The sequence below is a fragment of the Ascidiella aspersa genome, chromosome 8 (assembly GCF_963924565.1).
Source record: "Ascidiella aspersa chromosome 8, kaAscAspe10.2, whole genome shotgun sequence".
Classification (NCBI taxonomy): Eukaryota; Metazoa; Chordata; class Ascidiacea; order Phlebobranchia; family Ascidiidae; genus Ascidiella; species Ascidiella aspersa.
In genome coordinates this window covers 10,421,749-10,489,221 of record NC_139454.1, presented here as the reverse complement: position 1 = coordinate 10,489,221, position 67,473 = coordinate 10,421,749, and the positions used below count along the sequence as shown (strand labels likewise).

Genomic DNA, 67,473 nt, shown 5'->3' with positions numbered 1-67,473 from the left:
ATCTATACATATAGGCTATAAACACATTACTCTCAATTATTTTTTTTTCTTAATACCAAGCTAGGGCTTTTTATAAGTAGCTAATTTGTAAGAGATTTCGGACTAGGAAACGCTCCTAACGATACAAGCCAAATCCAAATATTTTTACCTTATTCTCCCCCTTTTCATACTTCTTCTCAAACACGTTGCCATTGTGCCTCTGATAGAAATCCATCCTCTCTTCAGCGCGTTCAACAAACCTCTCGATCCTCATAACCACGGCATCTCCAGGATCAAGTCCCGCTCTTCTCTTCTCTACTTCCTCCATTCCTCCTATAAGGCATAAGATGCTCTCCTGGTGGATGCTCCGGACTTTCCTCTTAAGCTTTAGTAGTTTGTCTTTGAGATCAACTGTGATAGAAAAACAAAAGCAGGGTTCGACTTAAGCACTCGCCCACTCGCCAATGCGAGTACAAATTGCTCTTGGCGAGTGCTGATTGACACCCTTCGGCGAAAAATGTAATTAGTTGGTGCAGGACAACTTGTGTTAAGCGCCACTACTAAAATTATTTTCTTAAACACTACACAAATAATAAGGTTAATCGAAGTCACGTTCAAAGCTCGTAATAAAAACTCTTTGTCCCGTTTAAAAAAATCGTTTACCGGCGAACAATCAATAACGTAATCGCTGCAGTGGTAAACAGTTATGTGGTTTATTGTTTAACTTCAACTTCTTTGACGCCTTTGGGAAAGGACGTGCAGTTTTGGGTAACAATAAGTCAAAGCAAATGTCTTATAATAATATTTGTAAGCAATGTTTTTTTAAATGTTTTGAGGGACTAAAACGGACCACTGAACTCTACGACATTTGAAATATCGCCTACTTGTGTAACTACAGTTGAGCATTAGTAATTAGTCTGAGACGTAAGTATGTTGAATAACTGTCTGTGAATATTTTATACCGTATTTAAGATATATACGAATCGAAACCATTGCGGAGGCCCTTGGAAAATAGAAACGACCTACTATAAGGCATCGCGCAGCACAGAACCCCTGGTGCATATATGGTTGTTAACTCAGCGAATAAATGTTTTTTTTTTTTGCGAATAAATGGTTTAGTTGTAAATTTACAATTATTTTGTCATTATTTTATCTGTTTAAACAGTAAATATAGTGTTAGGCGAAATGTGGCGTTTTGTTTGTGGCGCGAAGCAATTTGGATGAAACGTCCTTGAAGCACAGAAAAACAGAATACGAAAAAAAGAGAGCGCAAGGAATTGACAGTGTTATTTTTTCACTAAAGAATACTTCGGCTGAAAAACATTGTTTTAAGCGTAAACTGCTTTATATGTCATTCATTTGTTTATCCATGCATAAAAATAAACGACCAAACTTTTATAAAAACAAATGTTTACGATAGGTTGGAAAGTACCCGCTCTGCCGCGGTCATAGCCGCGCATTTCATGTAAAGTCAACGTAAAATTCAGTCAGCCGCGAAAAATCGCTCAAACGCGCAAAAATTTGTCGCGTTAACAGTTTTCAGTCTAGTATTGCATTTTCAGCCGTGCAAATTTTACAGATAACTTTATTACAGCCGCGCAATTTAAAGCTGCAAAATTGTCTCTCCAGCGCAAAAACTAAAGTTTACAATCTGGTGTTTACGTATAGAAAAATACAGGTTAACGATAACCCAAGAAATGACCGCGCTAGGACGGAAATTTACAGACAGCGTGCCAAAAATTTGGCGAGTGTTATTTCGTCCTGGCGAGTGCTGATTGATTTGCCAAACTGGCGAGTGTAATTTTTTGCTTAGGAACAACCCTGAAAAGGTTCATCTAACATATATGAGGTGCCAGTCATGGATCAGAGGGACCTTGTGTGGTGAGGTTAGAACTCACGACCTCGGTCTTACCGGGACCGTCGCTTTTCCTACTGAGCTACACAGGATCAGAGGGTAACGAGTCTAGAAACTACCAAAGAATCATTGTCGGATGCACTCTGTTTCTATCATTATCCTGTGGTGAGGTTCGAACGCACGACCTCGGCCAAACCGGAAACGTCGCTCTACGAACTGAGCTAGACAGGCTCAGTGGGAAGCGAGTTGAAAAGCAACCATAACATCATGACCGCAGTTGCATCGAGTTTGTATATCTATCCTGTGGTGAGCTCCGAACGCACGACCTCGGTCATACCGGAACCGTCGCTCTACGAAGTAAGCTACACAGACTTATTGAGGGCTGGTCGAGAAACCCTTACCATTCGTAAAATAATTTAGTGCTATGCTTTCGGATACTAAATTGAGATGTGTAAAGTTTGCGAATTCCAATTGCAAAAGGTACACACTTGTTTTTGCCAGCTCACAGAAGTTGAAGCAACTGTTGGGATATTTTTTTACTTCTTCCCTCTCTTCGTAAATGGCGCACCAGATGAGATAAAGTAACTGAAATAGAAACATAGTGTTGTTAGAAGAACACAAATTAGTAAATCCAATTTCAAGAATGAAATAAATTGTATGTAATTTGTTACAAATTTTAACCCTGAAAACGATTAAAAAGGATAGGGATATTAATTTTTGTAGGCTTATAAAGATGGATATGCACATGTTAACGTAACATCTCTCAGAAAGAACACTTTTCGCAGAAAGTCGCGACATACTGTAAAAACTGGAAAGTCCCTGGCTAGTTAAATGTTGTACGTATCAAGTAATGATAACACACCGGCTGGCTTCCGAAAGGCCTACCCAAGTAACTTGTATTCAGGTCTTTTTGTTCCATGCGGCAAGCTCCGTCAGAAATTAGTGCAGTTTTAAGCAAAAAGGCCGATGACAATTAGTGCATCCAAAGGATCAAAAAGTCCGACTTTTAGACCTTGAGGTCTTGGATAATGGACTTATTTGACTTAACATCTGTGCATAAGAAGATTAACTTTAATAGTACCTGACCCAACCAAACCCAAACGTTAACCAGCACCCTAACCAAATAATGTGCGCTGATTTAATTATTACATAAACGCTTAAGGTTCCAATACCTCAATTTATGACGTAACAATCCTCTACAACATGGACGAGAAACTATGTTCACTCGAGTTTGGGCTTTTTCCCCAGCGTTCAAATAATTATTAAATTGATGCACATTATTTGGGTTAGGATTGGGGTTAGCGTTTGGTTTCAGGTGGGTCAAGTATTATTAATTCTTTCACATTTTTTTGTTATCTTTTGTAAATTTTTCGCGAATATTATCCATTTATCTACACCGGGAGTATACCTAAAGGTCCAAATTAGTGCATTTCCACGACCTCAAGGTCTGAAAGTCAGACTTTTCTGTCCTTGGATGCCCTAATTGTCGTATACCTTTTTGCTTAGAAAAGCACTAATTTCTAACGGATTGGGTGCCGTAGCTATCCTTTTTATACAAAACAACACATTTGAAGGTGTGTAAGTTAAAATAAGATTACCTTTTGTCCAAGTTTGTCTGACCACTTCAAATAACCTTTTTCGTCGATGAGTAGCGACAATGTTTGTCCAAGAAAATCCACAAAAGAACGTGACTTGAGAAATTCTGGAACTTTCTGGAACATTGTGGTAAACGGTGGAGGGTTTGGACATGTATAATCTAAACATTAATTGTTGCAAGTTAACAGAACATTTGAATCTTCTACAGACAACGTTTCTTTCTATAGACAACGTTTGCTAACACAGATGTTCAGGAAAATAATTGAAAATAATGGGCTTTTTTCGCAAAATATATCAAGAAGTAGGTTAATGCATTGTTTTTTTTTGTTATTTGTTTTTGCTAAAATTACTTCTGGAAAAGTTTGATATAGGGACGCAGGACATTGCTGAATGCCTAAATTAATTTGCTATCGGCTCGGCACCGATACCAGACTAGTATCGAACAAGTACCGATATTACCATTTGGAATTAGTAATCGGTTCCGATAATATCGGACATTCTTAGAGAGTGATACCTGTACGATTTGTTTAAGTTATTACAATTCAATTTGTCATTGGGATGTCATTAAACTCTTAAACAGCGATGGACAAAGGTTTAACAAACTAGTATGATAAAAACTGTAACCGGTAAAAATAAAATCGACTTACAGCAAAGTTTATTTTTGTGCTTCAGCATCTGAATTACTCTGTTCAATGTTTGGGTTTGTTCGGCTACTGAGCTGTAATGGTAGTAAAATGGGGAAACTTGGTCAAGAAGATCTTCTTTAATTTCGTATCCATAGCTAAATATTTAGAAGATGATTAAACTTAATTACATGTCATAATAAGTTAGTTGAACTCAAAATAGTTATTTTCAAAAAACAATTTCCAAAGTAGCCCAGTACTTTTGCATACAACAAATCTTGAGCAGACAATAAAGTGTAAAACCAGATTATTCCTGTGGAATATGTTGATCATTCCGCTTTTTGGTGTAAGCAGCTATAAAAGCATAAAATGCCAAAAAAACTAACAGAAATATATTCGATGAATTAGTAAACCGAAAACGCTTGTTTTTTGGGGGGGAGAAATTAATGTTTCTGTTAATTTCAAGATATAATAATATACTTTGTACGTGTTCTTATTAATTAGTCTACTCTAAACATTCCCAAAGCCTCGGTGTTTCAGATCCTGATGTAAACATGTTTTTACCGTTCATTGGCGACTTCCTTAATAGCATCCTGCCAACTCGAAGACGAAAATACCTAACAGAACAAATATATTCCGACCTTAATTGTGTAACACACAAATATGTTTGGTGAATTGTGCAGAATACACAGTTTTTACAACCATGATACCAAATGTTGCATTGTTCTAGTAAAAACAAATTAATATTGAAGGGGATCTACCGTTCCAAGACAGGTCAATGAAAGATGCATACACATATGTGAGATTACTTCAAAAGGGCTAGATCACAGTTGTTGTACAAGCATATGTGTTAGCATCTTTTATAAAGAGTTATGATTTGAGAACATACAAATATGTGTAGAATACACCACCGATCAAAGCATTTACCAATAAGTTTACTCGATATTTAAAACAGGTTCCTCTGGCAATATATATTACTTTCTACCAACGTTTCGGCTTACTATCCGGCAAGCCTTCGTCAGGGACTGACACACAAAGCCAACTAGACACAAAGTAAAATCACAATAAGAAAAAAGGAGATAAAAATGTGCGAGACGCGTTCAAAATAGTTGGCTTTGTGTGTCAGTCCCTGACGAAGGCTTGCCGGATAGTAAGCCGAAACGTTGGTAGAAAGTAATATATATTGCCAGAGGAACCTGTTTTAAATATACTATGCCTGGTAGCAACAGCATATTTATAAGTTTACTCGATTTTGAAGGATTTTATTTTCCACAATGAGTTTAGGTGAATTTATGACAACCCATTGATCAGACCAGGGGTCGGCAACCTTTCGTATACAGTGTACAAGTTTATGAATAATGTTAAAATAATAGTAACTCGCGTGCCAAACATTTTTCTAAGATTGTTTCCGCACTGGCAACAAAGGTTGTGAAGTCGGTTAAAAACAAACATAGTCTGGCCAAATTGTGATTTCGTTGAGTCCCTAATATAAGTCCAACTCTACATCCTCTATTTCACCTATTAACGTAACTAAAATAAGAAGGATATTCAGCAATTCACTCATTGGACTTATGGAAAATATGCCACCATATGCTATTCCACCTAAACAATATAAAGTTTGCTGCCTATAATTATGTTTCGAAATTGCATGCGGCGGACTCAGGTAGTTTTACTTATTCTTACTCGAGTCCCGAGTCCGACTCCGCAGTCCTGATGTGATTTGCTAATTTACGAATGATCTGGCATCTAATTTACGTATCTTGGTAGACGCCACTAAACCTAATTTCATAAGTTAAATTCTGTGAATATACTTAACCGTGCTGAAAAAAATGAACTGTCACGAACACCATACTGTGCCCGCTATTTTGTAATATACTTCGACGCTTTTCAGCCGATACCTAGAAGTGGTAATCATTAGTTTCGCTTTTAGCTTGGTTTCTCAGTCGCACAAAAACACACGTGCTTACTTTTAAGGTTGATTGGCCTGGTTTAACGCAGTAAACATCACTCAACTTTTGGGGCACGGTTAGTCGTGAACAACAAGTTTAACGCCCACTAAAAATAATGTTATATACAACAGTTAAGACACTAATTGGAACACGAACACTGCAGATCGAACTGGAAATGTGTGCAACCATATAGTTAGCGCTAGTGATGTAATATTAATGGCAATGATGTGGAAGTGATGTAATGGTTGCACTTTAATAAGAGCACGCGTGCCAGGGGTTGCCAACTCCTGGTTCAAACAAATCATGAAAACAATTAAAAAAAATCACATAAAGATGATTTTATAAAAATTTAAAATATTGTTAATTTTTTATCGATACCAAAACGTTTCGACACAACGCCTTTTTATCAGCAAAAATAGGACTTGTAGTTACATTATGTTGTGGTTACTCTTACAGAGTTTGTAAAACGATCCACCATCTTGTCGGAATATTTGTTGATGTCGGCGAGGAAATGAATCAACTCTCTTTTGGCGATGTCTTTCGACGAAATCTTTGCAATCCCCTCGACGTATCGCTCAACGCAGATAAAGATTAACAGGGAGAAAAACTCCTCGTACAAACGCGTCATTTGCTGGAAAAACAAAAAAAACATTGATCTGAAAGGTACTAGTTGATTTAAGAAATTTTGGCTCTTCGTCCAGTTATGAATCTTCTATTCGAAATGAAGAGGTTTGAGTTTTCGGCCTATGCAAATATTTTAACAAAGTTGTGCGGTTATACGGACTGCACTTTCCTCCGTCTTTCGATCTACAAGTGTCAAAACCTATTCAACAAAAATCCATAAAAGCAAAGCAGTCGATTAAGAATGATTGATTATCACTGTCAAAGGATAACCGAAAGTTTTAAGAAATTAGAAGAAGTCGCATAAATGTTAAAAAGTATGAGAAACCCTGTTTAAGGTCAATATTTCACAAACTTCAATTATCACTTTTGTAACAAATTGTACTCGGAATGGCCGATAATATCGGATCGGAGCCGATACCCATTACCAAGTGGTAGTATTGATCCTGGTCTGATACTAGGAGCAGGTATTTTATTTATTTTTGCTGTTTACTAAATGATTGTGATCCAACGCAGCGGTTTATATCTTGCAATATATACTTCTTACAAAATAGTTAAATTCCTCGACGCTGCACAAATCTTGGTTCAATCGTTGTTTAAAAGTGTTTTTGCGGCTTTTATTTTATAAGTTGTTCCTTTATTCGAAATGACGGCATCCGGTGGCCATACTTTAGCCTACAAAATCGAGAATTGTTATAGAAATAAAACGACTACCGGTACCTAAGAACAGTTATCCAAACTAAGGTTTTAAACAGCATATTTCTGAAATGAATTGCAAATAGTCACGTAAAAAAAAGCATACACCTCCTTCTCAATGCCGGACATATTGAGATCCATTTGTTTGCGTAACAAAGAGAAGAATTGTTCCGGAGGAGCCAGAGCGGCGCATAGCTGGAGCATCTGAAGATCCCGGTCGAACATCTCGGATCTGTATCGATGATGTCTGTAGTGTCTGACTCCATTGCAGAGCGCCAAGTCCTTCTTCTGCCATAAACCAGCACTCACCTGATGTAAGGAGGTTTTAATGAACTTGATTAAATTTATGTAACCAATTACTTGTTCGTGTCTGACAAAATAGCCAATCATCTCAAACCTGTAATAAATAATCAAATCAAGTTTCTTTTGTCAGCCATTTCTTTAGCCATAAACCGGCGCTCTCCTTGTACAAAGGAATATCTTGGACTTCGTTGAATAAATAAATAGAATGTTATGTCTGTACCCAAAATTAGAGTAACCTGTCATTTAAATTAACGTAGGAGTTGGGGTTTATTAGTAATAATTGATGTATGGTTGGGGATTTAATTGCAAATGTTCAAGATTCGCTTAGAACAGCGGTTCTCAGCCAGTGGGTCGTGGCTCACTTGTGGGCCAAGGAAACGTTTTAGCTGGGCCACAGACCAATTTAAAAAAACTAGATTTTTTAAACAAGTTAGTTTCATTTGTGTCTCTAAACCTAATTTTACAGGAATAATTAATGGCTTGGGGGGGAATTAAAAAAGTAAATAAAATTAACGTAAATTTATTGATTTAAAAAAAAGGAAAGTAAATTAACGTAAATTTATTTTTCAGAAGCAAGTACCTCACCAATGCACGATTGAATAAATAATAATGTATGTTCCGCTATTTATTGTTCTACACCTTTTTTATAGTTTATTCTTTCATAAAAATTTATTGGGCCACAGGATTTTGTGCAACAAAAATGGGCCACGAAAGAAAAAAAGGTTGTGGACCACTGGCTTAGAATAATAATTCGTCTGGGTGCAATTGATAAGTTCGTCAAAAATTAAAACCATTAACACCTCACTGACCTGTGTACTTAGGCATATCGTCTGTATCGCGTTTCCGGCAAGATAAAGAAAGTCGATTCCAAACTCCGCTTGGTTCCACGGATCGCCCAGTTTTCCGTATTCTACCAGTAGCCCAGAAAGTAGCCGGGTCAAGGGAATGTGTAATGACACAGGAGTCCTTGTGTGGTCCCTAGCTACATGAGTGGTCGTAGTCGTCATCGAGTTTTTTCGTTGCTTTAAATGACTAATTGTGATTTGGATGCAATTGACCAGGACTTCTTTCTAATAAAAGAACTTACTACGTTGGTAAAAATTTACATCACAATTGTATATATTAAGTTTCCAAAAATCTTTTCTCAAGCTTTAAAATATTTCAAATATAATTGTCGTTTAAAATTGACCGGAACGCACAATACACACACCTTAATACAAAGAAATGCAATAATATACAATAAAAAGATATTATAAATTGAAAAGTTGGTATAGGCATATTAAGATTGTTTCAACCAAAACTTTGGAAAGCATCTTTAAGTAAAAATAGTTCAAAGAAAGCAACGTACGTTAAACGAGCACCACGGATAGAGGTTTCGTAAAAGTCGTGTCAGTCCAACTTCTAAACTGAATCCTGATCTCCATTCAGGTTCTTGCTCAAAATGACCTAAAGTCCTAAGTTCAACGCTGTACATTCCCTGCAAAGAATAAACCATGTTAAGGTAACACTTCAAGGAAAAACGGGCAAACCGTCCCGATAACTGAAGGTATGACATTTGACAGCTTCAATGGCAAAAGCGTAAATAAATTTGGTCTGCTTTGTTTCTTATGGAGCCATTTAAACATTGCCTGTAGTAAAACATTACAACTAACGTTCACAATTTTATATTTGTATATGGCCGTATTTGTCCTAATTCTAAATAGAGAAATCAGGTGGCACTGTATAAAGACAAATTGTATTTGATTCTCGACAAGCTTTCGCCCAACCGTGCTTCATCAGGTCAAAGTATAAATGAAAACAATTAAAATGCACGTAAAAGCACAGGCGCAAGTAAAAGGCGATAAGAATGGTGACGTCTAACATATCCACAGGCACATGCTCGCAAAAGCGTGTTACTGACGCAAAAACAATTATGCTACGATGCCTGCGCTTCAAGGCACGATGGGTATAGTACAGCCTGCTATGAGGTGTAGTGTGACATAAAGCCCAAATCCCGATTGAGCCCCACATTAATGGCATCGAACTTTTTAATTATGTTTTGTTCGACTGTGAGCCTCGCTTGGGTGCCGTTACTTACTTTTTTGATCACCGAAACTCTAAGGTCTTTTACACTGTGTGATCCTTGGTTAAAATGTTCGCCGACCGGTTTCTCCATATGTCCATGCCTTATGTCACTTTTATGTCCATTCATCTGCTTTCTGATTGTTTGTCCAGTTTCTCCAATGTATATTGTTCGGGGACATTTTACGCATGTGATTGCGTAAACCGCATTGGTGGTATCGCAGTTGTAATTGCCGCCGACTTCAACGCTGCTGCCGTTCGGTCCTTCAATGATGTGACTTCTATTGATATGTGAGCACAGTTCACAACGACTTTTCCCGCAGGGCAGGGTACCAAAGTTTTGCTTTTCGTCTTTAAATTTGCTGGAGACGACTATGTTGCGCATGTTGCGCGGTTGCCGATAACTTATAAGTGGCTTTAAAGGAAATATCGAAGCGGTTTTAGGATTGTTATCCAGTATTGGCTGCAGGTCGGCGATTATGCGGTTCAGGTGTTGGAGCCGCGGATTGTACGTTAGAACTATGGGGGTCCGGTTGTTGTCCTTTTTGGTTGTGGGCGTCAGGAGGTCTTCTCTGTGGCTCATTCTGGCTTTGGTGATCTGGCTTTGCACTAAGTTTTTTCTATAATTCAAATTCTCAAACGTCAATGCAAGCTTTTTTAGTTGTGCTGCTCTGTCTTCGGTTTCGGAACAGATCCGGATGTATCGTAGTGCTTGACTGTAGACTATTGATCTGAAGATGTGTTTCGGATGGAAACTATCTGGATTTAGAAAGTTTCCACTGTCCGTGGGCTTGTGGTAGACCGTGGACGCCGTTGTGTCTAGAAAGTTGACTTTGGTTGTTGAGTGTTCCAACGTAAATTTGATTAAAAAGTTCGATGCCATTAATGTGGGGCTCAATCGGGATTTGGGCTTTATGTCACACTACACCTCATAGCAGGCTGTACTACACCCATCGTGCCTTGAAGCGCAGGCATCGTAGCATAATTGTTTTTGCGTCAGTAACACGCTTTTGCGAGCATGTGCCTGTGGATATGTTAGACGTCACCATTCTTATCGCCTTTTACTTGCGCCTGTGCTTTTACGTGCATTTTAATTGTTTTCATTTATACTTTGACCTGATGAAGCACGGTTGTGCGAAAGCTTGTCGAGAATCAAATACAATTTGTCTTTATACAGTGCCACCTGATTTCTCAATTTTATATTTGTTAATGACAATAATACTATCAATTACAGAAGTCAAATTTCCTTAAACCGACAAGAGATTAAAATAAAGTGTGTCACCATTGCGTGGTATTTTGTATGTTGAGGTTGAACGGAATAAAGCTTTTTAATAGCGGGAATGTCTAAGACATAACACTGCTACGTTACCTGTTAAGTTTGTGATTTAAATTGAGAGAAAAATATTTCCAATACTACCTCCAGAGAAGCAAGAAAATTGCAGAACATGTGGAAAAAGTCTTTGAACTTTTTGTCAAGAGTCGAATCCCATTGACTAGGAATGGTATAAAGGACATGCCTGTGTGAAAAAAAATGTTTGAAAATTTAGGATGTAACATACCATCTTTCATTAAGGAAAATATGTTTTTGACATGTATACTTAATTTACCCAACATATTTGAAAACGTCTTGTATCCTTGTGTTGTATTTTGCCAGCTTGTTTGGGCTTATATTTACGGAAAAAGTTGAGTAGGGGCTTCCTCCGATTATTGACGTCTCATCCGAAACAAGTAAGCTGGATGAAAGCTGCTCAAGCAGGCGAAAAAATCTTTCATCATAACTCTGGACGTCTAGCAAAAAACAAATGTACAGTAACTCAACAAAAAAACGCGTTAAAATCCATTTTATCTCCGCCACAGGATCGAACACAGTTAGTCAGTTGGATCTCACCAACACAAAAGATTTCAACAAAAATAAACAATAAACTAAACTTTGGAATTCACATGGTTAGATACTGTAATCTATCCCTTCTATAAAGTCGTATTGACCAACGCTGAAGGCAAGCTAATAACCAACAATTTGACCAACGATTAACTAGCCGAACAATAATATTTAGGGTGCTTCCGAAAAGCTCATTACCGAAATGAGAGGCCTAATCAGATTTTTAGTGAAACCAAGTCCAAGCTAGAAAAATAACTAGAATGCGGTTCGAACTCACAACCTGGACTTTATCGCTGTTTAAACTCTTAAATTTCATTAGTTCGCTCGCGTTGCTGAAAAGTTTGCCCAACTCTGGTACTGTGACGTGATCTAACATAAGCCTCTCTTCATGAGCGTGTTAGCTGACCCGTGTTAGAAAGCGCGCGAATGCATACAAAAGCGCGGGAAAACGAATTGATCTACATCAGGGATGTCCAACAAGCGGAACGCGTGCCAAATGTGGCACGCGACCTAACAAAAAATGGCACGCAATCCCCAATACTTAGTTTGTTATTTAGCCAATTGTCAAAAAATATTTAATTTTTAAGTGGTAAATTGCCATTGTTTATTCACAATATAAAACAACCGCTGCAATCACGATAACTAACAATTACTTCTAATACTAATACTATGATATAATACTAAGACATTATATTGTAGTGGAGGCTAGCATTCACATAACTATAAAGTTTGGTGTGAACAAACAAAAAGCAAAAGTCAGCTCACCGACGGACATTCAGATGCAGTAATGCGCACTGCTAACTATACACGTTTTTAATATTTGTAAAAAAAACGCTTTTATTATTAGAAAATATTAGTTACTAAAGTTTGGCACAGGAAGAGGTTATAGGATAAAAGTTGGCACGCCAGTATGTTTGAGTTGGACACCCCTGATCTACATAAAGCACATTATGCGCGTCAACTGCAAAATGGCGGAAACCCAGCGAAGTTTAATCCATGTTAAACGTGAACCCCTAGGCACCAATTATCGGATTTTGTTGATATTCATCATTAATTCGTGGCGATATGTCTATTTTTGTAATCATATTTCTAAGGATACTCTATATGCAGCACTAAATCAACCTAATTTAAATGGTTAAATTGTGTGGAAACGATAACTGTTGATTCTTTTCGGCAAATAATATTAACAATACCCATTACCTAATGTGGCCAATGTCCATATACCTATTATAGCCAAATATGCATACATTTATTGAAATATTGGTGAAAATGTACTTAATAGATAACTGTATATAAGTAGGAGAGAATTATAATTGCAACAAAAAATCCAGGCGACGTCGCCGTGCGTCAGGAATATGGTGCTCAGGTAACTATGAACTCATGCAGTCTAGCGAAATAACGTTATTCAATAATATCATTTAGTTTGTAAAAAAACGTTAAAAAATATTTTTAGAACCGAATCACATTCAAGCAAAAATTTGAATTTAAATTTTGATTAATGTAAAAAAATACTATTTAATACCCAATGTTGTTCTGAATCTTGTTGCTGTGCTCTGCTTGTAATTGGCAACAATGGAATTAGAGGCTCCAAAATCATTTACCTGGTCTCATTTAACTCGGAAACATTAAGATATATTTTTAACACCGAATCTTTATATAGTCAAACTAAAAGTAAAATTTATCATTTGTTTAGTTTAAGCATTTACTAACCAACCTTGTTCTGAATGTTGCTGTCCTAAACTTCTTGTGATTGGCAACAATGGAATAAGAAGATTTCTCTCATGAAATCCATCGCAACTTTCCTAAACAACATTAAGTTGTAATTATCTATCAATGTCACGCATCTGACCGAAGTATTACGCTTGTGTCTTACTCTGTAATTAACGGTTATCTTGTAAAACGATAAATAATGTAAAATCACCAAAAGTAACCTACGTTTCACAAAAAACATCAAAAAAAAAACAGCATCGTCAATATGATGCAATCATGTTTATACAAACCTCTTCGGAATGAAGCCCTTCTTCCATTTCAAATATCTTATTCTTCCTGGAAGTGTAAGAAATAACAGATGAAGGTCCAGGACTTAACTGATGGGTTACACAAGTTTCTGAACAAAGAGGGGCCACACTGATGGGGTCAGGGGTCAGTTGAGGGGTTGGAGTAATTCTAGATGGAAGGGGAACCACCGGTGTGGGCTCAGGGGTCAGTTGAGGGCTTGAAGTGGTTATGGAATGAAGGGGAACCTCCGGTGTGGGGTCAGGGGTCAGTTGATGGGTTGAAGTTATTCTAGAATTAAGGGGAACCACCGGTGTAGGGTCAGGGGTCAGTTGAGGGGTTGAAGTGGTTCTACAATGAAGGGGAACCACCGGTGTTGGGTCAGGTGTCAGTTGAGGTGTTGAAGTGGTTATAGATGGAAGGGGAACTACCGGTGTGGGGTCAGGGGTCAATTGAGGGGTTGAAGTGGTTCTACAATGAAGGGAAAACACCGAAGTGGGGTCAGGGGTAAGTTGAGGGGTTGAAGTGGTTCTAGAATGAAGGGGAACCACCGGTGTTGGGTCAGGGGTGAGCTGAGGGGTTAAAGTGGTTCTACAATGAAGGGGAACCACCGGTGTTGGGTAAGGGGTCAGTTGAGGGGTTGAAGTGGTTCTAGATAGAAGGGAAACTACCGGTGTGGGTTCAGGGGTCAGTTGATGGGTTGAATTGGTTCTAGAATGAAGGGGAACCTCCGGTATGGGGTCAGGGGTCAGTTGATGGGTTGAAGTGGTTCTAGAATGAAGGGGAACCTCCGGTATGGGGTCAGGGGTCAGTTGAGGGGTTGAAGTGGTTCTAGAATGAAGGGGAACCACCGGTGTTGGGTCAGGGGTCAGTTGAGGGGTTGAAGTGGTTCTAGATAGAAGGGAAACCACCGGTGTGGGGTCAGGGGTCAGTTGAGGGGTCGAAGTGGTTTTACAATGAAGGGGAACCACCGGTGTAGGGTCAGGGATCAGTTGAGGGATTGAAGTGGTTTTATATGGAAGGGGAGCCACCGGTGTGGGATCAGGGGTCAGTTGAGTGGTTGAAGTGGTTCTAGAATGAAGGGGAACCACCGGTGTTGGGTCAGGGGTCAGTTGAGTGGTTGAAGTGGTTCTAGAATGAAGGGGAACCACCGGTGTAGGGTCAGGGATCAGTTGAGGGGTTGAAGTGGTTCTAGATGGAAGGGGACCCACCGGTGTGGGCTCAGGGGTCAGTTGAGGGGTTGAAGTGGTTCTAGATGGAAGGGGACCTACCGGTGTGGGGTCAGGGGTCAGTTGAGGGGTTGAAGTGGTTCTACAATTAAGGGGAACCACCGGTGTTGGGTAAGGGGTCAGTTGAGGGGTTGAAGTGGTTCTAGATAGAAGGGAAACTACCGGTGTGGGTTCAGGGGTCAGTTGATGGGTTGAATTGGTTCTAGAATGAAGGGGAACCTCCGGTATGGGGTCAGGGGTCAGTTGATGGGTTGAAGTGGTTCTAGAATGAAGGGGAACCTCCGGTATGGGGTCAGGGGTCAGTTGAGGGGTTGAAGTGGTTCTGGAATGAAAGGAAACCACCGGTGTTGGGTCAGGCGTCAGTTGAGGGGTCGAATTGGTTCTACAATGAAGGGTAACCACCGGTGTAGGGTCAGGGATCAGTTGAGGGGTCGAAGTGGTTCTACAATGAAGGGGAACCACCGGTGTAGGGTCAGGGATCAGTTGATGGGTCGAATTGGTTCTACAATGAAGGGGAACCACCGGTGTAGGGTCAGGGATCAGTTGATGGGTCGAATTGGTTCTAGATGAAAGGGGAACCACCGGTGTGGGATGAGGGGTCAGTTGAGTGGTTGAAGTAGGCCTAAATTTGAAAGGAACCATCGAAGAGTGGTCACGGGTCAGTTGAGTGGTTGAAGTGGGTCTAGATGGAAGGGGAACCACCGGTGTTGGGTCAGGGGTCAGTTTAGAGCTTGATTGGCCCCTTTTAGCTTCGGGAAGTTCTCGAATGAGGTAGTAAGCCAATTTATCCTCAGCCTTTCAATCGTTGGATAGATTCTCGAGCAATTTCATCTGTTTGCTGAAATTACATAGACAAGTTAAATTTAAGGAGCATAGGTAAACATACAAACATTCTTACCTCATGGCTCAGCACATACGGTACATCAGAAATGTACTTTGTCCTCTTTAATATTCTTGCTCAATTAGAAAAGTGCCTTTATATAGAAGTGTTTCACATTAGAACGAAACAACATTGAAAGCAAAACTAAATGTAGGCGTACCTAAAATTGACAAGCAAATTAAACTATTACCGTGTAGGCTACTGCGCACAGATAAAATTTAAAGAAATATGAAAAGTCGTTTAAAACATTGTTTTGCTACCATTTTTAAACCATTTTTATTTGAGAAGGACTATAGCCATACAACGATAGTGAGCTTATTTAGGTACCTAACAGTGTATTATGTTATAAGCAAGCAGTATATTTTAGCGCTCCGGTTACTAATTAATTAATAAAAACTTATAGTCAAGAAGAATGTTGGTAAGCCAAGCCCTAACAACGATTGGAATTTATTTACAAACTGACACAGTGTTTCCAAATACCGCCGCCCCTTACTCACTAACCATAACTATAGGTTGTCTAGCAGTTATCTGCCTTATCAGCAAATTGAGTGGAGTGTTTCTTGTCTGTTGACATGACTCTGCATTCTTTCCAAGATATGAAACAGGCGGAGCATGTCTTAGTATTAGGCTTTTTACATTTCTTAGACTGATATGAGTTTTTTTACTTTTTACGTTAGTTTTACTTGTAAAAAACATATAAGGCATAACTGTCAACCAAGGACTACTCTAAGCTAAATAGAACATATATGTTTTGAAAACTCTGTAAACAAAATGTCTAATTGTCATTAAAACGGTTACGGTACCTAGAAACACTGTTGTTAAAAAATGTATAGGAATAAGTTTAAAACAACGATGCGCTAATACATTTCAACACTAATTCATACTTATAAACAAGTTGTGATCAGTAGTTTAGAATTGCTGTAAGCTCCGAGACACATTTTACTGAATTGGAAAACATTGACTGCCTTGCGGGCTGAACGTTTACAACGTGGGACAATATTTGCACTAGTAAAAGGATAAAACAAAGCAACCACAATCTACCGCGACAAAACATCAAGCTCAAACAAGTGGATTTGGCAACCTGTAAACTGGCAAAGAATTACTAGTACAGGTGTTGTTAGCTCAAGAGAGTTAAGTATTTTATGCGCCGCTATGTGAAACATATGCCTTGCGCGGCTTGGTTTGGTCAGGACGTTACCACAAAAAAATGGCCGACAAACCGCCTTGTTCTAGTTTATAACATTGGTGTACTGCGTTGAATAAGCATCCAAAGCGTTAGGTTAGAAATCAACTAGCGGTTTATATTTCTAAAAGATAGAGAACAACCTGTCTGCAACTCTCACAGATTTACAGATTTTGATGAGCAAAAAAACAAAACAAAACCAGATTCCAAGAATTATCAAACCGTTGTATCGCAAACTGAAAGTTATTACATTCGTTAGTAACTAAAAACTGACATATGAAATACAGTGCATGTTTACTAGGCTTTACTATAAACTTGAGGCAATAAAAAAATAAAAAGGCAATCATGGTAAACTAGAAACCAGAAACTGCGTGGTAGAGGATTTCGCGGATATTGCTGCTCGAAAGAGGCAAAGGCCCCATTGAAGAGGCAAGGCCCTATTGAAACATAGAGGAGGCAAAACGGCCGAACCCTGTTGATAAGCGGTTGCGTCTCACATTCGCTGTTTCTCGACAGCAACGTGGTTCCTACCACCGAAATCAAACATATTCAGTATATTCACCTAACGCGTAACCCACGAATTGCACGGTGTTTCTCGATTAGCACAGGGACAAACTAATAGGACGCACTCGACTGTAGACTAGGGACGTATCCAAGAAGGTGGCCACTGTTTTTTGGCAATTTGAACTAAGTAGCCTAATGCGTAAAAATGTTGGTGCCTTCTGCGCTTTTTTTATAAATCGTTCCCCTTTCTTCTGGCTGCCTGGGATATTTACTGATGTTGTCTAATGTCGATCAGCATATATTTCATTGGTGTGCCGTCGTATTGTTTTAGCTCTGTTGGCGTGCTGCAAGTGGAAAACGGTTGCGGAGCACAGTGGTTCTTAACCTTTTTTATCTTACGGACCGGTAAAATTTCAAAACAAATTTTGCGGACCGGTGGACCTTCAAAAAAATAATGAGAAATTTGCTGCTGTCTCTTTGATATCATACGTCTTATACGTGGTTCTATCAAAGTTTTTCACATACAAGTGGTCCTAAAATTTAAAACTTAAACGATCTATAGCCTACTTTTAAACAGATGGGCACAACACTTACATTGAGTCGTGCGATAAAGTCCAAAGTAGACAATTAATTCTATGTTGCGTCACAATGCAGCAAATTTACGGATCTGGGGTAGTTCTAAATTTGATGGACAAGCCTTCAACATCTTGCATTTAGTAGTTGAGATTTAAGTTTGTAATATATTTGGCGGACCGGCAGGAAAGTTGACGCGGACCGGCGGTTGAGAACCACTGGACTATACTATAATATAGAATTTATCTGTTTACCCTTTGCTCATAATGAATCAAGTATCTTAACAAAATGCCTATGTATTAATATTGTATATGGCATTCATAGGGCGTTCACGCAATGTCCTTGGTCAAGTCTGTCCTTGGTCCAAATATTAAGTAGTGTACCGGTATCTACTTTTACCATAACAAGACATTCAGTAGGTAGTGTTTCTTCAGATTTTTTAGAAGTTTGTGCCAAATTGAATAGATGACCTCTTGACTTGTTTGTCACTTCTATGCCCAGTTAGCTAAACGAGTATGCCGGCCAAGCTAATCCTTGTCTCAAAAGAGGCCCTCTGCAACACTGTCACCCAGGTCCGTCGTGCAACGCGTGAGCAAATTCGCCAGATCTGTTGATCACGCTAAAATATATATTAGAGCAGTGGTTCTCAACCTTTTTTAGATTACGGACCGATAAAATTTCAGAACAAATTTTGCGGACCGGTGGACCCTCAAAAATTAAAATCAACCCAAAATGTAATTACGACAAAAGTAGGGAACGTAAAAGCAAATAACGGAAACTTTAATTTAATAAGAAATTTGCGGCTGTGTTTTTTATTCTAAGTTTTATACGTGCAACTGGTCTTAAATTTTAAAGTATTTTGAACAGTTAAGACCGCGGAATAAAAACTCTTTGGTTAAGACACTTGCAGTGCTGTGACGTACCATAAAGTCCAAAGTAAACCTAGCCCTATCCCAGCTAACACACAACGTATTTTCGACGTTCGGATTTTTTTTTTAAACTAAGTAAACGTTGTGGGAATGTGTCCAAACGAACGTTAAGAAAATACGTCGAGGCCGTGTTATCAAAACGTAATGTAAAACGTAGCATTAACGTCAAAATTAACGTTAAGAAAAACCGCAATGCGACCAAATTTCAACGTCATTTGTAACGTACAAACAACGTTGATTACAGACGTCGATCTTAACATGTTTTACATCATTTTGGACGTCACTTCGAACGTTTGTGGAACGTTATTTTTTAACGTTGCGACGAACCACAATGAAACAAATTTACAACGTCATAGGTGACATGCAAATAACGTTGATTACTGACGTAAAATCTAACATTTTTAGACCGGTTCAGACGTCTTTTACACGTTTAATTGACGCTGTATATTTAACGTTCCGTAAAACTATAACGCAACCAGCTTAGAACGTCATACGTGACGTAGAATTCACGTTCATTTCTGACGTCACAATTAACTTGTTATAGACAAATTTTAACGTAACTTCAAACGTTTGTTTAACGTTCTTTCGTAACGTTGAAACAAACCAAATGCAACTTATTTTAAAACGTCATAAATCACGTACAAAAAACGTTGTTTACTGACGTCAAAACTAACGTCTTTTCAGCCACTTTTGACGTCGTTTAAACGTTTTTTCAATTCAATGGTATTCTTTAAAAAAATTGTGGCGCACCACAAAGTAACCTGATTATAACGTCAAAGGTGACGTACGAACAAGGTTAATTAATTACTTCGAGGCTAATAACTTGTTTTAGGCTATTTTGTACGTCAGAGCGAACGTTTTGCTAACATTATTTTTAAACTTTGTGACCACCATTGATGTTACTAATTTACAACGTGATACGTGACGTACAATCAACATTAAATTTTGACATCAAAGCTAATTTCTTGGAGACCAGGACGCCATTTTAAGCGTTATAATAACGTCATTTTACCGTTTTGACTAACTACAATGTTATATAATTAAAACGTGAAACGTGACGTAACAACAACGTTACCTTTTGTAACAAGGATAATTTTTTTATGACTATTTTGTACATCATTTCTAACGTTTTAATAACGTAATTTCTCAACCTTATTACAAACCTTAATGTAACCAATTTAGAACGTCATAGGTGACGTACATGCAACGTTAATTACTCACGTCAAAGTAAACTTGATTTCATGTCATACGTTGTCGTGAGAAACCACAATGGACCCAATTTAGGAAATCATACGTGACGTACAATCAACGGTGATTTCTGACGTCAAAGCTAACTTATTTAAGACCGTTTTGGATGTAATTTTAAACGTTTTAATAACGTTATTTCTTGACGTTGCGTCAAACTAAGATCCAACTAACTGACAACGTCACGCGTGAGGTATAAATGATGTTGAATTCTAAGGTCAAAGTTAACTTCTTTGACAGCATTTTGGACGTCATTTTAAGCTTTTTAATAACGTTATTTTTTGGTTTGTAACTAACAACAAAGCAATCTAATTAGAACTTCACGTGACGTAAAAACTACGGTAAATACTGACATCGAAGCTTAGTTGTGTTTAGAATTAGACTATTTTATACGTCATTTATAACGTTAATATAACGTTATTTTTCAACGTTATTACAATCTTCAATATAACCAATTCAAAACATCATACGTGGCGTATATGCAAAAAGCAATGATAACTGTCGCTGAAGATAACTTATTTGAAACCATTTTAAATGCTATTTTCAAAAGTTCCAATAACTTTATTTCTTGACATTACGAAAAACTAAAACGCGACCAAATTTGCAACATCTTAAATGATCGTAGTCATTTCGAAGGTTACGGCAAACCACAATGCAACCGGATTAAAATGTTAAACGTGACGTATACAACAAGGTATATACCTGACATCGAGGTCAACTTGTTTTAGACTATTTTATACATGAATTAAAACATTTCATTAATATTGTTTAGCGTTGATACAAACGTCAAAGGAACCCTATTAAAACGTTAAACGTGAGGTAGAAACAACATCAATTAGCCTACTTACGTTGAAGGTAACTGATTTTAGACGAATTTGCGTGTCATACACAGTTTTTTCGACTGAGCTGAAGTACAATCGAATCAAAATGTCATACGTGTCGTATAAAAAACGTTGTTTACCGACGTCAAAACTAACTTTCCAAGTTTTAATTTTCGTTAAATAGAAATGCTTTCTTTTAAGGAATGCGTCGGGATTATGTAGCCTATTTACAAAATATTTGTTTTTTTCTGTAATGTGTTTTGATTAACTATTTTAGAAAATGTAAAGAAGTATACTTAGTTATGCTTACATAAAATAGAGATGTGACTTAATTTAAGATAGCATTTTAGTAAGGGTAACATTGTCTTTACATGAAACAAATCGCATAAAAAAGTACTTAGCGCAGCGACCGCTATAGACGCAGTTTCCTGGATAGACAAGAATGTCGCTCCCTGCTTCTTTTTTTTCGCGGTTTTCGAACGGCGCGTAAACTCGTGATTGGCCAATATGCGGATGACATCACAGTCCAGTTTGAACATTTGCTGTCAGGACATTGGAATTCAAAATAAGTTTTGGCAGCTCAGCGCTAGAGTGCTTGTTAGATATTTAGGTTGTTTTCCTTAAACCATGAAGATTAGGGTTACATAAAAAGATAAGGCTTTGTTATCAAATATATTTTCAGGTTAAATAGTCTAAGCTGTATTTGTAGTTTTATTTATAACTTTTATTTTAAGTAGGAAAAAAAATGATTTACTGAATAAATGACTTTAAAGCCTCCACTAATTTTCATCTAACATAGAAAAACAAGCTCTATTACCTCTGTGGGCAATTGCAGGCACTGGTCTAGAATCCTACCACAGTGCACAATATTTGGGTTAGGGTGCGGGTTAGCATTTTGGATTAGGGTGGGTGAAGTATTAAATAATAGATATAATAATACTTGGCCCACCCTCACCCAAACGCTAACTCGCACCCTAACCCAAATATTGTGCGTTGATTTAATCATTGTGGTAGGATTCTAAACCAGCGCCCAATTGCATTCTACGGTGAGTGAACACCCAAACTTTTTAGACAATTTTAATGCAAATCTTTATATTTGTATCATGCCAGCGTAAATACCTTGGGTGTGCATAAAACCCCAAATGAACACTTGAAAATTCATTACTGAAGATCTCGACTAAAGGCTTGATTAAAAGTTCAAGGTGGGATTTGAAGAAGGGTACACGTTAAAGATATTCCTCATGAACTTGGCTGCTCATCAATATTTACAGGTAAATTAGTGATTAATATTTTCAAGATTTTTGTTAATTATTATATTTATTTGACTCTTACTGTTTTGTTTTATGCTTGCAATTGCCCTAGATGCTAACAACAAAGACTTTAAAATGTATCCTGGCTGCGTTTAAATTTCTTTATTTGGGCAGCAATTTTTTTCAAAACCTACCAGTGATAGTTATACAATGTCACCAGAATTTTAATTTTATATATTTCTGACCAGTCTGCATTCTGTGGACCAGAAGCTACACAGCACAAAACGCTATCACACAATAAGTAAAGGCAAAATAAACATAATATGACAGAATTATTGGGAAAAAATTATACCATAGACTAGTACTAAGAATGGTCTATATTTTTTTAATATAAAAACAAAGTTTAAAAAATGTAAAAAATACTAATATTCATTATTAAATGTTATTATTGGCAAAAAACTGAGATAAAAATTCTTGATACTAAATTTTACCAAACAAACTCAGGTTGCACAAGAAAATACATTAACAGTGATATAAAATTTCTGTGCTTGGCTAAATTAGTAAATGGCACATTCCCTATTCCCTAATTTTTATATTATTTGCCCACAGCTCTCTCGATGTATCACACATGCATTCAGATTCGGATTAAACTGCTGGATTTTCGTTTTACACCGCTGGATTTGTATTGTTCTTAGTTTTTCAATACGTTGTTGTTGTTAACGTTACTTTCCTGTTTTAATGTGCATTGTTTTACACATAGTCTGTGAAATGCAAAACTTTTTCAATTTTGTCTTTTAGACTGTGTTAGTGTAATAGAGCAATTTAAGTAACACTATAAAATTTGTGTGTTTTGCAGGTCCACAGACCAATTTTCTCAGTTTTCTTGTCTTTTTTACAGTTCTTTATTGTCAACATTTTTATACTGCCGTGTTTGTTTTACTTCAATACTATATTATTTCTATATTTTCCTGGATGGTAATTGTTTAAAAGATTTAGTAAGAATTTGCAAGTGTAAATAATTACAGTCAGATATGTCACAACAAGTATAAGTGTTTTAAAAGTTCAAAAACATCGTTATTATGTTTCTTTTTTGCGCATTATACCGTAGTTGCGAATGTAATTTGTAACTTCATTGCAAACGTAATTTGTAGGGCATGGAGTCCAAACTATTACGCAAACATAACAATGTAAACGCTTTCAATAACCTAGTTTTACAACGTAGTTTCCAACGTCGCATGAACTTTGATCACACATTTTTACGTAAAAATAACGTCTGTGATAAACTTATAAATAACGTCGCTGAACATCGTAATTTGCAACGTCTAATCTACGTCGTCTGGAATAGACACTTCTACGTAAAAACAACGTTCATGATAAAGGTATAAATAACGTAGTTGCACAACGTCGCATCTAGGTCGTAAAGTGTCGACGCTTTTACGTGAAAATAACGTTCATGATAAACGTCTAAATAACGTAGTTGCACAACGTCGCATCTACATCGTTTGGTGTCGACGCTTTTACGTGAAAATATCGTTCAGGATAAACGTATAAATAACGTCGCTGAACATCGTAATTTGCAACGTCTAATCTACGTCATCTGGAGTAGACACTTCTACGTAAAAATAACGTTTATGATAAACGTATAAATAACGTAGTTGCACAACGTCGCATCTAGGTCGTAAAGTGTCGACGCTTTTACGTAGAAATAACGTTGGTTGCAACGTCTTATCGACCAAACTTAAACCAAAAATCTACGTCGCTGCGACGTCAAATTGTTAGCTGGGATGTTACGTCACAAGCTAAAAATTGCGGAACTGGCGAAGTTTTAATTTTGATGGACAAGCCTCCAACATCTTGCATTTTGCAAATGACATTTAATATTGTAATATATTTGGCGGACCGGCAGGAAAGTTGACGCGGACCGGTGGTTGAGAACCACTGTGTTGGAGGACGTCACGCATTATTGCACATCACTTTACCGCTCCAAGCGGTTGTGTACTTCCCGTAAGATTTGATAAAACTTTGTTGCGCCGCTCCCACTGTTTTGCGATCTACTGTTGAAGGTAATAAAGCATGGTTGCGTGTCATTTCGTTGTGCCTTGCTGCTACATGTCAGTTAGTCAAACCATACTGGAAATAATTATTTTTGTATTTCAACCCAGGGTCTATTTGTGAGTGACTCGTGCTTTTTAGTAAAAATATGCGCGTATTTTTACTAAGAGTGTACCCTGTTTTATAAAGCAGAGACTGCTACAGGAGACTCGAATACAACCGACTTGGGCGCTGGTCTAGAATCCTATAACATTTATTTTTCCAATTCCCAAAACCAGTTGTACAATTTTAAATTGCATGAAATAAATATGTAGAATTTTAAATGGCATGAAATAAATATGTGTTTGAGAGAATAGTTTTTTTTCACACTTGTATATTGATTATCAGTATCTTGTGTATTGAAATGTAGTTTGGATGGAGCCTTATCAGTTGAAAATCGCGATTACTCATTATTAATTTTGGTCTCAGATTTTGTTGAGCATTTACTTCTCTAATTCATTGTTGTGCTAATCTTTGTTGATATTGACCTCAAGGTTATTGGATACGAATTATAATCTGTGTGTATTGCACCAAAATGGCAGAGGATGATGTTTCTGTTGAAGAATTAAAGAAGTTGGAAGTTAAAGATGATGACGATACAACACCAGGGTACAAAGCTCCGGCAAAAGTTGACCTTAACACACTCCAGAATCTGGATGCAGATGATGAGAGTTTGCAAAAATACAAGCAAGAATTACTTGGGCAAACCAAAGGTATAAAATTTAGTTAATGGAGGTGTGTAGTTAAGGGTAAGAAGGCGCTGGCTCTGAAGACGAGAGCCGACGACTGTCTAAGTCTTTTATGCGTCATTGTATCCAACTCCAAAGGGACAGGCCACTAAAATAACTGTCATTAACTTCTTGTACTTAGACAAAGTCACTTCACTCATTGGATAATTGCCCGTTAAGTATATTCACAAACCTCAACAAGTAAGACGTATTCAGTAGAATGCATCAAGTAGAATAAATATGCGAAACGCGAAAAGCAATTCGCTCGGCATTTGCGGTCACACGGACAAGTGTACAGTGCTGTCAAATTAGGCAATAAATCAAGAATATTGCATATTAATTGCTACAGAAACCCCTTTCATTGAACAAGTCAGGCGTAGAAGGGCAATAAATTAAGAATATTGCATATTAAATGCTACATGAAGCAAACTTTATTTACAAATGATTTTTTTTACCATGGCTTGTTTTTGTTTACCTGCCATTAAATTGCATAGTGTTGTGTCTAGGACAGGCTTTTTTTAAGGTTTGGTTTGGTTGACCACTAAGTATTTTTCAGAGACCGCAAGTGTTTCATTTAAATACCAAAAAATAGCCATATTTGCTTAAACGAATTATTTATTAGGCTACTGGCAGTGCACAATCACAGAACAAATTTTTTAGGTTCTATCTCATGCAACAAAACAGATTCGCAATCCCGTTCCCATCCGCCAGCTTCCATTTCTTCGTTGTTTGCAGATTCCAACGCCTTCAATGCTTGCACTGTCACTGTTTGTCGTTCCTTTGTTTTTTGCCACTTCTGAGCTGCTCCGGACCGTTCATCGAAATGTTGATTAGAGCATTCAGGCTGATATCTAGTAGCCTATTTCGTTGCTTGGTTTTAACACGACATAGAGTCGAAAATCCTTGCTCTGGCCAGGCGGTTGCTAGAGGAATTGACAATGCAATGCAGCAAAGTTGATGCAGCTCTGGAAACATTTGCTGGAATACGTTGTCTCGAGCAATTTTGCTGCAGACATCACCAGGATCTTGGCAGAACTCAAATTCTGGCATTGTCATTCTATCTTTCAACGTTTAAAAGTCATTTAGTACTTTCAAGGTTTGTTCAGCAGGAACAATGTCAAATCTTCTGATAAGCAGCAAGAGATCATCATTCCCATAAAGCTGGCGCTGAGGGGTATCAAGAGGAATCTCATTACCATCAAAGATTCGAAAAACAGAGAGTACCTCAGGCTCAGGGAAACATTCTTTGAGATTACAGAGCAGTGCCTCACAGTATGTTTCTGTGGTGAATCGCAGCAGTTTAAAATCATCTTCAAGAAGTGTATTTTGAGATCTTGGTAAAATTTTTGAAATCTTTTCCCAGTCAAGCTTTAGGCTGTTTAAAACCTGATCTGAATTGGCAATGCTCCTAATCTTTTTTTTGGATTTTTGTAATTTTGTGCAGACGAATCAACATCAACAGTTTGCATTTCTTGTAGTTTTGCGGTCTTGAGCGGCGAAATTGAAAAGTACTTCCACGTCTGGACTAAGCCACGTTCGCAATTTTACCGTGTCCGTACATGCCAAGGTTAAGCGATGCGCATGGCAGTGCACTGTGTTTTGTGCAGTCAATTTCTGTGAGAGGGAATTTTGGCGGCCTATCATTGCAGCAGCTTCATCGCATGCAATAGCGACATGTTTACCCACATCCATTATGGCAGAATGCTGGCGACTTGGCGACTATGTCGGCCGAAGAATCAGCCAGAAAACCGAAGAAACTGGTGCAAAAAAAAAAAAAAAATTTAAAAAAAAAATTTTTTTTTAAACTTTTTTTTTTAAACTTTTTTTCCAGCATCAAATTTGCAAAATACCTTGTGGTTGTTTCCACACATATTTAATCACATATATTTTTCAAAAGCGGAAGTATGTAATAACATTACACACTACAATTGGCAGAAATTAATTTTGTTGTGTCATTTTGAAAAAAGTTACGGTAGTGTGAAGCACGTTGTTTAGTGAGAAAAAGCCAGTGTAACGCATATAGATTGTTTATTATTTCAAAAAGTACATACTTTTGATCATACAATTGTTACGGGTTTGATCAAACAATTGTTAGGAGTTTCACTTTGAATTGGCAAGTACTTCTATATTGAGTTGATTTCCTGTATATTGAGTCGAATTCCCCATTCCTGGTAAATGTACAGGTATAACATTCGCATCGGCATATTAAGGATGTACCAGGCTATGCTTCTCCCCCTAAGGCCTAAAGTATATTTTTGGTTGTTTAATTACGCAAATGCAAAAAAATTTCGCGCTTCGCGCAAACTTTATCCTGGTTTTGCCAGGTTTATGTGTCTTTGTTTTCAACAAATCTATCCCAAAGGTAATATGCATACTATAGGGCATGTTGCACTGTGACTGTCACGATTTCTATTAAATTTTATTATAATAAATATTATAAATATCATTATTTTGAGCAATATAAATTGGAAATTTATACAAAGAATATTTTTTCGTGCTTTTCAATCTGGTTTTGAGCAGCACATTTTCACACAAGTTTGCCTGAAAACAGCTTATCTATGTAACACTTTTGAACCAAGAAAAGCAGACATGTACATACACCCCCAGGCCCCAGGTTGTACCTTCACATGTCCCTTATGTATTTGTTAATGACTTAATGTCACAAATTTTTTTGTGCCTTCGGCGCTACGTTTTGTTGTGTAATTTACTTATTAATAACCTTGTTTATCACCAAAACATGGCAAGGTAGCAATATCGGTTGTCGCGTCGACCATGGTAGCCCAGATAGGCTTTGCTTGACATCAGCAACGATGCGATCAGTCAGATGGTCGGAGATGAGCAAAATAAACTCCGTCACTGCTGTTGAACTGGTATGTCGCAGGTCACGACGACGGCCATTGTGAGCAATGCGGTCAACCAGTGTTTGCAAGGAAGCAACATTTTGATTCGCTACTTTCTCTTTCAGTACCCAGTAAATTAGGTGTATTCTCTCAGCCACTGTTTTGGTTTTATTTAATATACAATCTTGATACTTTGTGTGAAATAGCGAGACATGTTGGTTCTGTTCCAGTTTAACTGCTTGCTGGTGTTGCTCCGAGCTCAGATGCATATCCAGACAAGAGGGGTGCTGAGGTCTGGAGGGTACGCTGGTGTAAACATCAGCAACTTGCCTTGGTGATAGCTGCTGGATGCTTAGAGCAAAGCAAACATATTATGCCTCCGTCAGCATGGAGGGTGAACACGTTCATTCGTAGAGCATCATCAAAACCTTTCAGTTTAATCCACGATTGAAATATCTTGTTGGATGGTGTAGCTGGAACAGTCGTCGACGATGCAACAGGAAGAGTCGACTGCTCTTGAACATTTTCCGCAGAATTGCGGTCATTCAGTAAAACACAATCAGAACTAGTGGTGCTGTTGGCAGATGCGGTTTCAGGGGTTAGGGCAGCAGTACGTGTTTTCGGTTTACCAGAAAATAACTGCTTTATACTTTGATTGTTAATAACTGCTTTATACTTCGATTGTTTTTATAATCCCAGTTATTCGGCAACATAGCAAAACTTTGTTTTTGACTGATGTAAAGAACAAATATATTACCAAACCTATTAAAGTAGTGGCCTGAGTTGCTTTCAACTTTCCGAAATAAACAGCAATTTGGATTTGAATCAAAGGATTTAATATTCTGCTTTGAACAGCCTTAATAAAATCTACCAATTTTGCCTTTGGCACTTGCCCTGAGCAAGTTACGCAAATCCTAACTAAGTAGATTTCGAAGTTTGATAGTGAGTGGCATGTAAATTTTTGTAAGTATGTGACTATGTGTGATGTGCACAGTCAAGTGTAGCTTGCGTTAGGCAATAATGTATTTCATCTATTTCAAACACACCACACAACATTGCTTTTTTCTATACGTTAACACTGTTCTTAAAAAATCATAAGCCTAAAAGTTATAACTTAGCCAATTACACACTGTTTTCACCAAAGTGTAGCACAGTATTGGCGAGTTTATCCTATTTTAAACTTCTCACGCAACTTTGCTATTGTGTTGTACGTCAACAATATTTTAACTAAACAGTGAGCCAAAATGAATATTACACCAGTTAATTAAAATCCCTTCTGCATGGGCTGTATCCGTTAACTACTGCAATGCAAATAATAGCGGTAGTTTTGTTTAAAGAGTTTTAGCTGTTACACCAAGAGATTTATTAACATTGTTTTTATTTTGTTAAAACAGAAATCCGCAAGCTACATGGTTTTAAAAAGCTGCAAGCTTTAATGTGGTAACTTTCGAAACGCCCTTATGTTTTAATATGTTTAAGGTCACTCTATGCTAGCCATGACCTACTGCATGACCTACTGCAAAATGTCACCCTGGACGGTCAATAGCCGTGATTCTTAGATGAAAATCTAGCACTTGAACAAAGATGTTAGGCTTTACTTAATCTATTAATATTAATTTTTTGTTTTAGGTGAAATGGTCACAATCATTTTTTATAAAGCATCTGCTTTCGAAGCTGTTTTATTACTCTATCATGGCAAATCATAAATGATTATGTTTATCACATCAGTAATTATGATTCTTCACTAGACAATGCCAATAGTGCAAGTATTTTTATCATTTCAAGTTTAGGGCGACATAGAAACAAAGATGTAAACCTGAAAAATGCTTTATTTTGTTTAGTATTTGAGTATATTGCAAATGCTTTTTCCGGTTTACTGCTGATAACCCAGTGTAAATTGTAATTTTGTACAACAAACCTGTTTTTCTGTCTTGCATACGTTGGTACAGCAATTGTATTGTTATCAATTTCTGTTCTTTATTTTATTTGCTTGATTCCCAATATTGTATTTTTATTAAAATAATTTGTTTTTTATTTCTGCAGATGTTCTTGATGAAGGTGGAAATAATGTTCTTGTAAAATCTATCAGTATCATTCTTGGAGGAAAAGATGATATTGTCATGGACCTAACAGGTAAAGTCTTTTGGTTTACCTAAAGCAGCTTGAAGGACATTATACTTCAGTTGTTACTCTTGAGTTTGTTATTACTGGTGTAAAGCTTTCCCAAGTACCGATTGTTTTGTTATACACTACTTAAAAAGAGTTAAAAAGCCACAAATTTCTTTATTTGTCATGCTTATGTATGTGCTGCACAGACACTTCTTAAATTACTTAAAGGGCAACCACAATGCAAAATTTTTTTGATGATCATACATTTTACTGCATAAAATTATTATGGACCATAACTGGTCTCCAAACTAACGGTAAAAATCCATGAGTTTATTTGCACAGTATTTCATGTAAACAAACCTTTTTTTTATTTTTAGGTGACCTTAGCAAATTAAAGGATAAGGTTATGAATGTACCGGAAGGCAGTTCTTACAAATTGAAAATTACATTTAGGGTAAGAAAAACAATATATTTTTTAACTTTAACTAAAATGTACTTACATATACGTAATAAGAATATCAAAGCCCATACAGAATTAGGTATCATTTTGAAAATGATACCTACTTCTATATGGCCATTGATATTCTTATTACGTCTTACTACAACCTCCAACCATTATGCTCCAATACTTACATATAGTTCTTGAACGGAAAACTCATTTACTTGTTTTCCATGCTCGAGTGTAAAAAAGGATTCAGCAATTTATGAAGTTTACAAAGTTATGTTGGTTGAAGCACACCATTCTCACTAAAGTTTAATGACCAAACAAATGATTTGTATGAGTACTTTTTTTTAATGTTGAACCATCGTTTTTACATTTTGATGCGATTTTTTATAAACTTAGATTTACTTAGAATTTGCTCCAAAAGTAGACAGTGGTGCGCTGGTGCGACATTGTGGTTGCAAGTTGCAACCCATGATTTGACATTTAAAAGTATGCATGTCGTCTTGGGTTACATTTCAGGCACAGAACTCAATGTTGCTCAAAGTAATGGCATTTATAGTTTCGGTAAAAAAGTTAGCGAGGACATTTTTGTTGAAACACCTGTAACAGCTTCGTCCAACTCCAGGGTTCCATCTAAACCTAACCCTTGTTAAGAACTACTGTTCTATGGACAAACCTTATTTTTTACAATAACAATACTTGAATATGGACTTCAGCCATAAGACCGAGGATAAGAACAACCTCAACGTCAGGATAAAACACAATTCGGGCCAAAATATGACTAATACCTAATGGTATAAGTGCTGTCTAAATCGGAATAAGTCCAAATCCGTCGGAATAATTTCTAAATCCATCGGAATAAGTCCTAAAAGGTCAGAATCTGGCCTAAACAACACTCTAACTAACCCCAAACCCCACCCTTAAGAACATCACTAATTCCCCTTATAATTTCAACACTAACCATTTTCTAACCCCAGCCATTACCCAACAATAACCTCAAACTGGACCAAAAATCTGGTGCCAAAACAGCGGCGCCCTGACGGTGATGGTCAGACTAGGGCAGTGGTTCTCAACCTTTTTGTTCTTACGACCCCCTTTAAGTTTTCGATAACTTGCGCAATCCCCCAATTATAGTGTATGATATATAAACCTTAGTAAATAAAAAACACATTTTTGAATTGGCAAAATTCAAAAGGGAAAAAATGTAGTTTAGGATTGTATCAAAATTTGGCTAAAATGTGCTATGCACAACAAGCTAAAGCTACGGTTTGAGCCAGGGTTGCCAGAGATTGACATTTTAGGTCAAATAATAATTTGCATGAACCTAGTGCGACACTAAAGGTAATCAATGGAGGTAACTGTTCTTGGTGAGCAGCCAAAATTCCTTACAAATTTACAGAACGGTACAGCAGTGCAATAATAAAGCTGTCTGTTAATTCTATTTCTCTTTGCCAAAACGGCAAGACCAAAATTTTATTACCGGTATTCTGTGGATGTTTTGGAAAAGGCTATTTAAAATGTTATGATACCGCTGAAAAGGAGAAATACTTTGCCTGTAACCTATTGTAAACCTAGCACAATTTTAATTGTAAGTTGGCCTAAATTTTAATTGGGAACTAAAGCTCCCTATACTACGCCTGACACTGGACTAGGGCATCAAAACGTAGTCACCAAAACAGCCGATGCCAGACTGATGTACCCCAATCGTACCATACCCTCTACCCACAGATTTTGAGCCATTTAGGCCTTCTTTTGATGAATTTAGGCCGTATTCTGATGAATTTATGCCTTATTCCGATAAATTTAGGCTTATTCCGATGAATTTAGGCCTTATTCCGATGAATTTAGGCCTTATACCAACAAATTTAGTTCTTTTGAGCTTATGCTGTACTGGATATTACTGCGTATTTGGATGTATTATGTCGTTGGTCTTAATACTATGGTTTTAGAGATTTTTCGGTATTGTTTCTTTTTAGGTCTTATTGTGTGTTCCCTTGAATATATTCACTATTTGTAAAATATACTTGAATATGTTTTGAACTTGCAAGTGGTTTGCTGAAAAATGGTTATGGAATATGTTAGCAACCATATAAATAGACTTCTATAAATTATTAAAAGAAGCCTGTTTATGTTTTCAGGTGCAAAGAGAGATTGTTCCTGGACTAAAATTTATGAACGTAGTTAAACGGAAAGGTATCACTGGTAGGTTACACATCACTTATATATTTTTTGTATAATTATGTAAAAGTTCTGTGACCCGATTAAAAATTAAAACACTACAGAAGTATATACTATTTTTAGTTTTTTACCACTCATTTATAGTATCTAGATTCTATAACTAATTTAATATTAGAAGAATAATTTAAAAGATATAATTTAAAAAATCACGTCATAAACTTACGTCACAATACGAATAGACTTCATTAATTGCTAATTTTAGTCCAAAAATGTGAAGTGAAATGGAGTCTTAATGCATTCACTGCAAATATTACTTTTAAATTAACTGTTTTCTTTGATAAATTGATAACTTCTGAAATATATACTAATATTTGAATTGGGCCTTCATGCACCCCTAAAACTAGTTCACAGCCCTCAAGGACCTCAGTTTACAAAACCCGGACCTATAGAAATATCACTAATTTAATTGGAATGGTCCCTGGACAGTACACAGGAATCTCTTAAATAAGTCATAAACATAGCGGATACTCGAGCTCAGTTGTTCTTGTTTTAAGACTCGCATATGTGATATTGATGGATTCAATCAGCTCATGTTTAATAATAGAGAAAATGTACTAATAATTGCGAGAATCTTCATTTTTATAGCGTTAGAGAGCCGTATGGCTTGAGCTAGATATTTTAGTTACGTTTCTTTTCGTATACATTCACTGTGAAAGCCATGTGGACGATGAGACGTGAAATAACCATATTTTCTTAAATGTGTATATTTTTGCAAAAAAGTTTGGCCTAATCGATTTAATCGACTCCTGGAATCTCTCGTTGGTCAATTATATAACACAGTACTTGCAAAAATAAAGTCAAGCAATTTTCACACTTGCTGGTGTACTACTTTTTACGATAATTTTTTCGAGCTTTAGGCCTTGAAAACTATCAGACAATGACCAAACATTGCCAAGTATTTCAAAGCTCTCCATGATGAAGATGTTATTTTGACTTTTATTTGTTTGCCTAATTTTGGTTTTACTCTTACGTTGATGTTACTCCTACTTCAAAGCCCATACAAAATCGTTAAACGCAGAGTGTTTATGTTGATTTGTACACAAAAGTGATTCATCTCGTTTTTTTTCTGCAGTCGACAAGAACACGTTTATGGTGGGCAGCTATGGACCCAAAACCGAACCACATGAGTACCAGACCCCTACCGAGGAGGCCCCTAAGGGTTTATTGGCACGGGGAGAATACAGTGTTTTGGGCAAGTTTCTTGACGATGACAAAAATGTGTACTTGGAATGGGAGTACAAAATGAAAATAGAAAAAAAGAAATAGGACTGCTTTAAAATGGCGTGACCGTCGCTAACGGGCACTTGCGTTGTATAGTTTCGTGCAATTGCTCTATATCCAGATTTATTAAGCAGTAATGCTCCTAAAACTAGTAATTTTGCTTTTCTTTGGCGTGATCTATCTTCACAACACCGCAAAGCTCCCAAGGCACTTTTACGTTTCAATATTAGTTCGAATTGTTTGTAAATAAATTACGTCCATACGCTACATACCGCAATTACCATCGGGTGCGTCCCGAGCTTAATACTGACCCGTGTCATCTTCAAAAACTTTTTACTTAAACATGCCAATCTTATGGCGGCTAAAAATCGTTTTTCTCTGGCCACTGTTCCACCCACAACAGGATGACTTATATTATTTCCTTCCTCTGTCGTAGCATGATGTTATGTCTCATCGCGTTGCAGTATATCTAGAACAATCACTCTTTGCCTTAGTTTTGCTGGAAGTAAAATATACACAAGCTTTAATTATCGTGGAATTTTTAACAAGTGAAATCCATTTTTATGATTTGGTGTAAACTTGGTATTTCTGAGGATTCAAATCAGATTAAGTAAACATGTGGCCCTTTATTTTGATAGCATTACTGATTCGTAGTAAATCGTCAATCGTGATCGACAAAAAATCCGTTGTGCCGTGTAGTGTTTGTTTCCTATGTATTTCATCGCGACCAACAATTTCCTTTTACAGTGATTCTGCCTAATAAAGACCAATAAATCGAATCGCGATCCTTTATTGCAAAAAAATATTTTCCATAGATAAACGGCGGTTTCATCGGCTGCTGCCTTTGTCTCGTTCAATCAAAGCTATCGTCTGTTCGGCTACGGTCGCACAAACGTCATCAGATAAGAGTTCTTTAACCTGAAATAATAAATTTAATGCTTACCTAAGTAAGTCATTTTGAAATCAATAACAAGCCTAGTCCTTGCAATAAAAAATGAACGTTAAATTATTAGAATTGGCAAACTCTTCCGATTATAAGCAGTAACTTCACACAAAAGATAATAAAAAACGGAACAAATAGCAAGCAGATTGTGGAAAACGATAAATAACCCAATTTTAGAATGAAAACTGCTTAAAGACTTCCAAGTCATTACAACACTGGCTATCTGTGACGCAGCGATTAGGGCAGTGGTCGGCAAACTTTTTTGGTCGAGGCTCCAAGAACTCTTTTCAGAGCTATTGAAAGCCCACTACGTAAAACCACTATCAAAACCGTTGCGGATTCAGGATATTTGTTTTTAAGGTGAAGTATTACACCTCGCTTTGATGATGGCTCTGCGGCCCACAGTTTGCCGACCGCTGGATTAGGACGACCAGTCATTTGAGAGGGACAATTCCCCCAAATTGGCTAAATTTAACGCAGAGCACTAGAAATGTTTGGCCACAAGGCAGGCCCTAATTCTACCTTTCCACTGGCGTAAGTAGCAGCAACCTTCCACCGTTAAACGACAAAATTAAAACGGTTCCAATTACCCAAATACTAACGGAAGATTTGCTTTTAATGCCCCGGTATTTGAATCCTTAGGATACGATACGGTGTTTAAAACACCCCTGATAACAAAAACGTTTATTACCTAATCTTGTACTTGTGCCAAATTACGTTATAAAGTCTTAAGCCCCAGAGATTCTTGTCGTGGTAAACAACCGTTTGGCAGAGCGACTTGGCGACTATGTCGGCCGAACAATCAAGCCAGAACTTTATTTATTTTGAAACATCCATTACACAAAAAGGTGTACTTGTTTCTACACATATTCATTGACAAATATTTTTTTTAAATTGTGAACGATTATGTAGGAATTGCAGATATCCAAACAGATTTTACGTCGGCTTGGATTATTTCGTGTTTGTCGTGCCATTAAACAGTACGATCTGAACTATTCACAGTCAAAATGGCAATTCTACTGACTTTGAAATACAAACTTTTGAAAGTGCAAGCAAAACAATTTATTGGAACTGCACTAATCGACCGCCCTTACCTGATACTGCAAAGAGTTTTCGTAGGCATAGAGAACGCTCGTGTCATATAACATGACCGAATGCCTGGCAAGCAGTGCGACGCAATTCCGCAGTCGACACACCACTTCGCGTTCTTCGAGGGAAACTGGTTCTCGCTTCACAACAAACCCGCCGTCACCTGTGCAGATAACATTAAATTTAAATTATGCTTGGTATGCACCGCTAACTTGAAACTATCGATCGAGATGTTAGTCAGTCTTTTAGGGACTTTCGCCCAATCAAACAGAGGCCAGAAATATTCGGCCTCCGATTCGAACTTATCACCCTGACAATGCTTTGCCAATTATTTCAAATTAATTGACCTACTAATTTACTTTAATTGACCTACTGATTTTCGTGTTTGTTCGTTATCGTTGGTTAGTACAACTATGCAAGGGCTAGATCGCAGATGTATATAAATGTTTTGATGCTTGTATTCGTTTTCTACGAAGGTCATTAGGTAACCCTCCAACACAGAATAATTTTTAAGCGACAAAAAAGCTTTTGTCAAAGCAACTTACATGTGTTCTTTCAGTGCAGATTACGTTTTGACGCAAACATTCGAGCGATAATTTAAACACTAAAATTTGCTTGAACTAAAACCACCTCCTGTATTTTTTTGGCGTTAATGAAAACTGCCATTCCTACAAAGGGTTTACATTTATCAGTAAAATTGGATCACTTTTGCGCGTTAAGTGCAAATTTTAAATCCAAACAAGAACTGGGCAAGTAAGCATAATTTAAACATTTAAAAATTGCAAATGTTTTGATTGACTTCGAAAACATCTACATTTTTAATTTAGTAATCAACTAAAGGCACCATACGCTAGGCTTTAAACCTGAACTGGTGTCGTCTGTCGCAGTTGGACAAATCCAAATGTAACCGTTGTTAGCGAGAAACACCGTTGCGCCGCAAGGAAGATTGTGAACGTGGTTTTTGCTGCGTTTAATTAACGACGGTGAGACTGAAAGGAAGACGCCCTGACCAAGCTTGCCGTAGCGTAAACTTCTGGTGTGCAGGGAAAGCATGCCATCATTATGAACCTAAAAAAATATACCTTTTAAACAAAAGTTACTACACAACTACAGATTCTCTTTTCTCTCATTGCGACATGGTAACTGGAAAAAGATATAAAATTTTACATGTGTTTTTTTATAGTACACCAGAACCAGGTGTATTTAAAGACAGGGGTGTAATTTTACACTGCCCGCTTAACCCTTAAATATTTAAATCAGTGGTTCCCAACGTTTCTGCTGTCGCCCGTCGCCACCCCTCAATGCTTCTTCCATTTGTTGAAAACAGGAGTAAAGGTGACTCAAAACATGACTGGTTCACTAAAGCAAATGTCACTAACATAATTGTTTTTATTATTTTACTCCTTACACTACTAATTTGTTTGTATTGTTTTTTTTTGTCAATTTTTTCTTGACAAATAGTACACGGCGACTCTCTGCGAACCCCAGGTTGGGAACAAATAATCTACATGAAACAAAAAAACTTTATGCTGTATTTTTTTTTCAAAAGTTGAATTAAAAAACAGGATGTAGCAAGCCAAGCATGATTTATCCCTGCCAACTGAGCATACATATGAAACATCTTAGATGTTCAAGTTGTAGTTCAGGCTGCTATTTAAAGTGCTGTTTGGCTTTAAAAAAAGTCGTTAATAGCCCACATGAAGAATAAATATTTTCTGAGGCACTTAAACTAATGACAATTTTACATAGCTTTGGATGTTTAAAATACTTACTACTTGCACTTCTGCACTTATTAAATCGCCTTCTTTTAAATATTCTCTCATTGTGAGTTCATCGGCCGCTGATCTTCTGCGAAGTTCTCCACCAGGTAGATTCACAGACGAAATTTGAAGAACTGAATCAAGCCTGGAGTTGGTATCCACCTAGAGAAAATCTATATTGTTTATACATGGAACTGTTTTGTCTATGGTTTTTCTCACTTATGTGGGTTAAACTACATTCAAATGTTTTTTAGTTTGTAACTTACAATGGCCAAAAAGCTATAATTTTCTCCCTTATTCATATTTCTATATGGTATAATATGACTAAGTTTAAATATATCTATATTGTCTGAACTTTTAAAAAAGGGCTGGAAAAACTTAAAATATCCAGATATAAAATGGTGCAGTTAACAAATAAACAATCTGCTTGGGGTTCAAGACTACACCCAAGTGTGTAAATCCTACCTTCCATCTCTTTTGGTGTACCTCCTTTATTCTACCTACTACAACATCTCCCACTTCGCCATTGTAACGTGTCTTTAGCGCTTTAACGCAAACCAGTTTGTTTATGCGTTCAACTACTCCAGCAACTGAAGCATACAATTTACCATCATCATCACCTGCATTGCTGTAAGTACCTAGGAAAAAACAAACATAATACCAATACAAACAGAAATTGTAAATAAAATTTATAATTTAAAATTTTAAATATAGATTATTATATTAAAAATAGTGCAATGCAATAAGTGCAGGGATTGTATTATTAGGCTGTTAACCTACTATAACATAATTTTTACTGGGTAGCCTACCACAGAATTTTCAGGGTTATTTGATAGTATCCCATTCAGCAAAATGTAAATAACTTAAAAAAAAAGTTGACACTTGACAAAATTAAAACAACATTACCATGACCCCGCATGTAATCTGTATCTTCAGTGATTACATCACCAGGCGTGACCAACAAGGCATTTGATGTTGGGCCATAGAGAGGTGTAACCTTTCTTCGAGAAGGAGGTTTGATTACAATAGAGTTGCTTGTCATGGCAATTTTAAATGTTAGGACTGTTTCACTTAGTAATAGAAAAAGTGAACCTGTTAGTTTGTTAGTAAACCTATAAAAATGAAATATGCACAAGTGGGTGCATGTTTAACGTTTGGTACACCTGTATTCACCTGACTTACTGATTGCATTTCAGTGTTTTGGGTTAGGGTTGGTCAAGTATTATTATTAAATAATGAATATAATAACACTTGACCCCCCCACACCCAAACCTTTAACTTGCACACCAACCCAAATGTTGTGCATTGATTTAATAACTGTGGTATAGTATTACACTACAAATATATAGACAATTATTTTTTTTTATTATTATAATATAGAAATTATTTAACGAATCAGTTGCACGTGCACATTCGATATTTTTTCTAAGTATACTTGTGCATACCAGACCTAATTATAGTACACACGCTCAAAATGAGAAAAACAACCTTGATTTGCAAACCTTGATTTGCAAACCTTAATTGCACACCTCACGACACGACGCGTATATAGACTGACCATTAACCAGGTATCGATAATAATTTTGGTGTTTGTGTATTAAATAGTTGTTTTTAGCCGCCACACGTGACTAAATCGCACATGTCCATTGTCCATTCTCTCCAAAAAATATCCACGTTGAAAAAACTTGATTTCATTATACAGTGCAGTTTTACAATTGTTATGCTTCACAATATTATACAATTGTTATGCTTCACAATATTATTTTTTCAATATAAATGCAGATAGTTACTACAACAAAATGTTTTGATATCTATAACAATTGCTGTTCCGGTTGAGTAACTGATAGTAAACGAAGCAGAAAGTGTTTAAAAAAGATTTTGTTGTTCGACTAAGCTTGTTTTCGTAAATTAAACAGCTAGTTTACATACGTTAAGGATATCTATCGCTTGGGATATGTTCATTGGAAAGTATGGCTGATAGCACCAAAATTAATAAACCACTTGACGGAAAGCGTTTTTTTATTGACCCCAAGTTAGACAAAACTGTTGCAAACAAAGTCAAGCAAAACCTTATGTTACTCGGCGGGGTATGTTATAATGTTTGACATTTGACAGTAAAACTGTACATGCTAGCATTAAGGTATTTTTGACGCATGTCTGGAATCCTACCACTTTTTTACCATAACTAAACGAGTTGTCGACGCAAGAAAGAATAGAATATAGGATAATAAATATAATAATAATAATACTTGACTTGTAAACCTTAATCAAAACCCTAACCTGTACCCTAACCCAAACAATGTATGTTGAACAGTTGATCATGTGGTAGGATTCTAGACCAGCGCTTTATTTTTAATTGGCTTGTTTGGCGGGTCCAGTATTATTATTAAATAATATAATAATACTTGACCCACCCACACCCAAATCATTATGTTAATGAATAACAATGGTGTTTTAAATCCATATTATGAGTTTTAATTCTTTAACATGAACTTACTTTGGCAACACATGTAATTAAAAAATGAGTCTTTCACACATACTTTTCAAATATTAGAGTGTACTAATCTTTTATGTAGATCAATTTGGTAGGGTAAATTGTCTGCTGTGATTTCTTGTTTCTTAAAATCCATTCAATTTGTAAAATTTACTGTATAAGCAATTCTTATTAATTTTCCATTATTTTATCGTAGGTTGTTGAAGAATTCTTGGATAGAAATATCCATTTTGCTATATCCAGTGAAGAAAATGTAAAAAGCATGTCAACATGTAAGCTTGTACTGCTTCTGTTTTTAATCGAACCTACTGTGGTATTTGGCATGCTGTAAGTAAGTTTTTACTGGGTAATTTTTTTATATTTCAGCTAAAAACACTTCAAATAGTGTGGCATGTAGTCCATTCAACACAAGTGCCCCATCACCACAAGGTCAACCTTCAAAGTCTGCTTATGTAAGTTTTTGAAAGTACACTAACACCTCGACAACAAACATGTAGCTCACACAGAAATACTATGTTTTTGATATTTCGCATTAATATTTGTTCAGTTATTTTAAGAGATTAGTTGTAAATATTATGTACTGCAAATGCTAGTCGCGCTCAAAGTAAAGAGAGCTCTCTTGTATATAAATCAGTGTACTAATAGAAACAATTAAAAACTTACCAAGAATAAAGGCCGCTATTAAAATAATTTAAACCTTAATTGCAACCCAAATTTTATGGTCCAGCGACCCAAATTTGTGTTGTGACTCACTATTTGCGGACCCCTGGTATAAAGTCCGACCACAATTTACATTATTTAGGTTAGGGTGAAGGATTAGCCTTTGGGTTTGGGTGGGTCAGGTATTATTATTAAATAATAAATATAATAATACTTGACACACCATTAATGTTTGTTCAGTTATTTTAAGAGATTTGTTCTTTTAAGGGTGGCAGGTGGAAAAATGTTGCCAAAAGGGCTAATGTAAACCAGAGCTCAGCCGGTGTTATGGAAACTGCTAAGAAACTTGGAATTAAAATCAGGCTTGTTGGAGGTTGTACATTTTTACATTTGATGCAGTTAAATTGTTTAATATAACTGTTTTTTATTTGTGAGGGTTTTGATTTTGCACTCGCCAGCTCACCTATGTAAGTGGAATCCACTCATTATTGGCAAATACTAAAGGACAATCATTGCTAAATAGAGAAAAACTACAAAAACAAATTTAAAAGGTGTTTTAAACATGGCAAAAAGTTTTCTACACATTCAAACAATTAAAAAATGACAACGATATGAGAACTATGCTTAACACACCACAGTAGAAAGTCATGTTAAATCATGATAAAATGCAATTAGGTTAGACGAAAATTCGCAGATGGCATGTCAATATTTTTGGCAACTGTAACTTTATCTGGCCCAGTGCTGATTGGTAGACACTTGCCTGATTGGCGATTGCAAAATTTGTTCAATATTAAATTAATCCGTTTTGTAAAGCAATTTTACCTTTTATTTTATTACTTTTTTATAATTGCTGATTTACTAGTAAGAAGTTATCCACAGAAATATAATGTTGTATCTTGCTACAAACTTTTTTACAGAAGTTCTACAATGGTTATTGAAAAAAACAGGAGATCTTCAATCAAATGGTAAATAAGTAGCCAACTTATAATTGTAACTTAAAATACCTTAGTTGAATATACATTTACACAATGTTAATTTTGCAATGTAAATTTCGCATAGCTGCCTTTTTTTATGTAAATTTCGCACAGCTACTATTTCATTTTTAAAAAAAACATTTCGGTACTAAAATGATTTTTTTTAATGTATGCATTTAAATTTAAGTATTTTCAATACTAAATTTCAGATAAAAAAATTCCAGTCCGACCAATGGAGATTATTCTCAAACATCCATGTATTAAAATTGAAGACTTGAAGCAGTAAGTAAACAAGTTTAATAAAATTTGGATTTTAATTTTATTAAATTTCCATTAGTGCATTTAACAAGTTCAATGCCAAAATTCTAGGGCCATGAAATTCAGAGTTTTGTTGTTTATAATGGTCAATGTTCTATCATACAAGGTGAATTTGAATACTTTTAATTATATATACAAATATAATTGTATTGTTGTTTTTGTTAACAGCAAGCCTTACTATGAAGAAATGGATGCTGTGTCCGTTTTAACTTTTGAAGCATCAAAAAATCGTTGTCCATTTGTAAATCCTGCTGAAAAGTTGTTTTCTGAGTAAGATATGATTAGTATATATAACATATAAACTTTTAGCTTATTTTTAGCTATCATATTTTTAGCTATCATAATATATTTTGGTGAATAGCATAGCTTTATTTACTCTTGCTGTTTTAAATATTATTTTTATATCTCTGTTAATTTTTTTTATATCTTTGTTGACAAAACTAAATATATACATATACAATAGAAATTTGATTATTTTTAGTAAATCTTTAAACAATTATGTTTATAAATAAATATCACATTTTCATCACACAAGTCATATGTATTTGCTTCAATGTCTTGTAAATAGTCTTTATTCTGAATTAATTTGCTGCTTGTATATTTCAGAAAAGCGAACAAAAAGAAAAACAACCAGCAGAAGCACCAAAAGGGATTTTGCGAATGTTGTCAGTGCTCATATCTAAGCGAATCACAGGTGAATTCAATAAAGAATATTTAATGCATTTACAAAACCTACCATAGATTAAAAAACAACAAACGGTGACAGGGTGCTCTGAAGAAACACAACTTTACTTCCTTAATTTATCCCAATCTTTATTAAAAAAAACACAAAGCTTTAACAGTTTAGCACTTTTTTTATTCAACTACCGGGTTGAAGTTTAATTCATTTAAATCAGAGGATTTCAATAAATCGAAATACGGGCTGATGGGTTAAATGTGGCCGTGGACTACATTTTTAGGCCCCCAATCTTATTTTTATGGACAGCACGAAAAAATATTTTGGCCTGTGATCAAGCCCGACCACAACTTGCGGATTGCCGCATGCGCTACCTTTTATTTTTCCGACTGTTAGTCCCTCAAACTTGTGTTTTGCTAATTTGAACCGTGTAAACCAGTGATCGGCAAACTGTGGGCCGCGACCCAAATGTGGGCCTCAGAGCCATTTTTAGTGGTTACTTTTGAATAGTTGAGTGTTATCATGTAGTTGTGGGCCGCCTGAAAGCCGTACGTTCATTTCTGTATTTTATGAGTTCATGTGGCTAAGATTCATATTTCCTAGCGTTGTTCAGGCCAGCTTGCCAAATGGCGCCCCGAGAGTGCCTGTTTAACTATATTTTTTGCCAACGTTAACTATATGTAAACGCAAAATTTTTCGCGCTTCGCGCGTATATTCTTCGTTTTGAACTACCGCTATGTTTTGCATTATCGTATGGCTGTGATTTCAGCATCAAAGCGCCGTGTAATATTTCACCTTAACTTGGTGTCAACAGCCTAACGCTGTGTAAACTTAGACTCTCTGCAAATTGTAATTTCTACCAAAATATATGTAGTTAAATATAATTTTCTATTGAACTTTGCAATATGGCTTTTGTATCATGAGTAACATTTATCCAAATTTTAAAACAAGATTAACGTAATGGATTTCTTTCTACGTGTTTGGTGCGAACGTTTTACGTAATTGCGGGTGCCGCCATTCAGCTGTGGAGATGATATAGTGGTAAACTTCTTCACGCGATAAACCTGCTTGAGTTGCACAATACCACACCGGTTGGTTGGAGAACAAGTTTCCCAAATTACTTGAACTACGATGTTACTTTTGAAGTCAAATGCAAGGATTTTTATGTACGTTTATGTTAAGTTTTATACTTAAATCTATTCAGCCAAAAAGCGACATTCTATAATTTCTTGCGTCGTGTGTCTCATAACTGTACAGTTCAATTTCTGTTAAATTATACTATAAATGCCGTTATTTCGAGCAATATTGGAATTTTTTAAGTGCCATATGCCTCATGTATCCTGTTAATTGAAGTTTTGCCAATGTAAATCTAATGAACCCACTTTTTTTGCTCAATTAAACTGGATTTTAGCCTCATATTTGCCAACGAGTTCGTTCGAGAAAAACAAGTGTTTCTAATTTGTGACGCCATTCTAATGCCTTAAACTTCTGACACCGTTTTTGTAGTGGTTTTACGTAGTGGGCCTTCAATAGCTCCGAAAAGAGTATTTTGGGCCGCGACGAAAAAAGTTTGCCGACCACTGGTGTAAACCTTAAATTTTACCCGATTTCCGCTGTTTCAGCAAAGAGCCGCCATTTAATATTTTCACCTTTTCTATGTGTCCACAGCCCACAGCGCCCTGTTGCTTTAGATTCTAGAAAATACATTTCCATGAAATTTATAGCGTATCAATTTTAAACAGCTTTACATTTTGGCCACTGCATGATGAAAATCCAGCTTTTAAAATAAGATAAACGCAATGTATGCTTTAAAGTTTTACATGATTGCTGTGCAGCCATTCAGGTGCGAAGGTAATATAGTCTTATGTTTTATGCAATCAATGCGTCAACTATACTTCAGAGGTAAACAACAGAAACCAAATACATGTATTCTTTTCTCGTTTAGTAAGATTACTTGAATATGACTCGAAGTTATGACGTAATTGACGTCATGAGTAAGATTTGAGTAAGCCCCAAAACTAAAATCCTACCCTTGAATTATTGCCCCTCTGCATGAAACAAATTGCTTCTGATGGCCCTCGACAAAATATAGTAGGACCATTCTGGTTTAAATAAAAGTAATCGTGTTTGTGCCAGTTTAAAAAAAATTCATCGCCAATTAATTATTTTGAAAGTTTTGATTTTGTATTTTAGCATTGCAAGTCTGTGCAGCATTTAGATTACGGAGAAAAGTCTGGCAACTATCGTAAGTTTGACACCTTCGTCAACGACAGCTGCTTGGACCTTTCCACGTAAGTAAAACAAATATGCAATTTCGTACTTCGTTTATTTGTCTATTTTGGTGTGGCGTATCACTAAGGCCTAGGTTATAGCTGTCCAATATTATACCCATTGAGACCTAACAAAGAAAACAACCGTTTTACCTGAATTTAGTAAAATGAAAACGTGTATCGGTCATAGTTACCATGTTTTTAAACAATAGTTTTTCTTATGATTAGGCAGTTTGATTGCCTTTAGCAAAAAACTGCGTAACACTTAAGCACGTTTATCTTTCCATACTCATAGCGCTACGTTGGAAGGCTAAAACGTATGTCAATTTGGTATCCGAACGAAACCTAGGCAACACTTGTATTCGCCAAGTAAAGTTGCTTCCTTCCGGTATGGGGTATCCTTCGACAAGATAATTTCTGAAATACATGATTATAATAAATTCTCCATTTTTTACTTGTTATTTTTTTCAGGTTCTTGAAACGAGCTCAAAGGACCGCAGATCGCCGAAAATGCGACAAGGACCTTCGAAGCTCCGTGAGCGACCTGTCTGGCTCTGTTGTCCAAGGCAGCGCTCTTACAAAAAACGACATGAGCTCTTCCCCCGTGTCCACCAACAAGCCGTCAGTTTCTCCATCCCGGAAAACCCGCAGGCGGAAGACCCTTAGCCCCCTAAAGCGACCAGTGGTGGTGTTTAATCCGTCCAGGGTGCTGCGGGTGCGCGTGAATTCCCTCTCAAACGACCGAAAGTCTCTCGGTAATTCCGAGGTTCCTCATAGGGCGGCGGATATTGAAACAACGAACGAGTTCGTGGCAGAAAGTAAGACGCCTGGCAGCGTCGAGAATTTACAACAGAAGTCGAACAACATGATCAGTGTTGACAAATCGTTTGGACGGCCGGATGCTTGTGCTGAACAGACTGAACGCATAACGCGCAGATTAACATCCCTCAACTCGGGCCCCCGCTTAAAACAATCTACTCCGGGCAACTTAGATGCTAAAAACCTAAACCACCCTACCACAAGCCCTTCGAAGTCGCTTGAGGCCAAACTGACTTCGTCGCCGAAACCAGTTTTATCCCCGAGAAGAGGTAGTCCAAGACGATGCAAAATAGCTGCGCTTGAAAAGTTGCACGCCAGCCATAAAAACGTCAAAGACTCTTCGGAATCCGATTATGTAGAAGATAACGTACTTCCACCTGAGTCCCTCGCATGTAAAACGCGAAAAAAATCCAAGAAGTGCCTCGACGTAGAGTGCTTTGATAAACTCGAAGAGACATGCCGACCGCGTTTGCGCAGCGAAACCTTAGCGGCTTGCGGTTCACCAACGATTGCCACTGCTCCGGTTTCAATAAGCGAGCTCACAAGTCCAGCGGCCAAATCGTCGCCCAGTCCTCAGAAACGCTCCAAAGAACCGCTGGCAGGATGTCGAAGCCAACTGAAGAAAGAGCATTCACGTGCTGGTCTCGCTACGCCAAAGTCGCCGGTTCTTTCGCCACATTCAAGACGAAATGGCGCGAAACGAAGACGCAGTTGCGAGGCAACACTACAAGGCTACAAATTTCGATCGCCTCGTGAAAGCCTCCGCAGCCAAACGAGGGCCGTCCGTGAGATTTTAACCGAGACGATGCCCACGGAGCGCAGTTGTTCAAGCGATGATCTTTTGCAACTTCTGCACAGCTCTAATCGGGATGTTTCCGAAGTCACGTTTCTCGGCTTTTGATTTCGGCCATTTTTTTTGTTTTTGCAGTGATTTTTACGCGTATTTTGCGAGCATCTAAACAAGTATGTTTCTAAGAAATAAGCAATATATTTGTAGGTACCGTTTACTCTGTAAACATACTCGCCATTAATTTTCATGCTGAAAGGTATTTGATAAATTAGTAAAAAAATCTGTTAGACGAGTAATAATTAATCATTAGAAGTAATCAATTTTTAAAATAACTTTAATTAAAATGCTTTGTACTGAATGTTGGCTCCATTACACTTCCACAAATTTTGGACCGAAATCTGCAGATTTCTGAAGTCTATTTATATTGTGACGTAAATTTATGACGTCACTTTTGAAAGATCTATATTCTACATCCACTATTTTCATTTTTTTATAAAAATTTACCTTTGCGATTTATCATCAGTTTTTAACTTCGTCTAGTTCGACGGTTTCCTTATATGACCCATGATCCAACTGTCAAACGATACCGTCAATATTGCCCCAGTCAATATTGCTAAAAGTACACCACTGAAAAAACAAAAATTGACAAAAATAAATTGCGTAATTTTTTTAGCTTATGTTGTGTTTTGATATTGACACACTGAAAAGCATTTATTGCATAACTGCCTATGATAGTGGTACATTTATGCTGGTATACGATCTTTTTTTTTCTTACCACACCCATGATGTGTTTTTTTAAACAAAAAATAATCTGTTGGCCGTTTTTGTTGTGAAGTACAGTGTTGTAAATGTATTGTTAAGTGCTATTTCTATTCATAACAGCAAGAGCTGCGGAGCCTGATGCGAGACTGCCCGAGTCGGTTCATTTACGCTAGTGTCAAAAAAATGTCAAGGTGTATTCCGTAATGTAGAATTTTCAAACCGCGTATTGTGCGTGGATCAGGTTTATGAGACCCTAAAAGTAATATTGCTGTATATCAACTCCATGTTTGTCACATTAAAAAAAAAAATTCGTTCGGAATCCGGATGTTTTCGACGGACTCCGCACCTCCTTCAACAAGTTGGCAATTGCCAAACTGTTTTTTTGTTTATCTCTGAATAAAGTGCTATACTGTATGTCAGTTAAAAAATATTATGGTACCCTGAATTAAAAACTTGTTTTAATATCTTTAGGGTAAACTCTTTCTGGATCATAAAGTTATATTTTACACTTAGTTGGTAGATCTCTTCGGTAGACGTTAAAGGTGGTGACAAGTCATTGACCCAACAGCTGTACGGCAACGCAGAAACCATATAGGGATTAATTAATAACTACTGGTCAACCTAAATATATTTATTTTGACACGTTAAATTAGATCAGTATTTCTTATCTAAACCATTGGTTGCGACGCAAAATTGGGTCGCCGTTTGAATTAGTTGGGTCGCCGAGTACAGTAGTTTACGATACGCCTACAATCCTACACGGTTGGATTTATTGACATTGGTTGGAAAAATGGTCGGAAAAGTAGACTTGAAAAAACATTTAATATAATAAAACAAATATTTTTTAAAAAATATTTGTAGTTATGTGAATCACAGTAATTGGAATAGAGTATATGATAATATTTCCAATAGTGAAATATTACTGTTTTACTAAAATCCCTGGTCTCATTGGATAAAATTTGTTTCAGTCGATATTGTTTTTTTCTTTTACATATTGGAAATCTATTTTTAGCTGCATTTTCGTTAGATTTGCGGTAATTAGGCTGATGGGCCAATGACTTACTACTTTCGCAGATTTTTTGAATAAGAAACTTATTATTCTTTTTAATTACTGTTTATTATAGTAGAAAGCTTGGCATGGGCTGCGGGTCTAGAAGTCTAATATTACTAGCATTATTTGGGTTAGGGTGCGAGTTGGCGTTTGGGTGCGTCATGGGTGCTGGTCTAGAATCCTACCACAGTTCTAAAATCAACGCACAAAATTTGAGTTAGGATGTGGGTTAGCGTGTGGGTGGGTCAAGTATTATTATATTCTTTATTTAATAATAATACTTGATCCACCTTAACCCAAACGCTAACCCGCACCCTAACCCAAATGGTGTTTCGTTGTGGTAGGATTCTAGACCAACGCCGCGTCATGTATTATTGTTATTTTTATTTTTATTTGTAATTCTTTTTTGACAAATCGCTTTGTTGCTGTAGAAGTGGTAGGATTCTAGACCAGCAATGAATCTTGGTTGTGCACCTGCATAGAATGAAATTGTTGCCTCTTGGATCATATCTTTAGGTTTAGATTTATATATTATACACAGTGGTTATTTTTAAGACTTCAATAACAGTGGTAATGTTTTTGAAAATTAAATTAAATGTGTTATAAAAATACATTCTGTATTGTTTATTAGCTGTGAGTGAAAATTTAATTAAAATTAGGAGAATTGTACAATTGAAATTCTTCTGGATTGTGTAATACTAAAACAAGCTGTAGGCTTAATCTCTATGTAAGTTCAAGTTTAAAGTTGGGAGGATTTCTGTTTTCCACTAGAAGTAAATCTCTGATTTCAGGACTAGAGAAGAGTCGGCTAAAATCATGAGGGATCGATTTGAAGATCTTAAAAATGTATGTTGTAATCTAGTTGTAAAGTGATTAAAACTGTATTAATAGTCTTTCAAGCACATTAATTGGATTTTGTAATAATTTTAGCCATAATATCAAATATTGCATAAAATCATAATAAATAAAAACAGAAAAGCATAATCCAGATTGAAAACTTTTGATATTAAGCAGGGGAGATGATTTTGCAGCTTGAAATTATGCTGAGCTAATAAATCTCCCTCTGAAATTTGTAAAATTTGCACATCTGAAAATAAAGAACTATAACGAAATTTTACAAAAAATATGCGGCTATGGACAAAGTTGTGTACAAGCCTAACTTTGCAACATGGAACATAAGTTACTTAGATGTTTTAGGTTTTTATTTTTTGATATTGTATTTACACATTAAGCATGTTTTTAAAGTACTTTTCACTAAAAGACAGCATTTTTACTGATTGCACATTTTAGTTTTTTTAATTATAATTTTTATTCTGTGGTCTTTAAATTTCTGCATTTCAAATTCAAAGCGAAAAGTAGCGAAAAAATTTTGGAGAGGGTTACAACTTTTTTATTTTAAAAAAGATGTTTTATGTATATTTATACCTTTCCTAGTGCCATTTTTTGTTCAAGAAATTCCTGTATAACTAAATGCATATTGAAAATTAAGTTCACCATAAAGCAAAACAATTTGATTAACAGCTTTGACTCAAAAAACAGTTTGCTTTTTTGGCGATTATTTAAAAAACACATGATTTCCTACCCTTTAAAAAGTCGGAACTTAAATATGTCATGTTTATAGCTATAGTTTCTACAAAATATATTTATATTTTGCATTGTTGCTGATGTTTTTTAAGCACCACTGACAAGGTAGCGAGCAACTTATTTAAGTCCACGATGCACCATTTTGTTAGAACTATGAATAATTTTGGAGCAATTTCACTTTGTGGTGCTATATCCTTGTCAAGGCTTTTCAAAAAAACTAAATAAGCACCATTTTCTGTGCATAGTTTTCCGAACATTACAAGGTCTGTAGATGTCTTTTTATTTTTAACCATGATGGTTTTCACAAATCTATTTTTTTATTTTTCTCGGCTTTTATGTTGCTCTTCAAGTTGCTTTTAATGCATTATTTCAAATTGTTTCAAAGAAGTACCATAACCTTTAAATACACATGTCACTAGACTGATAACTAGGATATTTTTTCACAAATCGAAATGGAAATTTTTTATTTAATCCTATGAATGTTCCTTACACATTAAAAATGTTAGAACTGATTAAACACTTGTAAATGCTTTTTCAAAAAAGTAAACAACAGTCAGTTTAATAATTACAATATATTTTTAACACCTATATAATATTAAGGTTTTGGTGTCAATGTTTAAAGATTTCCTTTGTGGTCGAGTATTGAATCCAAATATGTGTAGTTATTTGCATATAATTTACCATTATTGTTTGGCTTCTGTGATGGCTCACAAAACAATTCTTTGAAAGGGTATAAAAGTCTAATTATAATCTTCAAGAAGTCAACTAATTTTTTCAGGGCATGAACGGTGAAATTGATGATGAGGATGATGACTCTGTTTCTGTAACAATTGAGCCCGACAATTCTATGAAGGATTTCTTTGTTCAGGTTTGTCGAAACTGTCATGTTTACTGCCCTTAGCGATCCGCCAAGGGTCATGTATATATTTTTGTTTTTATATTTGTTTTGACCTGAAAATGCATCATTAAATGAAGAAAACAAATAAAATTATTTATTAACAGGGGTTCTTAAACCTATTTATGGTTGCGGGTTGTGGCCCACTTTTGTTTTAAAAATATTCTGTGGCTCACTTCTTAAAGTTCTGCCTAAATTGGTTATAATCAACTGAAATGTGTAAGAAATTATAAATAAATTCTAAATGTGAAAAGAAGAAGAACATTTCAAAATAACCCACACATAACGCAACTGTTAATGCGAAGCTTGGGAATGTACTGTAAAATGAACTAAAGAATTGAACAAATAAAACTAAAATTTTCACAGACTTTGCAATTTCCAAATGCTCTGTGGCCCACCCCAAAGTGCTCCTGTGGCCCACCAATGGGCCATGGCCAGCCAGCTAAGAAACCATGCATTATAAGGAGCTAGGCCTAGGAAATAATTGTTTAAATTTTATTTAATCAAACTTTAGCCTAGCTTTACATCCTGCAAACATTTCAGAAACTAATGAAACAAATTGTAGCTTGATTTAGGCAATGGGCCATCGGCCTAAAGATTCTTTTTATCTGACCACCGGCCATGATTTTGGTGGCCTGGCGGCCTGCTACCTTAAAAGCATGTATTTGCAATTTTTTATGTAAACCAATTGTTTTCATATACAAACTGTCAGTTTTCTTTTTTATCCAATTTTTAGTGTTGCAATTTAACTGTGACCTCAATTAGTGGAATTTTGTTGTTGAGACCCTTTCTTAATTATTCTCCATGTTGTACACTCAGCTAGACCAATTGTTTTTATGGTTTATAGGTTGAAGAGGTCCGTACCTACATTGACACAATATCAACAAAAGTCCAAGAAGTTAAAGTAAAACAAAGTGATATCCTTTCAGCACCCCAAGCTGATGACAGTAAGTCCCAATTTAAGTGGAAATTTAAAAAATTAAATATACTGTATATACATATATATATATACAAACTATTTTGTGTGACGCAAGTTTAGGTTAGTGTAGTAATTAATGCTAAGAGTTTTTATATTATGTTTTTATATTTTTATATGATTTTTATTGTTTATGTGTGGAAATACTAAATGCCAACTTTATATTTGTGTACAAACTTTTTTACATGAGTGAGTTACTATTATTTGGAAATAACTGGAATTTATTTTGGTTCACTAGTTGGAAACACATATTTTTTATGCTCTAAATAGCCCTATATTGTGTTGTTAGATTTTAAGTCGGTGAATGAGAACAAAACTTTGTAGCTCGTCAAATTTTTAGTTGTTCAATGTTAGATCATGTTTAACTATTTGCCAAAAGTTTTGCTAAATATATTTTCAAACATATTTGACAAACAAGCAGTAGGAACTATAATCCTCAGCAGCCCATAACGTTCAAAAGGTTTGCAGGTGCTTTCCTTTTCTTGCCTTTGATGAAGCATGTGATTGCTTAAAATTACCTATAGTTGATGTGTATACTGTATAGGCCAGCGGTTCCCAAACTGGGGTCAGCGGGCCAACTGGGGTCCATAAGGCAGTTTCATAGGGTCCGCAAGATGAATTAGTCTTTACGTTTTCAACATTAGGCTTTAGCGAATTCATGCTTTTAAACATTATCTGTCATCATTATTTTCTTTAGTTATGCTTTATTATTCGATCCTAAAGCGCGTTTAATGATGTCTCTTGTGATGTCATAAAGCATCTATTATGTTGTACTACCTGCTATCAGCGAATCGTTCGCATTAGTCATAAAGCTTGTACATTTGAAAGAGTCGTGACTGCATTAGTGTACTACAAGAAACATGGTCAACTGACACTTGAATTTTAATAGCGAAATATCAAAATAATTGCAACGGGTCCACCAGGCTAAATATTTAGAAAAGCTTGGAAACCAATGTTATAGGCGTTTGTTAGAAACGTCATTCAAAGGTGCATTTAGGTATGTAAGATCATACAGTATCAGACCTCTTTGTGGGCAAAGAATTTTCCCTAGCCCTGTAACGTAGTGGGCGTCTTTATTTATTGACTGGACTAACGGCTTTCTACGATTCACCTTCGACGTGCGACGTTCGTTTAATGCTTGACCTGCGACGTGTAGCGCCATCGATTGAGGACGAGTCGTCCTACCGAAGGAGACTGCCTAGCTGATGCGTTTCGTGCTGTGGTAACGCTGCGTCGAAAGTGGTCACCCTAATTAGAAACAGGGAAGTAGCAAAAAAACAAGTAGGATTGACGCATTAGCGTTGGGGATGATTTAGCACAACGGGCCAGTTCGTTGGTTTAATTTTTACACCAACCTCACTCGCTTTTAATCGTTTATATTTTTAATTATTTTGCCGAATTGTTTCTTTTTATTGACAAAGTCGGCCGCAATGGATGAATTGGAATGTTCAACATACTCGTTATGACTCTTAACTATACTGTAAGCTGACTTCAATTCGAAATGAAAGGCTGTAAATGACAAACACGACAGAAGAAAAGAAGAAGTAAGCCGTGTTTACCTAGCCAAGGTCGATTTGGGGTCGTTTTCATTTCTGGAATAGACTGCATCACGTTTTCATTTCTGGAATGGACCGCACCATACTCTGTAGTGAATCAGTAACACCCACTCGCTTGTCAGATTAAAAGCCACTTGCATGCATCGGGCACCGAAACTAACGTGGGCTTGGCTTGCGCTTTAGGGCTGACGCCTTTGCGTCTTTTATCGATTATAATGGACCGAATCTTGGGCAAATCAGCAACGGCTGACCACAATAAATCCGCCAATGTGAAGTTTTGTTGTTGGCTTCAAGATCCGACTAAGTTAACAGAAAAACAAAGTATACCAGTTTTTTACGTTCGGTTGTCGATAGTTTATATTGCGCCTGGATTTCAACTCCCATAACGTCCTTGGTTATGAAAGACACCCTTTTTCATAAACCACTTTAGTCAAATAATAGCCTTCACGTACTTGTGTTGATCGACATTTAGGAATTGCTACGAACGATTAAGCTATTTTCAAAATTTGTTGTTGTAACGTAAAACTTAAAAAACAAAAGCTATTACACGGGTTTAACTACTAGTTTTGTTATGTGCTTAAAAGTGTTTTAAATTACTAAAATGCTTCATTATTTTATCTTAGGGTTGGTCCAGGTGAGTTTTTGTTATCAAGAATTTATTTGAGTTATACATTTGAAGGCCTGTACAGTAGTCAGTGATCGGCTGCTAAGTAAATCACCCCCTCTATTGCAATCCGTCTTAATTAAACCGTGATAAACAGGAAAAAGTCATCGGAGATTCACCGAGCTAAGCCTTGCTCCCAATGCGGCAGTTGTGGTAAAGCCGACCCGAAATATTTTGTAACGACTTGCCAAGCGTTTTCACCTTTTACCGCTACGGTCACGTAAAAGCCGTTAAATGTTGATTTCACAAAGTTAGTTGACGCTGAAGTTGTATTAGAAATTCTATGAAAGGAATCTAATGTACAGCCGGAATCCATGTATTTTGTTGGTTATCGAGCTTTAAACAACGCCAAATGGTCAAATTGCGACCAATCGATATCTTCTAATCAGACTAATGTTCTGCACCGTCACAATATGAAACACTTAGACCTGAAAAGCTTGTCTTTGATGAAATCCAAGTCTCTGGCATGCTACGAGCGTCCAACGTAAGACATTTTTAACAACGTTGAAATGTTCGATAGCTTTGGGACTGTTCTTAGTGTGGTCAATGTTTTATTTCCGCATTCGTTTTGCTTCTGAAACTTGCCATGGTTATAGCATATTGTTCTTCCCAATGTTTTAAAAAATGACCATTGTTCTACTGTTGAATCTAGCACTAAATTTAAACTTGTTACTCTGCCAACAGTATTTCCTATATTGTTAAGTGAAGTTTTATGAACTACGATGAAACTTGTAGTTGACTTTTTAAGCCGAGTTCAAATTCGGTGTTGGTTAAATTCGCTTGTTTCCTAGCCAGTTATGCCCTTTTTAATTCATTTGTGCAGGCGACTGCCCAAACTTTGTGCTATTGTGATGCGAACTTTTCTTGGCGACGGGCGCTTTTATAGCGCCGAAGCCCGACCGGTCGTGTTTACACTACGTCACGTGACGTCAGAAGAGCGCCGGCTGTTAGGAAGGGGCGCTCACTACGTTTCTTTGTTGTGAGCAGGGTGGCTGCAAATATTGTCTTAGCGGGTGGTACTGGTGATTCGTTCGGCGTGAATGTATTTTATAAAGCCTGAGCCTTCGCATTTGCTTGAAAACCCGCCGCTGTACAGACACCTTCTGACCCTTTGCTTAAAAACGAATTGCTTTCCCTTTCTATTGTTTGAGCGAGGCACAGCCGATAATTTAATAGCGTTTTGTTTGATTTTTTTAGATTGTCAACCACTAGCTGTTTGTTTTCTTCTGGTACACACTTTATTACTGCAATTTTTCTTTCCGAAAACTAATATGTTTGTATAATTTTCTGAATGAAATCCAAAAAAATTGTGGCTGGTTTGATAAAAAAAACTTTATTTAAACAATATAATTTTATACATTTATATTCCGAATAGGTTGACATTACTTTGCGAAATGAGTTTAAACTTTGTTAACTTTTGGATCAACTTTATCTTTCCATTCTGATTTTTTTAGAATTATATATATCCATTATCCAATGAAGCAAACCTATTTCTGAAGTCATGTTAAGTAGTATATTAACTAACAACAGTGACATTTAAAATTATATACTGTTGTAGTGATGACTTACATTGCATCATATCTCCCTCAGAATCTAACCTTTCTGCATCTGGTAGTAGGACTCCCTTATTAACAATTTATGAAGCTGAAGTAAGGCAGATATGATACTCAACACGAAACATACAAATTTAAAACTTCATTGCTAGGCTTATATATTTAGAAAAGCTTTGTTTTATGATGACCATGAGGGTATAATTTTTATTAGCTACTTTGCTGCTGTAGTTTTGTAGTATTGATTAATTAATATTTTAAACATTGCTTGTTTAATATTAAAAAACTATGGAACATAATATTTAAAACAACCAAATTTACTTTTTACTATCAAAAAAAAAAAAAAAAAAAATATATATATATATATATTTAGGTAAAATCAATATAAAGGGGACAGCAGTCATTGATTTTAAAAACAACTCTAACATTTGAAGGCAATTAACAAGTCAATCAATCCTGTCAATAGTTGTGCATTAATTCAACCCTAATTTTTTTTTCAAAATGTTAATAGCCAAGATATATCTGTTCAAAAAGGTTGGCACTTTTGACTGGGCACCACAGATTTAATAATGTATAAAGTCTGAGAAGGACATGCAGCATAATTGCTCAACATTTCCCTTTTTGTGGCTCCCATCTTACCTTCTGGCAATAAATTATTGATGATCCCCATAGCCAATGTGACTATTGCTATTTGTTCTTACGCCTTGGGATTTAAGAATTTTTTTAGAACTTTTCAAAGGCACTTTTAAGTCACGTTAAAACTTACGTCTACTATGATTTGGGGCGGGGGATGTTGCTTTTTACTTCAATATTTGTTCGATCAACCATTTGCTTGATGGTAAAATAAAGTAAGTTGACTAAGATCATGTTTGTAAAACTAGAAAGTTCTTTTTGTAGATTGATATTTGGTCTTCCTTACTTTTGAACTCCGATTTTTTCCATGTGTGTCATTGAACTTTCATATTTAAAAAAAATATATAACCCAATTGTGTTATTAGGCATGAGCCCAAGCAGCAAGCATGCATAACTTACATGAGAGCTGATCATTGGGTTCATGATAAAATTACTTATTTACCTATAGCGTTTTTAAGCAACTTCATTTTTTGAAAGTGGGTTGCAATATTTTGTTAATTTCTTGGTGCTCCAAGTTTAAAAGTTGAGAATACCTGCTATAAACGCAAGATACATTACATCATTTGAAAAAACACTAACCAAGAGTGGAATACTGGAATAGCAGTACAATCCATTGAATAAGCGATCCAACCAAAAACCACATTGATGCAAACATTTTCTCCCAATTCATCCTCACACAATTTTTCAACATGTCTTTTCTTCACAGAAACGAAGGAAGAAATGGAGGCCTGTATGGCCGACATCAAACAAAACGCCAACAAGGTGCGAGCAAAGCTGAAGATGATACAGAAAGAGTTTGAAGAAAACCCTAATTTACCCCAGGCAGATGAAAGAATTCAAAAAACGCAGGTAAAATGTGCAAAAAACGCAGGTAACAAAAAAAACAGAGGATGTTCCTCCATTTACTTATTATTTCATAAAACGACAAACCACTTATAGCCTATATCCCAAGCCAGCGAAAGTTCAATTTGTTTCATCATATTACACTTCATTTGGCTTGTCCAGACACAACAATTACATCATTTTTGGTGTTACGCATGTGTGTGAAATTTACTCGCATGACATGGTCAGTATTTTTCTACAAAACAAATCTTTGAGTTAATCCGTAAAATACAAGATATTGATGCAGGTAGCCTATAGACCAGTGGTTCTCAACCTTTTATTCACTGCGTACCACCTCAAGTTTCTATGATCTTGTTGCGTACCAACAAATTGTCGAAAAACTCAACTTTACTCAAAATGTATATAGGATTATTAACAGGAGTGGATTAGCTAATTAGTTAGCCCGGTAATTTTAAAGCAAATGCGACCCACTACCAAAATTTTTTCCTTTTTTAACTTGCAAGATACTGGGAGTCAAGTTTTGTGATTCTTTGTTGTTTTGCTATGATGTCATAGAATAAATTTTCATAAAGATAATAGTTCCTATTGTTAAACAAGCATAAAATATTTAGCTATAAAATCATTACGATGAATGTATAGTTTATTCACAATAAAAAAAATGCCTAACCTTTTGGTAAAACTGTAATTTTACTTAAAAACATACTGCATACAGCGTACCACCCAATATAGTGGTACGCGTACCACAGGTTGAGAACCACTGCTATAGACCAACAGCTACTATAACTGTCTACACTACTTCTGCTTAAAGTTATTCAAGTTAATTGGCTGTTATTTTTTTCGTTCTACTCATAATAATATTGCTTGAAGAATGCTCTAGATGTCCGACACAATCAACCAGCTGAAGTGTGGCGATCAATGTGTTGGCCACTTCTGGTGTATAGCAAAATAATCATTAAAAGCTATACTTAATAAATAAAATTGTTTTATTGTAACAATTTTAGCATTCAACCCTGTCACGAAAGTTTATTGCTGTCATGACGGATTACAACACAACACAAAATGACTACAGGGAACGGTGTAAAGCAAGGATCCAACGCCAGCTTGAAATCACGGGCAGGCAAGTTTCCGACAATGAACTGGAAGACATGCTAGAAAATAGCAAGGATGGAAGCCCAGCCATTTTCACCGGATCGGTAGGAGGCATTTAATTTTTTTCTCGATAAAACAATTCTTGATGATTTTTTAGCAATTTTGTCAATCCAGATTGAGCTGTAACATTTTTGTGAAAGTAGCAGTCTAGAATAGTGTAAGATGGTACATTGCACAACACAATTGGCTATAAATAAGTATATTGTTCAAGCAAACTGTAAAAACTATTTTGTGTGTCTCAGTTTAAAAAAAAAGCGGTTTGAAAGAAAAGTATGATATTTATTTAATGGGTAAACTCACTATTCTTGGTAAAAGTTTAATAAAGCCGGTTTAAAAAAAACGTATCAGTTATGTGTAACACCTGCACAAGTGTCATAGTTGTATTTCCGTTGTAAAAGCATTTCTAACAGTGTGTAGTAGTTGTAGTTACAACCATATCCATTTTTGCTTTAGATAATAATGGACACGCAGCAAACCAAGCAGGCTTTAAATGACATTGAAGCACGTCACAATGATATCATAAAGCTTGAAAGCAGTATACGCGAACTGCATGACATGTTTATGGACATGGCGATGCTTGTTGAACAACAGGTACGACAAACATATTTTAACCACAATTTTACTATTTCTATGACTTTTTTGTGCTGGGATTCACTGTACTATTAAACAATTTCCATTCTAAACCCATACCTTTTATACCTTTTGATTGTTTTTTAAAACAAAAAAATATTTTTGTATTCTTTTTCTACAATTTCAACAACTGTTAATTTATAAAGCTCATAACAAAATAGTTGTATTGTAGCAAACGTCTAGTAAAAGTTTTGTTTTCTTCTTTGAATGTATTCAAAATTTGTGATGATTTTTTTGTATCAAATTATTCTTTTATTACTTGTTTTTCTGTTGTATTTTGTTATAACATTTCCCACACTTTTTGGAGGATCCCCATTTCCATAAACCCAAAGGTAAATACTGAAAGGGCAATGTTTTGATGTTGTTGTTGCTAGCTTGCATGCAGTTTTGTTTCTGTATTCTATACATTTATTTTAAAGTTGAATTTATCACACAATTCAAAGTATTTTATCCGAAAAAGGAAGTGTATTTTTACCAAGCTGCTTTGCAAAAATATATGTTTTTGTAAAAAAAGAACACTTTTTTATGGGCCTCTTTGTGAGTTTTATGTTTTCACATAACATGGATCAACGTTATTTAAGTACTCTCTCCTGTGCCAGAATAAAGAAACTCGACAGGCAGCAATATTTTACAAATAAGAATTTCTGTAGGTCCAACAGCAAAACATTTTTTTTAATAAAAAGGAAAACACTATTTTTTCAATAATGTAAAAAACAAACAATAATTATAGCTGAATGATTTTATGTTATAAAATTTAGTTGTTTTTCTCTATAAAGACTGTTGTTCAGCTTTTATTATACACATCATCTAAAATTCATTTTTGTTTTCAGGGTGAAATGGTTAATCAGATTGAATACAATGTCACCAACGCTCAGGGATACATCGAAACCGCCAAAGAAGAAACCAAAAAAGCTGTTTTGTACCAAAGCAAAGCACGCAAGGTACCCTCTTGCCCCGATATAACTGCTAACTCTCTTTTCCTTAAACCTGCAGGGCGAAATGATAGACAGAATCGAGTTTAACGTTGAGCACTCGGTGGACTACGTAGAGCGAGCTGTGTCAGATACAAAGAAAGCGGTCAAGTATCAGAGCAAAGCTCGTAGGGTAAGCCCTGAAAGCATGACCAAATGTCTATGGTTGTTGTGTGCGGTGGTCAGTGCTATTATATACTGTTGTCAAGCTCTGCGCTTTGTCTTCTTACAATGTGCTGCTGCAACAAGCTTCACAGGTGTAGAGGTCTTTCAACATTTGTTTATCAGATAAAAAATTATACTTGACCGACAACTAGTTTTTATAATAACTAAGTATAGACAACTTTAACATTATTGTTCACCTACCTAGAGAAAATGCTATTTCTTAGCCTTAGGTGTTGCATCCATACACATAATAGCTAAGCCTTGGGTCTTTCAGCATTTGTTGATCAGATGGCAAATTGAACATCTTTGACCACAACTAGTTATTAATCAAATTAAATATACATTTATGTGTATAGCTGAAGTATAGAACACTTTAACATTATTGTTCACCTAAAGAAAATGCTATTTCGTAGCCTTAGGTATTGCATCCATAAAAATAATAGCTAAGCCTTGGGTCTTTCAGCATTTGTTGATCAGATGGCAAATTGAACATCTTTGACCACAACTAGTTATCAATCAAATTAAATATACATTTATGTGTGTAGCTTTAGTATTAACATTATTGTTCACTTAAAGAAAATGTTATTTATTAGCCTTAGGTATTCCATCGGTACAAATAATATCTAAGCCTTTCAGTGTAAAACATTACATTTTATGTGAAATTGTTTTTTCATTAACTAAATTTACCCAAAAACTCTGTAAAACTAAATCTGATTTGTGTACGCTTCACAGTGCATTTGTCTTGTGTTCATCTTGCTAGCTCACCATAAAAACAAATTTTCATGCAAGTTCTGTCTTGTTGGCTATGTTCTGTTGTCACCTAATGTGTTTGTGTGTGACTGTTCGTATGCTTGCTATCTTACTCGTGTAAAAATGGCTGGACATTAGAAAATGGCAATGGTCTTTTTTCTTTTGTTGATTGCATTGATGATGGACATGAAAAATGTTTCATTCTTCTGAAGATAAAAGAAGAAAGATGAAATTTTGACTCTCTCAATGAATAATGGAATTCTAGTTGGTCTGTATGTGAAAAGCATGTGGATAAAATTATTTCATAGTAAATACTACTGTATAACATGACACTAGAGCATGTCAATAAAGAATACTTAGAATCTGATGTATAGCTCATGTGGGTTAAAACATTTAATTTGCCTTCTGTCTTTTTGTTTTTAATAGTCCAATCGTACCAGTCTGAAGTTATTTTATTTAGATCGCGAAGTTGAGTGCACAACATGCTGTTTGCTGATTTGGTATGCCAGTTTTATTCCAGCCTAAGCCATATATCAAAGTGTAGACAGTTTTAAGAACAGTCATTGAGGTTTAGCAGTTAGTCTAAAAAGTAATATGTAGTAAATATACACCTATATTTACGTTAGTCTGCTTATGCCTTTTGAACATTCTTTTCTAATGTTCTATAATAAAGTAGTATTATTTATTAGTAAACAATTATTTTAAGTTTTGAGTGAACAAAATAAGTTTTGAGTGAACAAAATGATTATATTATTTATATTATCCTCCATGTTGTATTAAATACTGCTAGTGTTTTCTTTTTGATTTTGCATCTATCTGCATGTTTATGCTCCTTCTTTTCAGAAAAAGATCATCATCATTGTGTTAGTGATAGTTATATTGGCCATTATTGGAATTATCATTGGAGTTACTGTCCCTAAAGGATAACGGCAACAATCTAATCCTCAAGGATACACCTGGTAAAGCATAACTTACAATTAGGCCATTATGAGTTTCCTAGCCTTTGACAAGTTTTCAATCATAAACAAAGTTAATAAAAAAATATTGTTAATTGCCTATTTAGTTGATAAAAACAAAAAAATAATTCCTCCAAAAATTTGCTTTTTTTTCGCAATTTTTCCCGCTATTTGCACAATTCTTAAATTCTTGTGGATTCTACTAGGTATAACTTTATTCGCAAAAAGCCCGTATTTGTGTGTAAGGAGTTGACGCTGCATCTATAAAAAATAATTTATTATGCAATCGTAATATAATAAAACGTCGGCGCAAGACGTAATTTTGCACTTAGCTAAATTGGATCAAAACTTTCAGATCGATGGTTAATTGTCCAATCGCTGATTTTTTTTTATCAGCTGTAACCATAGTTTTCGTTTTCGCCGTCGCTCTTAACCTTTAGTTGTACCGATTTAAATCTAAAATTCGCACTAACTTGTTAGGTCTGTAGTATGTTGCTGTTATTTCATTGCTTCTGAGATCGGGATTATCTTTTCTATAATAGAAGAATAAACGCAACATATTCAGGACATTTTTACATAGTTTTTTCGGCCAATCCACTCTTATGAAGAGCAGTTTTTATTCAGTAATTCATGAACAAAAATAAACACGCAAAACGCTTATTTAATAAATTATTTATTTTCGTCCTTATTTATGATACTACGGAACGGAAATCAACCGACTTTCTTTGGCTGTGTTCGGCCATCGCCGCTACTTTATTGTTGCGTTTATTGAGCGAAAAGGCAAAATATTCTATTAGGGCCGCCTGGAGTTCTCTTTGTTTCGTTCGCCGTCGGTAATTAGATATTTGACCGTGATTTGTGTCGGCTTCTTCGCGTGTATTAGGCTTTAATTAGACCGCGGCCGATTTGGGATTCAGAAGAAGGAAAATCTCTCGCGATCCCATTCAATATTTTTGCAGGCGGTTGATCGCTCGCAAGCAGAAAGGTTGATCTATTTAAACGATTCGCGGCACAATTAAATAGTAGAACTTATATTTGATGCGATATAAGGTATAGTTGTTTTTTAAACTCAAACCTGTTAATTTTTCGACTTTAAATGTCAAGTCTAGAAAAAAAGTATCTCTTCCTTGTCACAGATATATTAAATTTAGCAAAATGTTTTTGACTTTCAATCTCACTAAAGAAATTGCTGTCCTACGGCGAATAATCTGCTTGTACGCAATACCCAATGAGTTAAATTCATATTCACAAGTATAGACGGTGTACTATTGTAAAGGAAATGTGAATTTTGTATGGTTTATTCGACCCCAGTTTTTAATTTCGTCTTTATTTTTTTTTCAGGTGCAACCCATTTGAATCCGTCTTTGTTTTTGTCCATATTTAAAAAAGAAGCTGCTGAAATCTCAACTGTTGCCCTCTTGTTACTTAGTTTCCTTAGCATTTGTCGTTAGTTTCCTTAGCATAAGATTTCTATGCCCGTCCGTTTTGTCGACTTGTTGCGCCTGAATCGTTGTCGTTTCGCAGCCACGGGGTGTAATAGCCGAAATCCTCAGTGGTCTTGGAACGCCCCAGGAGTAAAATCTGTTTGCTTTATTTAAACGGCTTAACAGTACAAAAAGGCACGCGAGTGCGTAAAGCCAAAGCAAAGATCGACCACACGACGTAATGCTGTTGTTAATGATATTGATTTCGCCCGTTAGTTGATTTACGAACACAATCTTTAGCCTAATCGGTCATTGTCTGTGTAGCTACATAATCGCTAGTTTGTCTTAAATATATAAGAAACTGTAACATATTAAGTTGAATTTAAAAATACCCTGTAGGGCGTGAAATTCTTCGAATTATTTAGTTAAATTTATTGCTTTTTTTGTGTGAAAGGTGGATAGATGTTTTCGTACTATTTTTACCAAATGCGAAGTAATTTTATCCATCCTAATGACCGCAGAATGATAAAAAAATAACGTAGCCGTTCGTGCCCCTTAGTGATACTCCAACGTTCCTCTGGTTGTTATCTTAATCCACCACACTCCTATAGTGCCTTCGTTGCTTTCTTCAAGCGTGCGTTCTTTACTTTACTTGATATTTTATGGTATTATTGTTGTTTGTGTTTGTTTTTTTCTTTCCACTCCTACTACTAACGCACTTGATTTGTTCGTTTTGTTGCTGATCGTTCGTGATTCCTTTTCGATGTTAACTATATTTTATATTAATGTACATAAACAATTTTTCGTCGAGGCATTTGTCGCGGCACAGTATTGTGGCGACGCCAGTGTTCTGTCTTTTTTTTTCAATTTGTCACTAATTACATGAGGCTTTACGACGTCGAAGAAAAAAAACAAGACATTATGCAAAAACAAAATCGCCAATTACTGGTCTTTTAGGTCGCACAGTTAGGAAACCCAATAAACCATTATAAACAGAACGTAACATTTTTTGAACAATCAAAATGTATGAACGACATGATAGCAATACAACACTAATACGTATAATCTATTTAACCAATTGCGGAACGACATCCTGTCACTTTTTCGTCGTTTCCCACTGTTGAAGGCCGGGGCTCCCAAACGTTTTACCCCTTGGCCCTCTGTGAAAACTTTAACAAATCAAGGGCCCCCCTATTTTCAAATCTAAATTAATCAATCTAAAAAGTAAAGATCAAGAAGTAGTTTATTGTTGCTTTCATTTATTTATTCTGTTATATTGGAGTAGACATACAGATGATAAATTAAAAAAAATTATTATTTTTCAAATTTTTTCATGGCCCTTTTAAAAAAATGCCCTCAGATTGGGAACCCCTGGTTTAAGAAATTTCATTGAAACAACGCGTTCTTCAACGATAAAACCGCGCATAGACGTATACCCAATGGCGATTTTATCCACCTAATTCCTCGTATATATATATAATACTTTGCTTTAACAGAGACAATGCGTTGACTAAACTCATTTGGTGTTTTGCCTTATGCGGACAGTATTCAGCATTCAAATAAAGTCGCACTTTTTACCCGAACCCGCGCCAAGTACAGATATATTTAAGCGTCTTATGTTTTCATTTTGAACTTTTTCGGCAAAGACAAGCCACTGCAGATATAAGGTGGAAATTTTGTTGCGTTGGCCCAGAATCTTTTGAAACGACATGCTTAGCACTGCGGTTTGCAATGTACGTAACATTAAGTTGCCCCAAACTAAACCTGAACCCTATATTGGGCATTTTGATAATTGTTTGATTTCATGGATGCCAGAATAAACAATGGCCGGGCGACTTACCCGGTTTCTATTTTAAATGCTTCTAATTTGTAAACTGATTTTATTTTTCCATGACACGCTCCGTGTAATCAGCATTTGCTACAAAAGTAGTTGCCCTTCTATCCCTAATGTTTTCCAGTATAATTTCAATTAAATGGAAAACTATCATTATTAAAGTAAAGCATTGCATGTTTCTCACAATGATTTGGCGATCTATAATCTGAATTTTAATAATAGTGAAAATTCCGATCGCATAGCAGCTATTCCCCCTCCGCCGCGCTATACAACTTTCCTATAGGCAATGCTTTTCGCTACATGTGCTGTTTCGTTCGCGCCTTGCGATGTTAAACTTTCTCGGATGAATGCGAAGTCAATTTCTCGGATGCACTTTTCTTGTTGTGTTTTTAACGTAAATGCGCGTCGCAGGCCCACCAAACTAGCAGGCCTATTTCTCTTAGCTCGACAACGCCCTTTAGTCCGTATGTTCGTTCGTTTGTTTACTTCTAAACATTACTCACATCGCTTGTGATTCTGTAAAATCGACATAAAAACGCGATGCAAGATGTCTACGCCTTTTTGTGCTTGTTTTGTGCCACTAATGCTTAACTCTACAATTTTGTGAGCCGTCGCATGCAAGCCAAGCATTTATGCTTATCCCCTTATGCCGGTGGTTCCCAAACTGTGGGCCATGAGTCTATTTTAAGTGGGCCATAGAGCTACGTGAAAATATTGCAACTATACATTTTGTAGTACTAAAATAGTTCTTGGCTTATGTGTTTAACTTTGACAGACTGAAATCTTATTAAAGCTCAATTTGTTGCCAGGAATAAACATGCTTATAAGATTGGCAAACTTTTGTTAATCAATATGCAATAGTCATTACCAGAGGTGAAAAAAATGATGGGCTACGATCTGTTTTGTAAAAAAAAAATTGGGCCACGGAAGAAAAAAGTTTGGGAACCACTGCCCTATGCAGTTCCAAGGGAAAGCGTGTCGATACGACATTCCCCGTTATTGAAGAACTGTACAAGAGCGGCAGCGCATTAGTCGCGTATTGTGATTTACGGCGGCGACTGTTGATTAAGTCAATGGGCAGACAGATGTTCGAATGTCGCCGATTGTTGTGCGCCACGAAAAATCAATATGACGCACTATGGTCATTAAATTGGACGGTTAGGGTTGCCGCTGTGGTTTTATAGCGGACCTCGCATTTAAAAGAAAACGTTGAAGGCCCTGTTGTTGTAACCCCCCGCAGGGCCTACTTCCTGAAAATAGTTTTATTCCACTTCACAATTTTTTAATATTAACTTTAGACCTCTCGGACGGTGATTGTTGCCGATTTCGCTGTCGTCTGTTGTTGGCTGATTTGCCTCTAATTAGGCGTATTCTGCCCTTTTATCAGAAATTGTTACAATTTGTTTCGCGAATTCCATTCACATGGTTTGATAATAACAAACTAAATTTCTGTCCACGAAGTTCGATTAAGCGTTGCTGCTGGTAATCTGACTTTACATGATATCCCTATTTTTACACCTGATTGGTTAAAAGTTCTATGTCCTACAAATCATAAAAATAATTGCCTAGATGTCGCCACCTTGAACGATTTCACACGATCTGTGTTGTGCTATGTTGTACGCCACTGAGTAAGTAATTTCTTCGTTATATTTGGCGTTTGCTCTACACCTGTCTGAACTCAATTACTCGATTAATCCGATATTATTTGCAGAACAAATGACTTTAGGCTTAAAAAGTGCAATTCTTTCTGATTTTTATAATGAAAATATACCGAAATATCGGTTTACCGATAACATCGTTCGATATTACACCACTACCGATAAGTATAGGTATCAAAAAATTGGCCCGTTATTTTAGCTAATATTTTTCTATGAATATATTATATAGCGTTTTTTGAAAACAAACATAATTTTCAAGTTCAAACCCTCAAATTTGTCATTTGAATTTTGATAACTGACGGAGTTATCGTGCTTGATTGACTGTGGTCAGCATCATGCAAAGTTATTTTGCAAAATATTTCTATAGTTTGCATTACGAGATCAATTAACTTAGGTCTCTACTGAATTTCAGACAGGCTATTATAACAAATCGGTATCGGCCAACAAAAGTACCGTATGTCAATCTCTAGAAAACATATTTTTATGCAAGGGCTACAATTGGTAAAGTGGTACAATTTTAACTTGATTACCTTTTTAGCAGGTATTTATATGTAGTTTTAGTTTAGGCCTAATATCATTGAGGCAAACGGGCTCAATTTGCTGTTACACGGCAACCGATAGGTATCATTCACGTTACATTTTTTTAAAAGAAACTATTCTCCGTACGGTTATATCATAGGTTTATTCATGGAATAACCTGTATAATCTTTTAAGGCTAAGTTGTTTGCGACTGCGTGGAACTTCGACATCGCTTGGAGTTGTTTGCTGCCTCTTTAAAGTAGATAA

General features: G+C 36.1%; 4 protein-coding genes across 4 annotated transcripts; 3 read left to right on the top strand and 1 right to left on the bottom strand.

The window, feature by feature from the left end:
• Nucleotides 1-24,759: 24,759 nt before the first annotated feature.
• On the top strand, nt 24,760-34,622 carry LOC146136042 (rho GDP-dissociation inhibitor 1-like). Its single transcript, XM_083396012.1, has 5 exons — nt 24,760-24,975; nt 29,874-29,963; nt 30,317-30,393; nt 32,523-32,586; nt 33,695-34,622. The coding sequence occupies exons 1-5, from the start codon at nt 24,798-24,800 to the stop codon at nt 33,886-33,888; spliced, it is 603 nt and encodes a 200-aa protein (XP_083252138.1). The 5' UTR covers nt 24,760-24,797; the 3' UTR covers nt 33,889-34,622.
• On the bottom strand, nt 34,599-38,731 carry LOC146136041 (exosome complex component RRP4-like). The gene is made up of 6 exons (XM_083396011.1): nt 38,542-38,731; nt 38,101-38,273; nt 37,648-37,797; nt 36,739-36,943; nt 35,881-36,038; nt 34,599-34,761 (listed from the first exon to the last, which is right to left on the bottom strand). Exons 1-6 carry the CDS (start codon nt 38,675-38,677, stop codon nt 34,672-34,674), a joined length of 912 nt encoding a protein of 303 aa, XP_083252137.1. The 5' UTR covers nt 38,678-38,731; the 3' UTR covers nt 34,599-34,671.
• An 807-nt stretch (nt 38,732-39,538) lies between these two features.
• On the top strand, nt 39,539-47,562 carry LOC146136040 (uncharacterized). The gene is made up of 10 exons (XM_083395701.1): nt 39,539-39,722; nt 40,326-40,401; nt 40,496-40,581; nt 41,057-41,162; nt 41,707-41,754; nt 41,973-42,045; nt 42,250-42,351; nt 42,688-42,775; nt 44,951-45,048; nt 45,499-47,562. The coding sequence occupies exons 1-10, from the start codon at nt 39,606-39,608 to the stop codon at nt 46,745-46,747; spliced, it is 2,043 nt and encodes a 680-aa protein (XP_083251827.1). The 5' UTR covers nt 39,539-39,605; the 3' UTR covers nt 46,748-47,562.
• Nucleotides 47,563-49,086: 1,524 nt separating this feature from the next.
• LOC146136039 (syntaxin-1A-like) lies at nt 49,087-63,218 on the top strand. The gene is made up of 9 exons (XM_083395969.1): nt 49,087-49,295; nt 50,812-50,901; nt 51,776-51,875; nt 57,014-57,156; nt 58,152-58,343; nt 58,753-58,890; nt 59,760-59,870; nt 61,659-61,774; nt 63,113-63,218. Exons 1-8 carry the CDS (start codon nt 49,266-49,268, stop codon nt 61,740-61,742), a joined length of 888 nt encoding a protein of 295 aa, XP_083252095.1. The 5' UTR covers nt 49,087-49,265; the 3' UTR covers nt 61,743-61,774; nt 63,113-63,218.
• The last annotated feature ends 4,255 nt before the right edge of the window (nt 63,219-67,473 follow it).

What these genes read in the sequence shown, in the direction of transcription:
- LOC146136041 (XM_083396011.1), bottom strand. Translation starts at nt 38,677, where the DNA reads ATGACAAGCAACTCTATTGTAATCAAACCTCCTTCTCGAAGAAAGGTT. An exon ending in GACAGACGACACCAGTTCAG is followed by an intron (nt 36,039 to 36,738) that starts GTTTAAAGCCTA and finishes TTATCTGCACAG; the next exon opens with GTGACGGCGGGTTTGTTGTG. An exon ending in AAAACTCTTTGCAGTATCAG is followed by an intron (nt 34,762 to 35,880) that starts GTAAGGGCGGTC and finishes TTATTATTTCAG; the next exon opens with GTTAAAGAACTCTTATCTGA.
- LOC146136040 (XM_083395701.1), top strand. Translation starts at nt 39,606, where the DNA reads ATGGCTGATAGCACCAAAATTAATAAACCACTTGACGGAAAGCGTTTT. An exon ending in TGTAAAAAGCATGTCAACAT is followed by an intron (nt 40,402 to 40,495) that starts GTAAGCTTGTAC and finishes TTTATATTTCAG; the next exon opens with CTAAAAACACTTCAAATAGT. An exon ending in AGGAGATCTTCAATCAAATG is followed by an intron (nt 41,755 to 41,972) that starts GTAAATAAGTAG and finishes ACTAAATTTCAG; the next exon opens with ATAAAAAAATTCCAGTCCGA.
- LOC146136039 (XM_083395969.1), top strand. Translation starts at nt 49,266, where the DNA reads ATGAGGGATCGATTTGAAGATCTTAAAAAT. An exon ending in AAAGAATTCAAAAAACGCAG is followed by an intron (nt 57,157 to 58,151) that starts GTAAAATGTGCA and finishes TAACAATTTTAG; the next exon opens with CATTCAACCCTGTCACGAAA. An exon ending in CAGCCATTTTCACCGGATCG is followed by an intron (nt 58,344 to 58,752) that starts GTAGGAGGCATT and finishes TTTTTGCTTTAG; the next exon opens with ATAATAATGGACACGCAGCA.
- LOC146136042 (XM_083396012.1), top strand. Translation starts at nt 24,798, where the DNA reads ATGGCAGAGGATGATGTTTCTGTTGAAGAATTAAAGAAGTTGGAAGTT. An exon ending in TATTGTCATGGACCTAACAG is followed by an intron (nt 29,964 to 30,316) that starts GTAAAGTCTTTT and finishes TTTTATTTTTAG; the next exon opens with GTGACCTTAGCAAATTAAAG. An exon ending in AATTGAAAATTACATTTAGG is followed by an intron (nt 30,394 to 32,522) that starts GTAAGAAAAACA and finishes TTATGTTTTCAG; the next exon opens with GTGCAAAGAGAGATTGTTCC.